This window comes from Tauraco erythrolophus, chromosome 2, assembly GCF_009769465.1.
Source record: "Tauraco erythrolophus isolate bTauEry1 chromosome 2, bTauEry1.pri, whole genome shotgun sequence".
In the NCBI taxonomy this organism is placed as follows: domain Eukaryota; kingdom Metazoa; phylum Chordata; class Aves; order Musophagiformes; family Musophagidae; genus Tauraco; species Tauraco erythrolophus.
This window is the reverse complement of record NC_141466.1, coordinates 100,217,633-100,289,721: the sequence shown is the minus strand read 5'-3', so window position 1 is coordinate 100,289,721 and position 72,089 is coordinate 100,217,633. Positions and strand designations below refer to the sequence as shown.

The 72,089-nt window shown below is 40.8% G+C and overlaps 1 protein-coding gene across 1 annotated transcript; it reads left to right on the top strand.

Annotated features, from left to right (window-relative positions):
* The first annotated feature begins 17,169 nt into the window (after positions 1-17,169).
* On the top strand, positions 17,170-55,907 carry LRFN2 (leucine rich repeat and fibronectin type III domain containing 2). Its single transcript, XM_009991051.2, has 2 exons — positions 17,170-18,542; positions 54,989-55,907. The coding sequence occupies exons 1-2, from the start codon at positions 17,170-17,172 to the stop codon at positions 55,905-55,907; spliced, it is 2,292 nt and encodes a 763-aa protein (XP_009989353.1).
* Positions 55,908-72,089: the final 16,182 nt, after the last annotated feature.

Below are 72,089 nucleotides of genomic sequence, written 5' to 3'. Positions count from 1 at the left end.
ATATTTCCATATATCTGGTTAGGTTCAGTCTGTTTTCTGAACACATTTGTGTCATCCCTGTATTATTTGGCTTTTTACATTTTGCCAGACATCCATCTGTATCTCTGGAGATGGAACTTTTCTTTAAATTTTGGAATTCCTTAGATTGTGTTCATAGACATTTTATATTCAGCACTTTTTATGGAAAGACATTAATTCCAGATGATCTTTACTTTTTGCCTTTCACCAGAGAAGATTTGCAGTTTCAGCAAGGGGCATTGCTGCAATGAACCACATACACTGAACCATCAGGCCCAGGAAGACAGGAAGTTGGGATAAGCCAGAGAGACTGAACTGCCTACCCTTTATTCACCTCCGTGCCACAACAAAGCCTATTTTATCACTGTTCTTGTATTCCCTCCTTAGTGATGAACACCAGTCTCCTTTCCTCCTCCTCCTCACCCATTGCACTCCCATTCCTACTACAGGCTTAAGGAAAAGTGAGATGAATTTTTCATTTCCTGCCATGATTTACTTAAACTGGAAAAAAAAAGAAAGAAAAAAAATTAAAAATTGTGCAATTTAAGTTGAATTCCAAAGCAGTCAATAATCTCGAAAGAGGGAGTCTAAGACCCTTGCCTCCCTGGCCATCATTTGGTTGCAATCATTCTCAGTCATTTTAACAAAAGATTGATTTCTAGCAATGGCTTCACCACAATTTATCAACCAGTGTAATCTGACCCCCCTTTGTGTCTGGAATATTGATCCATGAAAGTTGACTCTTCTCGGCTCTGCCTGGTACTTGATCCAGGACTACAAAGTATGATGGATGGGGGAAATTGTTAGCTTGCGTTCTGGAGAGAGGTATTTGCTATAATAAGAGCCAGTTTGACAAAATAATCTTCGCTAGAAATTAATTTCCTCATGAATAGAGTTCATTATTGTAGAATCCACTAGTCTAGTTACTCATCTCTATCATGTTCAAAGTTGTGTACGAGAGAGGTAATGTTGCAGACAGCGCAAGGGCAGAAGTTGTTCTGGCTCTGCACTGAGATCAGGAATACCTTTTAAATAAGTAGCATAAAAATATGCAATCAGTTTACACCGCAGAATCACAGAATAGTGGAATTTGGAAGGCACCCCTGGAGATCATTTAGTCCACTCACCTGCTCAAAGCAAAGTCAAGCAGGACAGGTTGGGCAGGACTATATCTAGTCAGGTTTTGAACATATCCTAGGATGGAGATTTCTTAACTTCTCTGGATAACTCATTCTGGTGTTCGACTGCCCTCATGGTAAAAAATTTTTTTCTTACATTTAAATTAAATTTCCTGTATTTCAATTTGTACTTATTTCGTTCTATCCTGTCACTGCACGCCACTGAGAAGACTCTGGCTTCATCTTCTTTATTCCCTACCCCCTATCAGGTATTTGCACACTTTGATAAGATCCTCCGAAGCCTTCTCTTCTCCAGGCTGAACAGACCCAGCTCTCTCACCCTTTCCTCATAGGAGACATACTCATGTCTCTTAATTATCTTCATCTCTTCATGGCCCTTCTCTGAACTCGCTCCAGTATGTCCATGTGTCTCTTGCCCTGGGAAGCTCAGTCTTGGACCCAGCGCTCCAGAAGTGTCTCATCAGTGCTGAATAGAGGGGAAGGAACACCCGCCTCGACCTGCTGGCAACACTCTGCCTACTGCAGCCCAGAAGGTTGTTGCTGTTCTTTGCCACAAAAGCATGTCTCAGACTCATTTTCAGCCTAATGTCCACCAAGACTTCCAGGTCCTTTTCTGCAAAGCTCCTCCCCAGATGATTGGCCCTCCATTGGCATAGCTTGGGGTTCAAGCTGATGCACCTGTAGAATCTTGGAGAATATCTAGTCAATTTCTTTCTCACGATTTCTGATGTGCAGTCTGGGGACCTCCCGCAGCTCCATTACTTGGTGAAGCAGACCCTTCATCAGCTTACACATTTGGGCAAAGTCCCCATCTCCCTCAGCTCTAGTCCCAGCATGAGGTCTCAGGCACCCCTACAGTCCCAAATGTTCAGAGCTGCATCCTCCCTTGGGAGCTCAGCCTGAGTTGAAGTCTGATGCATCGAGATAGTTGCTCCAATGTGTGATGGGGATTGTGCCCTCCCACGTGTCACCACCACCGCAGAGCCCTCAGTAGGCGTTCTGGTCTCGCTCTGTGCACAAACTGCTGTGTCCACTGCCTGCTTCTGTTCACTGTGCTTGTGGCACACACCAGCAAAAATGTGGCTTCCAGTTGAATTAACCATGTGAAGGCTGACATGTATTTAATGCTTCCTATTGTGCTGGTTTTGCTCTAGGTCTCACTGTGTCATCACCAAAGTGGTATTAATCCCTTACATAGAACATTGATTTTTAAGGCTCTGGGCTGTTTGCTGGGCAGCATAACTTGCCTCTTCAGTTGATGGGGAAAATAAAGCACAGAGGAGGATAGAGAGGGGGATAGCAGCCACATAAAAGTTATAGACTAAATTATCAGCAAAGGAGATCAAGCATCCTAACCTTTATCTCAGTGTCAGCATTTCCTTTCCTTTTTATTTGCTCCAGTTTAGTAGCTGTTTGCTGATACCAAGAAATTAAGAGACTCCTTAGCATCTAGCATGCCCGCAGTTCATCCTTACTATTGATGAATAGAAAAAGGAGCATGAGTATACCTCAGTGCATGTCAGAGATCCAAGAAAAAGCAAGTTATTGAAAAGAGAGAAAGTAAACAAGATTATCTGAATGAAACCTTCAGAAGATGTTTCACTGCTTTGACCATTCAGCGCTCTCCAGCCAGCTCAGAGATTTATAATGATTCTTTGGGCAAGTCAGTGTCAAATGTTGACAGATGTTCTGGCAATGACACCCTGCAGAGGGCCTGGCATGGATGTGATATTCACCAACTCTAATACTGTCAGCAGGAACCACCGAGTCCCTCTGTACTGGGAGAACTGAAATGTCCTTGTGACACAGCTGCCAGTTAACATGATGGTGTACACTGGACAGGTTTTTTTTTACCACTTTTTTGATGCCTTTTTCAAGGAGTTTGTGACTCAGAAGTCCACGTCTTGAAATCCTTACTCGTATTTTACTCGGACAAACCTTCCACAGGTTGTGAGAATGGAGATTTCAGAACTTAGAGCAGAAAAAAGGAGGGAAGAGATCAGTCTCCAAAATTCAGACAGAGAGAGCATACTCCATAAGCAGGAGTGGAAAAACATCAAGCAGGAACCGATCCCTGAAAGGTGGACTCTTCCCTCCTCCCCCCATTTCGAGTAGTCATTACAAGGATGTGCATGCGTTTGCAGACCTTTCTGTGAGTGAACTCAAAAGTGGAAGAATTAGTTAGGTTTGTGTTGGACAGATAAGTTTCATCAGGAATCTGTATTGGGCTGAATGTTATAAAATATTTCTGAGATTGAAAGAAGTTACACTATGGAGTTGCTTGCTTGAGGTAAGAGATGTGCTTCTTGGGTCATTTAAAGATATGTGGGAAAATCAGTGAGAACTGTAAAATAGGAGGACAGATAATCCAAGAATTATTTTGTATTTATTTCTGAATTATGATTGTCTGATTGTTTTGATCTCTTATAAGAACATCCAGCTCTTAGGAAGAGTTTCTTGTGATTTCTCACGCCATGTGGTAATAAATATACAGATAGCATAAGGGAGGTGAGACTACTTCTCTGCTGTATTTAAAGTGGAAAACTCAACCCAAGCAAAAAATCTTCCATCAACATGAAAGGCAACATCTTGCAATGGTCGTGGTGAGGAAGGAGGGACTGTCGAGATCTCTCTGGATTTCAGCACCTCTCTCATTAAAGTCCAGGAGACCAACACCTCTTCTCTCACGGTATATGATCATGATATGCCATCAAAGTTTTAGTCTTCTGCTTTGGGGAATAGATGCTGTGGTCTTGAAGCAGCTCTGGTTTTATCCAGAGACTCAGTTTCCTTGACGCTTTTCAGGCAGGGTCAAGTGTAGTTGTTGTGCTGATCTGATTCAGACTGTTAGCTTTTGGCAGAAGGCAAGGATAACATGTTTGTGCTGGTCTACTTAGATCTGACATCATCCTTTGGTAGAACTGGACAAAGTGGATTGAGACATCTGTAGATCCTGTCAAGCACAGAGCAGTATTTAATTAGCTCAATCTAATTCAGAGAGACCTTTGCCACACCTCGTGCTCACTGAACACGCGCAGCTCAGTGGCACAGTGCCGTTACCGTGCAGTTGTCACTGAGCTCTGCATCCTTCTGGATCTCCACTAACTGCAGACCTTATGGAAGCAATGAATAGCAGCAATCGTCACGGACATTTCTTCCCCTTTTCTTGGCTAGAGTATTGCAGTTTTCTCTCCCTGAGATAAAAAATTGTATTTCAATTTTCCATAACTATTCCTGCAGCAGACAGGAAGCTTGTACTGCTCTCCTGAAGAATGCAGCTGTTTGTTTGCTTACATAGGGAAGTTTTTAATGTGTATTAGACTGGTATTTTATAAACTTCTACCCAGTCTGGGTTTTATTAAAACAGTGTGTTTTACTTTGAATATGTTCTACAGGACTCTTATTCTTTCTTGAAACCACACATTTACCTTTCCACCTCAAAGCTTGAAACATCTTTCTGATAATTTCCTGAATGGTGGATGACAGAAAGAGAATTTAAGAAGGGATGTCTGCTAGTATTGGATGTTGTTTTTGTAATAGCCCAACAGAAATTAAATTATACAGAGTTTTGGAATGTGTTGCAATTTACTGAAAAATGCCATCTATTCTTTGAGGATGCTTATGAATAGTGAAGCAGCAAGTTTGTTGTAATATGAAAATACTTGTTTCCCTTTGATTTTGTATTAATGCATCTAGACCTAAGGGCAGGGAAGAGTGCATTGTATCCACTGCAAATAAATCAGTGCAATTAACTGCTGCTATATGCAAACTGACCTTGAGAGCTAATATATGGCTGCTTCTAATATCAGGTATCTAGTTTAGAACAGGCAGTACAGGGATCTGGCCCGGGATCAATGAAGGAAATGTCTTGAACAAATTGGGACCAAAGAGGTCAGTCTTCTGAAAAACATAATTAAATTGGGCCTGAACTGGAAGTCTTACACATCAAAGAACTACAGTGATCAAATGATTAGAGGATGAAGAAGGAGGGGGGACAGCAGAAAGGGAGAACATAACAACAAAGAGTGTATGAGACAGCAGCTTTAGAGATGATGTTTGAGAAACAGACAGTATTTAGAGGCATAGAAACAGAAATTTAGTCAAAAGCAGATTAAGTAAAAAAACTCCAAATGTTTGAAACAAATACCAGGATGTGTTGGCACACACTAGAAAGCAAAGAGTATGTAAGGAAATGGGGAACAATAAAGCATGCAGAAAGACAATATTAAGAATGCAACGAGAAAATCCTTGGATAATGGAGCCTGTTGTTTGCAATATAAATTTAAATGCAGCATATAGCATCTGGCCACTCTTATCTGATAAGAGTGTCATTCTGTGAGTAGTTGGTGAGCAGAAACTGCGAAGTGAAGCAGAATATATATTTGAAATATTTGTGGCTTATATGTTTTATTTTATCACGTTTTCCCTTCATTTTAATTTTAAGAGACTTACTCTTTTTTGCTGACTTAGTGCCAGTGACAGGTACTATACTATATGGAGAGCTCTGGGAACTGAAGGCTTTTATGTCCTCATCTGGCCTTCCACTCACCTTCCTCTAGCCTCACCTGGAACACTTCTCATCTTTCCTGGAACAAGGTCTCTGCAGACCAGTCAGTGTTTAACAGGAAAATAGCAGTAGCTTGTACTGTTTCGCATTCACAGCTTTCAGCCTCATCAGCATGACTGAAATGTCATGACACGCTTGTACTATTATTATTTATAAAGTAATATACTACGAGTGCTTTTTGTTTGCCTTCCATTTGCTGTCACGGTGATGTTTCCCTGTGTACGCATTTGCACTAGTCGAGTTTTCTTCACAGCCAGGAGAGTTAGAAACGTACTCCACTATATATGCACTTACTACTGGTGAAAGCTGACACTCTGAGCTATGGTTAAGTCCTTGAAGAGGAAGAATGTGAGATGCCAGGAAAGTGAGAAAACCTTCATTCAGGGGCTTCTATGCTGCAGGTACTTGAGGCAGCAGATGGGACACTGGAGACTGGAGTTAGTTCAGCAGTGCACAGACATCCTCTGCCTCTGACTTCAGTTGACTGCCAGCCTTGGGATGATACTGAATGAGTGACTGAGCTACAGAAAGGGCTGTAAAAGCTGTCTCTTATTTGCAATCTCCCTTTCTGTGCCATGACAACAGACTTCCCCATAAACTGTCTTCACACACAGGCGCAGTCTCCAGTTACCTTGCAAACAAGTGATAAGTAAAAGTCAGTAGGTATATTTATCTGTATCTTACAGGGGAGAAAAAAAAGTTAAGTGAAACTCATCCAAGGTGATTCATCAAGACACTGGTAAAGTAATCCAGGAGTTAGCATTAAGGCCAGGTTTCTTCCCCAGAGATGCATGCTCACAGTCTCTCCTTTCAGTGTAGTTACACAAACAATATCCATGACATTAGATTTGTATTAACAAATTGTACAGTGACGTGTCTTATGTGTGGAAACATTGCAGTGGAAAAAGAAGTTATGAGAGTGGAGAGAGGTGGGTTTTCCAGGAGGGACTTGGTGAGTAACCTCGGGCAAGATATTTGAGCCAGATGTGCTTCTTCTTACCTGTAAAAATGAGGTGGTAGTAGTAGTAGTCTCTCTGTAAAGTGCGTTAAGATCCTGATATGAAAGAACAGGTATTACTACCAAAAGTCCACACCTCCTTTCTCTTTTCTGTCCAGTGACATGGCAGATTGGAAATATATAACTATATAATCAGATGTGAAACGGTCTACAGCTTTAAAAACTCAATATTCATACACTAGAAATAATGGTAGTGTTAAGCCCTCCAGAGAAATAGTGAATTATCCTCCTGTATGGGAATCGAAAATTGAGAGTGACTAGAAAAAGATTTAACTGACAAATCTATTTCTGTCCAAACTAAGTGAAAAACAAGAAATTACAGTAAAAAGGCTGAAGAAAGAGCCCAGAAGCGTTGGAGACCATGTGTTCTGTCATGCAACGGCATAGCAAGGGTCACACATTTCCTTCTCAGACCTCTGCAGTTTCCTTCTCAGACCTCTGCAGATTTCTTATCAAGTCATAAGTAAACCAGTAAATACGACAAACCATTGGAGTCGTATCCCTGTAACAGAGGACCTCTGCTACCGAATATATAGGAGAGATATTGAGCTCCTGGAGCGAGTCCAAAGAAGGGCGACTAAACTGGTCAAGGGGCTGGAAAATAAAACTTATGAAGAGAGGCTGAGGGAGTTGGGGCTGTTTAGACTGGAGAAGAGGAGGCTGAGGGGAGACCTGATTACGGCCTATAAATACTTGAGAAAAGATGGTGGGGAGGTAGGGGAAGGACTCTTTACATTAGTGACGGGTGATAGAACAAGAGGAAATGGGCATAAGCTTAGTCAGGGGAGATTCAGGTTGGATGTTAGGAAGTATTTCTTCTCTGAAAGGGTTGTCAGCCACTGGAATAGGCTGCCCAGGGAGGTGGTTGAGTCCCCATCCCTGGATGTGTTTAAGAATAGGGTGGATGATCTACTTGAGGATATGGTTTAATGGGGATTAGGGATGGTTGGACTCGATGATCTCTAAGGTCTTTTCCAACCTAGAAATCTATGAATCTATGAATCTATGAATGCCCATGCTAATATGCTTAGGAATCCTGATCTGGGACATTCAGTAAAAGGTGGGGTTTTTTTATTGTGGACTTCAGTCTGCCTTGCTCATGTTTCATAGCATCTTCAAATCTTTGCATGTGACTTCTGTGCCCAATTAAATTTATGAGAAAAATCAGATCTTTTTGTATGTATGCCTTGATTTTCCTACCAGTGCCTCTTTGAGTGTAGGTTGTACATAAAAGCAAAACTATAGTCTGTGTTGCAAATAAAGAATACTTCCTAGCAGATACTGTAGTTTGTCTCTAGGCCTAAATGAAGATTCAATTAAAAAAAAAAAAGGTAGCAGGCCCAGATAAAGAAGAGAATCCCAATTTTAGTCATCCCCTTTTCCTTTGATGTGGAAGGAAATAAGAACGTACAAAGAATTTTATGAGAATTAAAGTAAGCTAGGGATAAAGAGCTACCTGAGGAGTTGCTGTTATGACTCAGAGCCTAGGGGAATCTGGATTCAGATGATGAGAACAGGCCTTCGATTGTATTTGCAGAAAGCAATAGGGTCTGTTGATGGACATTTATGTTTCACACCATAGGCAATATCTCTGAGAGCTGCTCCTTAGTATCTGTGCAGCTTCCCTATGTGTTCAAAATGAGTAAGAGACAGAATAACTGCTAACTTCTCTATTGTGCTGATAAAGCAAAATGCAGGACTGCTGTAAAGAACCAGATAAACAAATGAACTGGATGGCTAAAAATAGCAAAGGGGCTCAGCTTAGCTGACTCATGAGTTTGCAGATGAAATCTGATGGAGACTGACACACAGCATTAAAATAAGAGGCAAAGGTAAATGTTGGTGGGCATTAAATGAACAAACAAAAATGAATGGACCTACAAATGGTCTGGAGGCAAAAAGCTAAACAACCCAAACCATTTCTAACTAATGCTGTTGAAAACACTGTTCTGCATTTCCTGTGTTCCTCTCATTGGGAAATTACCATCTTCCTCAGATCTGGTTGCACTGGGAAGCTCTAGGAAAGAGGTCAAACAGACCTGTTGTTGATGCAACATACCCCCATACCTGGGGGAAAGGATTATTTCTTCCCCTGGGCAGAAGCCACCAGGTAACTGCTCAGCTGCTTCGGGGCTTCTCTTATCCCCCACCTGCAGCTTCTCATCAGTTGGCTCAGGCAATTCAAGGGCAGCGTCTTGCCCCTGGACAAAAATGACACTGCACGCAGCTGAAGTAAATGCAGTAAATACAGATACACATGCACAAATCAAGTGGTGTTACCAAAGTCTGCCTGTTTACCAAACATGTACACTTAGATTTTCTAAATGGACTCTTTCCCTTCAGTTTGTTTTTGTATGCTTACAAGTAACTATCTGCATGTTGACATTTTGTGCATATTCAAAAACCATCCGGGTAGCTAAGCAGTTTTTTGTCCCAACAAATCAGACAGTTAAAGTCTGTGCTTTCCAGTCAGTGAAGGTAGAATAATACAAATGCAGCTATTTTCACAAGGAAAATCACACTAGTCAACAAAATCTGGCTATGATTGTTAAGATTATAATGTGCCACTCAAGTTCTGTATGGAGCCAGATAATTTTTTCTGTTTGGCCAGAAGCTTTACCCACTGATATGTATCAATTCATGTTGACAAAACCTATTTGTGAGATTGTTCAGGTTTCATGAGACCACTTTAGGAAAGATATTCAATGAAGCATTCAAAATATTTATTTCTAGTGTTTCTGAGATGAAATATTTTCATTTTGAGATGATGTGTTCTGTGTAGGTATTTGCCTAAAGTAGCATGATTTTTAATGAATGAGTAAATCAAACATGTCTATTGGATTCAGGCTACAGGACTGAATTAATTTAGTTATTACAATCAGCATTCAGGAATTAAAAATTGAACCATAAGCTTCAGGACAGATATAAATGAAACTGACCTTGGCATCAAAGGTAAACATCATTCTAGAGTGAAAATTTCCATCTTCTGCAGCACAAGAAATTTAGGCTAATTGCTAAGTGGAATGTTAGGTCCGTATTTCTTTTGCTCTGTTCTCTGTGTGTGCATGAATCCTTTTTTACTGAAAAAAGGATTAGGATTAGGATAAGGATTAGGATCTAGCAGCCTAATGCGAGATCAGACAAGGTCTAGAGATTAGTTATAATAAAGTAGCGGCACCTGTACCCTTTGGGTAGAAACTCTCTTGTTTTGTTAACTAAAATACTAAATAATATGCAGACTTACACGATGTGTTTGCAGAAACAGCAGCCCCCACTGTAGCAGTGTAGCTATTTTCACAGAACAGTATTACTATCTAGTGCCAGTCCTTTAAAAAACATCTCAGGAATATGGACCTTCAAGGCCCATTGAAGAGAACAGGAATGGGACACACAGGTTCCCTGAAAAGTTTTCCAGGTCTGCATTCTCACCAACATTTAAATCACTGAGCTGTCTGGAGTGCACTTTCCCGTGGAAACTAGTAGAAAGTCTGGCTTTCAAAGGATGTGTATCCTTGACTGACCTACTCCTGAATTACATTCAGACTGCAGAGCGAGCTTACTGCTTATTAAACACCGGAGAACCTGTACAGCTCAGAGCACCTTAACAGCAGAGTAGACTGTGCCTCTTGTCTAAAAAGGCTGAACTCAAGTTACAGCCTTTCAGCAGCCAGGATATTAATAATGTCACTCTTCCATGTGGATTTTCTGATGCCAAACAAGAGATGGACTCACGATGTGTTGTTTCCTTTGCAGAAGTCTAATAAAGCTAATGACGTCTCTCCACTGCTTTTGTGAGACTTACTCTATATTCTTGAAATGTGTGAGTAGTAAATATTTCTGAGGCTTCTGCACTTCAGATTTTATCTGAAGTGATGAAAATGTCCCAAATGTATTGTGGGAAAGTGCCAGACAGGCAGACGCTCAGAAATACACAGAATGTGTTCACTAAGTTTTATTTTCTCACAAAACGAATCTTAAAAGCTTGACTAATTTTGCACATTTCTTAAAAATGAATGGCTTATAACAATGTCTTCATTTCAGCAAAGTGCTAGTAAAAGTGAGGTGATATCTAACAAACTTACACCTGGTTTCCTGTTGACTTAAGATCTCTTGCTACATTTCCTAGGATGAAAGTGCCTTAGGGTCACTAAGGCTATTAGACACACATACTGTCCAGCAGCCAGAGGTCCATATCTTTGGCAGACAAGATACAAATATATTTCTCTTGGAGAAAGGTGATGTTTCTCCAGGTGATGTCTGTATACTGCAAGAAAGAGACTCTGTGAAGGGAATTTGTACCATGTATTTCAAGGGCTCACCTAAGCAGCACTTGCTAATAGTTTAACTATGTCAAACAGAAACAAGGTGCTGATATTTTTGACTGACTCTGAAATTTGTCTGATAAGATTTGAGGTTACTATTGACTTTGAAGCATTACAGATGTCAAACCTTCATAGAAGTGTCTAAGGTTCTTTTCTTTTTTTTTGGCCTAAGAAACCTGAAATGTGAGGAGGTGACTAATTGCAGGGGTTAAATGTGCTGGAACATTACCATATGGATTTTTTCTTTTAAGGTGTATGGGAAGTACTGCTTTTAATGGAAGAAATTGGATGCCTTAGTAAACTAGGAGACGTGAAGGGATGAAAACATTTATCTGCATTAAAGCTATGGGGTTCCCATGCCAGACACCATCAGTGTTATAGCCCTGTACTTCAGCAGAAAAGCTGCTGTGAGGTCAGAGTTTCCCCTATGAAAATCCCACAGAGAATGGAGAAATGTACGTTCTACCACACTCATAGGCTGGTGATGTAAGGATGCTCAGGTTCTAAGTGAATTGCATCTGACCTAACTCTGCACCTGACTAGCTACATTGCTAATTTGGGCTTTTGATAAATGCATTGCTTCAGTCTTGGGAATGGTAAAGGAATTGAGTAAAGTTAGTAATTAGAAAAAGAAATAACATGACTAGTATCAGGGAAAGATCAGGAAAGCACTAGGAAAAGTAAAGAAACGCTTCCCAAAACCGCACACGAATAGACAGAAGTTTTGCCAATGAAAGACTGAAAGAGTCCAATACCTTCCTGTGTGAGACAGCCCTGCCTAAGAAAATATTGGGTTATTTCCTTGGGGATCTGTTGGATAGATTAAATCAGCCTCCACAGAGTGAGCCCTCTTGAAAATTGCTTTTTACGGATTATCCTTACTTCTGTTCTGGATCCAGTTACAACCTGTTCTTCAAAGACTGCAACCATAACAGAAACATTCTTACATTTAAGACCATTCTATGAGTCAATTTCATATGGAGCCATACACCTCTGTCACCTAGCTTTTCCTAAATGCTACCAATCTAGGACTGGTTCTAGGTCTGGGGTGCACAGACCAGGTATGATGGACCCCCAACTTCTTGGAAAGGTGAAAACAAGAGATCCACACTCAAATGAAGCAAACCACAGAAATGAACCTCATGATGGTAAAGGGGTAGTAAAATACTTTTTGTTACAACCTTGCTGTGGTTGCAGCATTCAAGAAAAAGTTGTACAAAGAGCAAAGAATTTGTTACACTTCACCCAGAGTTCTTTTTTTTCTATCACTATGGAAGCAATGGGTGAAGCTTAATAAAGACAACCTCAAATACCTGGAGAAATGTGTGCTTGTAAATGCTCCCCCTCTACAATTTATAAAATACGAGGTGGCTGGAGAAAGCAAGCACTTCACGTGTTAGAGCTATTAATTCTTTTCAATAAAGCTAGTTCCTAAAAAGACCTAGCCAAAATCTAAGTGGCACTGTCCATATGCACACCCAATGATGAGCATCTTTACCCCTAAGGAGTGCAGAAGCCTAGGCAAACGCAGAAGACAAAAGCTAAACAAAAGTAGTGTTAGTTATCCTGAGATTCAGCCTGTAAGCACATAGGTATGGAACTGACTTTAAAGACCTCAGCATTCTCACAGATGCTCACAAAGCTAGCAGTGTCTTAACACCCAACACATGTTTCAATCTATGTAGTATTGAGGACAGATTCAGATGTGGAGACGTTTACTTTCTTTACTGTAATTGTCATTGCTTGGCGAGTTGGGCGTAAACTACCTGCATGGATCAGGGAGAAGACGAGACCTACTTTTCCCAAGCAGTTTTTGGCAATGCAAGGGGTTAAGGAGTAACTTTTGTCCTGACAGGGTCCCATCCTGCTTTACATATTGTAAATTAAACTACTTCACAGAATATGCATGAAATTTCATCCACACTTTGCAGCTGGAGGAGAGATTTCCTGGTCACAGACGGTCACTGAAAACAGAGATGAGGGAGGTTTAAGAAAAAGGAAAACAGCAGCTCCTGGAAAAGAAAATCCAATTCCTCCACAGCACCTACAAAGCTGAAGAAAAGTATATTTACTCACCTATACAGTCCCTGGGAGTTGGTTCCCAGGGCACTTGGAGATAGTAGAATGAGAGCCACTATCCATCCACCTCTCATGTTTTTTTGTCTCTGTTTTATTTTCACAGCCTGTATGCTGCAGCTATAGCTTATTTGTCTGACAGTTACCTTGTACTTGGTGCTGTGGTATGCAAAGGTTATTGGAATTTATATGCAAAGCTCAATGAATATAGAATTAAAAAATGCCTTAGAGACATTCCTGAAATGAGATGCCAAATCTCAGAAGTTGTATCTTTATGAGGAAAATTTGAACACAAAACACCAAAGTTTATGACTCCTGCACATATTAATTCATACCAATCCATGTTATAAGAAAACTAAAAGGGCTATTTTTCATCTTGGGCTGAGACAGGAACCCTGCAACATTTACTGACTTGCTGTGAGAAATCTACTTTATCTGGCTGATAGATACCTTCAAAATGTAATTCAGAATGGTGAGCTTATCACAAGGCTACCATTAGTAGCCTATAAAATGTTTGGTGTTACAGGTCACAAGAGATTTTGGGAACAAGGTGTGCAAACTGAGCAGCAAAAACAGGCCCTAAACGTGACACTTTATTTTCTGCCTTATACGAAAGTTACCAGAACTGAAATCAAAACAATTTTTATTGTACATCCATCCCCTTGGCAACTAGCAATTACCATGACTTTGTGGGAGAGTTTAGATTTTAGAAGACACTATTATAATTGTGCAAACTCACGAATCCTTACCTCATCTGTGTCCCAGGTGCTTTGTTTGTCTGCAGAGGAAAAAGCAAACCAGCTGCCCTATGGAAACCTCAGCTGCTCTCCTTGAGGAGCCCTGCCCTCCTCTGTTCTCCCCAGTGTCCTATAGGCATCCCTTTGTGTGCGTATCCCAGTTGCCTATCACAAACTGGTCACTTAAGGACTATATTGCAGAGAAACCTAAGGCTTAGAAGCTTGAAATACTGATGCTAGCAACAGATCGCAAAGGCTAGAAATTTCCTCTGCAGACAAACAACGTTTACATTAGTACTTTCAAATGCATTCAGTAACTGAGGTGACAGCAGCCATGACGTTTCTCTCCTAGTACTGCTGCTACTGATTTGTCCTCCTACTGGTAAAAGCACATATTGCGCTCTCTGTGTCTTTTCCATGCACACATGCAAGCACACGCAGGCAGATGATGAGCTTTCAAGCCATCCACAGATGGTTTCCCCATCAGGGTTTACGTTGCCATTTAGATCTCCTGCTTCACAGCCTCCTCTCAGTGTCACAGTCCCTATTTTCTGTAATTAACTTCTGTTCCTCCCCCCATTTTATTTTTGCAAATGCTTTTCACTCTGATGCTTAGAGTCAACCGTCTCCCCAAAGCAGTGTGATATTTAACAGCATCCGGAAAAAATGTGGTTAGAGAATTGGGACACTTAAAGGAGACACTGCTCTCGTAAGTGTGCATTCACATTTTTGAATAGATATTCAGAGGGTGGGAATGTAGATGAGGGAGAAGCTATGAAAGGGCTTATTACTAATTAACTGTATCTATTTCTCCCCCTTTTAAACTGCTTTTTGTTTATCATTTCAGCTGGTAGAGTAATACACTAAATAAAAGCTGCAGAACACAATTATAATTAAGATTCAAAAAGCCAATTGCCTGTTAGTAAACTACCAATTGATAATAGCATAAAGGATATTTATAGCTCTTTGCTAAGTATGTCACAGATTTGCATCAATAACATACTTGCTAATCTCCAAAATTTTACGCAGTGGCCTTTTATTTACTATTGAAGGTAAGATTACTCTTCTCAAGCCACCCTTTCTAAAAGCATCTCGCTTTCATCTTGTTTGCAGAGTTCAGCAAACACAGATGCTTCAGTCATTTCCTCTCCTATGAAATAGTAATAGTGGTATATAATTACTAACATCACATCATGCAGAAAACCTTGCCATAAAGAACACACTATACGTAGTTCAGTGCTAATAACATCTTGCATTTCTATAGCTCCTTCTTTCTGACTCATCTCGCGTATTCTATAGAGGAGAAACCAAACCACCTTACACAGGAGAGGAATTGGTCACCTTTGGGCAGAGCCCCAAACATGGGGCCCTAGTTTTTGTTCCTTTCACAGGGAGGTATAGCAAGATCTATTTTAAAAGTTAAAAAAAAAAAAAAAAAAAAAAGATTACTGAAGTGATAGATTTTTTGTTGTGTGTTACTGGGGAATTAATAACTAACCTTTATGATTTCTTTTCATTATTATGAGACATCTGTGTAACTGTTATTTCAGCCGTGTGATGATGTGTAAATAATTGCAATGTGACTTTTTTGTGAAATGTGTTTCTTGCATTTATATGTTTGCTAAAGTTTGAGCAGCCTCGTAGTACTGACTACTGAAGTCATTATGAGACCCTACCCATTATTCCATCGTGCGTACAGCAGTAAGAGAACCAGCTGAGGCACAGGTGACAGTCTGCCATCCACTGCTTAGGCACTGGAGGGCCAACTGAAGCATGAGGGTGTCTCATCTCTTACTGTGCCATGACTGCTCTTGAAACACGAGTGCCAAAAACTGCTAAGCATATGAGCACCTGTGTGACTGAGAAGAGATACGGCTTATACCCAGTACCAAGGACAGTGATGTAAAGTTACATAGTGGGGTAATGTAGGTTAAATTGAGGCAAAATGGCCATGTTGGAAATTATATCCTGAATTGTGCCTGTAGCTACTGCCAGAAGAGAGGGGCTTGGAAACCGAGCACAGCATCTTTGCAAAAAAGCCTGGGAGATCCCTTACAAAAGCATAACTCTCTGTCAGTCTGCCCCCTTCCTCAGTGGGAGAATGGGGGTTAAAAACTAATGATCTGCTCATTCCACAGCCTTCCTTGATAGCAAGGTATGGACAAGGGAGAGACAGAAAAAACCCAAGTTTACCCATGTCTTGCATGTGTGAGAAGAAGGTCAGAGAACCTATGTAAGAAGATATTCCCAAACCTGAAGCAGGATTGTAACTTCTCCCAGTCACAACTAGCCTTCTACATCAGCCTGTAATTACATTTTGTTTGTTCTTGAAAGACATATACCTTACAGCTCAAGACGGAAAAGTACGTGAAAGCTGAAAAAAAAGGTGCAAAGGCAAACAGGCAGGATGCAAGAGAGGGCCGTGAACACAAGTGAGAATCCTGCTTTCACTCAACAGAAAGCATTGCAGCGTGAGAACATGAGGATGTCAGACAGAAAGCTTGCCAGAAGCCTAAGGTAGCTCAGGTTTCCCCTGCATCTCTTCTCTTTGGAGATAGACAATGTCATCCTTCCCATAGGTTGGCTGAGTGTGGGGTGAATCCAGGTGACGATTATGCAAGGGATTTCTGCTTCCTATACTGTCTATCATGAATTTTATTATGGGTGGGCAAGTGAACTGACTCGCCCCAGGACTGGCCAGATAATTACATGGTCATTACTAACCACATTACTGAAGGGTAAATATGCAGTTATTTTTATCCATAAAATCAGCTCTTTCAACCCTAAGACTAATTCCACATTATTATGCAGCAATATGTAATTATTATAAGACAGCTTCTATCCTCGAAGAAGCAGGCACTGTTCCAAATGAAATCTTTCAGGGTTTTAAGTAAGCCATGAAATCTGACGGCAGGATTTGTACTCTACCAGCTGCCCAACAAAAATTATAAAACTGTACCTAGAAAATAGGTAGTCACAAGACCCTATTACCAGGCATAAGCACTAACAATTCCTATCCCATTCAGATTTGGAATGAAAACCACTTGTTTTTTGTTGTTTGTTTGTTTGTTTGAAAAAAATGCATTATGTGGAAAACCATGTTGCTGTAACACTTAACCTTCCCTTCCCAGAGCACTGATCACTTTAGCTGTGGCTTCTGAGAGGAGGCACTGTGAAGTCGCTCTGGAGGTAGATATTAGGTAAAACATAAGGGGAAAGGTAGCTATACCATAACTGCTGATGTTCCTTGTAACTCTCTTAATTTCTTGCAGGTATTGTTGCGTGATTTACCATGGAAAAGTTGCTCTGCAGCATCCTGGTGTTTGGAATGGCTGTCATGGTCAACGCTTGTCCCAAATACTGTGTCTGTCAGAACCTGTCTGAGTCTCTGGGGACCTTGTGTCCCTCCAAGGGTCTCCTATTTGTACCGCTAGACATAGATCGAAGGACCGTTGAACTCCGACTTGGCGGCAACTTTATTATTAATATCAGCCGACAGGATTTTGCCAATATGTCTGGACTTGTTGACCTTACTTTGTCCAGAAACACCATCAGTTACATACAGCCCTACTCTTTCACTGACTTGGAGAGCCTTCGGTCTTTACATCTGGACAGCAACAGGCTGCCTGACATAGGAGAGGATATTTTGAGAGGCTTAATTAACCTTCAGCATTTGATTTTAAACAACAACCAGCTAAGCAGCATCTCTGATGAAGCCTTTGAGGATTTTTTACTGACATTGGAAGACTTAGACCTTTCCTACAATAACCTCCGAAGCATTCCCTGGGAATCTATAAGGAAGATGATAAACTTGCACCAGCTCAGTTTGGATCATAACCTGATAGATTATATTACAGAGGGGACGTTTGCAGATCTTCAGAAATTGGCCAGATTGGATTTAACATCTAACAGACTTCAGAAGCTCCCCCCTGACCCTATATTTGCCAGATCTCAAGTAATTCCATTAGCTGTTACCCCGTTTTCTCCACCTTTGTCTCTTAGCTTTGGGGGCAACCCACTGCATTGCAACTGTGAGCTACTGTGGTTAAGACGACTTGACAGAGATGACGATATGGAAACTTGTGCTTCTCCTCCAGGTCTAAAGGGAAGGTACTTTTGGTATGTACGGGAGGAAGAATTTGTTTGTGAGCCTCCTCTTATTACACAGCATACTCACAAGTTGCTGGTTTTAGAAGGGCAGACTGCCACGCTGAAATGCAAAGCCATTGGAGATCCCACCCCCATCATTCATTGGGTGGCCCCTGATGATCGTCTCATTGGGAACTCTTCAAGGACAGCTGTCTATGACAATGGAACATTAGATATCCTCATCACCACCTCCAAGGATTACGGGACTTTCACATGCATAGCAGCCAACGCTGCTGGAGAGTCCACTGCAACGATTGAGCTCTCAATTGTTCAGCTCCCCCATCTCAGCAACGGCACTGGCCGAGCAGCCCCACCGAAATCCAGACTCTCGGACATCACCAGCTCCAGCAAGTCTAATCGCGGGGAAACAAAAGGCCCACCAGAAAGGGCTGTCCTGGTGTCAGAAGTGACCACTACCTCAGCTTTGGTCAAGTGGACGGTGAGCAAGTCGGCCCCTCGGGTAAAAATGTATCAGCTGCAGTATAATTGCTCAGACGATGAAGTCCTGATCTACAGGTAAAATGCAACTGCTGTTTTGTCCTCTGATGATGGCAGGGGGAGGAAAGCAGGATATGAGGTCTGTTACTCTTAGGTTGCTGATTTGAATCGGAAATGAGGTACCACTGCCACTGAAACCAGTAGCATTAGTGGTGTCTGATAAATTTGCATTGTGTCTGTCAGTTTATCTGTTGGTCTGTTCATCAGTTGTCTAAGTCATACATTACAAATCTATACAGTATTCATTCTCTAACAACAGCTGTTTACAGTAAAATTTCCAATTTAGGAAAAAAGAGTACTGCAGTTGGTAGCCTCCTTACTAGGCTTAACAAAGAAAGAAAAGCTTGACAGTATAGAAGTCAGAATTTTCCCTTTCCACCTCCTGTAGGTGGGACTGAAACATACTACTGAGAGAGGAAGCAACGTGGGAGGAAGTTTGTGCTGTCTACCCGTAACACAGGCTCTAATTATTCTGTGATTCAAGATTCGGGGTTGTTAGCAAGAGATTTTTCACCTATATGAAAAAGCTTGTTTCTTACTTCACTAACATCTGTTTTACACAACTGTAATGGCTGACAACTTTGGAGTATTTAATGTTTTATACCATATTAAATGCAATAAGAGAACGAGATAATTTCAAAAGCAAGCCCTGAATGTTCATTATGCTCCTCCAGTTCTACAACTCCTCTAACTTTTCATGATGTAAAGCAAGAGTCGTTCTTTCAGTGAACCTAACTGCGAAAAAGAAAGAAGCAATAAATGTTAGAGATTAAAAATGGGTAGGAAATTGTTTAACAGTACAGGAAAACTGTGTTACTGCTTTTTGCTTCTGTCTTGGAAGAATGATTGATGTAGTATGTTCATGCTAATGATGAGTCCCTAGCAAGCACCCTTTCCTGCCTTTTCGTTTCAGAGGCAGCAGCATCAAATGCATTGAGCTGAAGTTTATGTTTGGATATATGTGAGCTACCAGCAGAAGTTAGAATCTCAGGGAAAAGTAGAACCAAACACATAAACTCCTATAGCTTTACAAGAATCTTGAAGCCAGTGGAGTAAAACTGGATTTGGTACAGGAATAATGGGATTTGAGTTTTGACTCTCATTTGAGAACAAACTCTGGCCAAAACACAGTCAAAGCTATTGAATTCCTCAGTAAGCTTGGGATTGTTATCTGCTGGCCTGCAGACTACCCTGTCCTGCAGTGAGAGCTAAGGCACCAGTCAAGTCACAGTACTCAACCTCCAAATCCTGGAACAGACCTTGTTATTTTCTTCTTTAACATAGCACATTTTTTTTCTAACCTGAGAAAGTCAAACCAAGAAGTAGTAAATGCTCATGTGACGTTTTTCACTCACCTTTCTCCTACAATAAAATATAATATTAAAGTTTTCTTCAGAACTGAATGTTTAGTTGTCATGGACAAAATTTTGTGTCAGAAATAATATATCTATCTGATTGTTGTAGAACAAAAATAATAGTATGATTTATTTAGCTACTCCAAACTTAGTCACTCTTTGCCAAAAGTAGGAATATTAACCAGCCAGTAAAAAGAACATTTTTTTTTAAGAGGATATTTATTCAAATACTGAGAAAATCTGAGAAAATTCAGTTCTATTCACTTCCATTCCTCAATTAAAAAAAATATGTTGAAATAATCAAATCAATTACCAGTTGCAAATTATCTGCCTTGCTCTGTCTAACGTACTGTGGAACTGGTGTCTTAGCTTTGGGACACGTGACTGTGTGGAGTTAAGTAAAATGAAAGGATAAGATAAAACTAAGTAATGATAGAGTAGTAGGAATAGAATGAAAAAAAATATGACAGTGTCAGTTTTTCCTGAGGCAAAGCTTTTGGCAAAAACTCAACAGTATTTAAGATCTTGAGCCCAATGGATGTCTGAAAAAATACTCTAAAGGATGCATATAGTCGTATGACACCATATAGCAAATTTGGCCCAGTGAACAGGAATATCCCTGCAACCAGACAGAGAGCTTAGCAGAGGTTGTAAGATGTTGGAAATGATTTGATGTGTTGATTTGCTGAGGAAGAGCATGGCCAGGGTAAATAAAATAAACAATACAGAAGTGAAGACATGCAATCTAGTAGCTGGAGGAGTGAAAATCAGGTGCCATAGGCAGAAATGAGGCAAAGATGTCATCTTCCCAGCCTGGTCTGGAGGAACAAGTGGCTGTCAAGGTGCCAGTCAACTCTAAATTCTTATCTTGTCTCCACTGCTACCTCTCAGCAAGGTTTTGGCCCGTTGTTGCTTTACTTGACTGTGGCTCGATTTTCCAGAAGCACAGTGAACACAGTGCTATTTCTGTAAATCTCCCATCAGGCCTTTTTAAGTAGTCATTGATGATGTATAGCTCTTTTCATTCACAGCTCTCAAAAGCACTTCACCAAAGAAAACAAATTTCATTTCTCTACATTTTGCACCGGGGAAAAATGAAGCATAGAAAGATGAAATGAATTGTCCAGTATCTGAGAGTTAATCAGCGGCACTCATAATATCAAAACCAGCTCTTACGACTTTCAGCCAGGGAACCACTCAGTCCCTTACAGTTAATTAACTAAAGCTGTTTTGCTTTAATTGGTCAGATGCATGTCACTGCAATGAGCATGTAGAAAAACCTAAGGGAAAAGGGTTTCTACAGCGCTCTGCTCTATAAAATGCTGTGTATGTGCTAAATGGGATGTGATACTGCTTAACTGCTAAAATGATGGGCACTTACTACACGTTAAGATACGTCAGTATGCCAGGACTGAGGGATGCTGGCTGTGCTCAACTTGAAGGAATCCTGCCTCAATAGGAAGAAGTGTATGCCCAAAGACAAAAGTTTGCTGCATTCTTTACTAAGAATTTTTCATAAACGTTGTACTTACAGTGAAAGAGTGAAAGCAGAAGTTCTTCCCTCCCCATTGATACTAATATCCCTCCTGGTCATTACCCAGGATATCAGTCCCGTTCTCGCTTCCATCCCAGATGTGGCCTTCCACTTGCAGGAGCTGCAGACAATGCAAAGGGGACCACAATGATGTGCAATGGCCTCAAGGAAATTCAAAGGTGTGAGAGATAGTGACAAGGCCCCAACAGGGCCTCCTGATTTCACTGAGCTGAAATAGTATCAGAATCTGAAGTTTGGCTCTGGGTACACCAGAGCCAGCATAATGAGGATTAGCAGGAGGAGTATTGTTTGTCTGCTTTCTTCATCTGACCTTCCTTTGTATTTGCTGTCTCACGGCCATTGCTGAAGCTAGCAGCAGGTTTTTATTTCTTTCAGTGGATTCAGGATGCATGTTTTTGATACTGATCTAGTTAGTATGGTCTTGGATCAGCACTGTCTTCCACATGGCTTCCCAGAGTGAGAAGGAGAAGCTGGAGGGAAGGGAGTGATAGCTTGTGCAAATGTCTCAAAGAGGCAGCTTGGTCAATGTCAACTTGCAAATACAATGGCTGCCCCTAACATTGGCATCAAATCAATAACCCGAGGGTGCTCAAAGGTGGCATGATATATTCTGTTTTCCACATCATTGGCAGAAGTGAACGTTCTGTCTTTAATGAAGTATGCACTTAACTCTTAGTGGTATCTCAGAGCTTCCTTTTTGTGCCTTGACCCGTGCTCGTATTGAAAAAGATGCTACAACAGAGGCCTGAGCTGGAGTTGTGTGTCACACACGGGAGAGCACCATCACTTTACTGATCTATGTGTCCTCCCAATGAGCTCTCTCTGACTTGTCCTTGCAATGTTTTCAGTAATCTTGCTGTCTATATGAAGATATTGTTTCGCCTGGAACAGAACCGGGATTCTTCTCTTTCTAGGCAAAGTGAGGAAAGCTTATTTTGCATTTTGGTTTGGTGAGGTTTTTTTACTTACTTTTCTTGGATTTTTTTCTTGTTTGGCATTTTTTCCTTTCTCTGGTTTACGTTGTTTATTCATTCTAACTTTTCTTTCCTCTTCACTTTCCTTAACTTTTCATCTTTGTGCCGTTCAAACCCATGTTACCCTGGATGGAGAAAATGGAAATTGTCGGTGACATTACGAATCTGCATGATGGCCAGCAGGTGACACAGAGAGAAGATAATAGATTGCTATCTGTGTCTTCTGTTCATATACACAGGCTATAAGAGCAAGCCCTTTTAAAGTGGAAATTCAAATTTCTCTGAGAACTGCAAGTCATTTTTTTAAACTGCTGTCGCATAAGCTCCCTTGGCTGGCACATGCAGTCATGGTTCATGTTGCTCTGATCCAGCCAACTGAATATACATCGGCACTGATGGGATGCACCCATGAGTGCTGAGGGATCTGGCTTGATGTCAGTGCAAGGCCGTTAACTTTGAAAAACCGTGGTACTTGGGAGAGATGCCTGAAGATTGGAGGAAACCAAATATCGCTCCTGTCTTTAAAACAGGCAAGACGGAGGACCCAGGGAACTGCAGGCCAGTCAGCCTCACCTCACTGCCCGGGAAGGTGATGGGAAAAAACTAATCCTGGGAACCATTTCCAGGAACATGATGGTCAAGAAGGTGATTGGGAGTCATCAGCATGGATTCACAAGGTCATACTTGACAAACCTGATGATAACCTTTCACAATGAAATAACTAGGTTAGTAGACAAGGCAAGAGCAGTAGATATCTACTGTGACTTCACTAAAGCTTTTGACGCTGTCTCATAAGATCCTTGTAGAGAAGCTGATGAAGTATGGACTTGATGAGCAGTAAGGTGGATTTAAAACTAGCCAAACAGCTGAGCCAGAAGGGTTTTGATCAGTGGCATGAAGTTTAGTTAGAGACCAGTAACTAGCAGTATACCCCAAGAGTCAATACTAGTCCACAACCTATTTAACATCTGATCCTATTTAATATCTTCATTAATGACCTGTATGAGGGTGGCACAGAGTGTACCCTCAACAGTTTTGCTGATGACAAAACTGTAAGGAGTGGCTGATAAACTACTGTCATGCTGTCATTCAGAGGGACCTCGAGAGTCTGGAGAAGTGAGCTGACAGGAACCTCATGATATTCAACAAAAATAAATTCCAAGTCCTGCCCCTGAGGAGGAATCACCCCATGCACCAGATATGCTGGGGCCACCTGGCTAGAAGGCAGCTTTACAGAAAAGAACATGGGGGTCCTGGTGGACACAAGGTTGAACATGAGCCAGCAATGTGCTCTTGCCATAGAGAAGGCTAATGAATAGTATCCTGGGCTGCATTAAGAGGAGTGTTGCCAGAACGTCAAGGAAGGTGATCCTTCCCCTCTACTCAGCACTAGTGAAGCCACATCTGAGGTACTGTGTCCAGTTCTGGCTCCTCAGTACAAGAGACACATGGACATACTGAGTCCAGCAAAGAGCCACTAAGATGATTAAGGAACTGGAGTACCTCACATAAAAGGAAAGGCTAAGAGATCTGTGACTGTTCAGCCTGGAGAAGAGAAAACTCGGGGACAAACTCATCAGTGTGTACAGATATCTGTAGAGAGGACGTAAGAAGACAGTCAGGCTTTTTTCAGTGATGCTCAGTGCCAGGAAAAGAGGCACCATCTGAAGATACACAAAAGGTTCCACCTGAAAATCAGAAAATACTTTTTTACTCTGATGGTGACCAAGCCCTGTCACAGGTGGCCCAGAGAGGTGGTAGAGTCTCCATTCTAGGAGATATCCAAAATATGTCTGGACATGGTCCTGGGCAACTAGGTCCAGGTGGCCCTGCTTGAGCAGGAGGGTTGGACAAGATGACCTCCAGAGGTTCCTTACAACCTCAACCATTTTGTGACTTTGTAATCTTGAGTGCCACTCAGGTGGGTGCTTCCTTTGACACTGTGAGCTAATCACTGAAGAAAAGATGTTTGTAACTGTCCCTCTAGAAAAGTACAAGACAATTTGCAAAGGCCAGAGCCCAGTGAATTTGGGTATGCTTAGACAGTTATGTGGGTTTTAATGCATCAGCTTTTCCAGTCTTTCATCCTTTTCTGTAGTATAAATCACCCTTAAGCACACAGCAATGACAATAAATGCGTATTGTACCCATCACTTTTATCCAACACCAGAAGTTTGTTACAAAATGAACAACTGAAAATCATTTCTTATTTGAAGGAAAAACATGCAGGAAGAGTAACCGGTGTCCAACAGCCAAAAGGGATGGAAGAAGACCAGAGGTCTGCAAAGCTTCATCTGTCCTTAGACTCAGGGTTAAAGTAGTAAACACTAGAAGACCTGTTCTATCACAGAAATCCTACCTGCTCCTGGAAAAGTTAAGAGCATGTTTTTCTCCGTCCAGACTCTCCCTTCAAAACTGTTTTAGATGTTTCAGACGTATGATCAGAGCAACTTAGGCACTGGTATAGTTAATTAATTTTGAATAAGGGTTTGAACTAAAATTTAAAGACCTGGAGAATAGTATCTTTGGGCTTCGGTTTCCCACCTGTAACCTGGAGTGACAGCACTGACTTGCCTCGTAGGGATAAACTCAGAAAATGTTGTGGAACCAGGAGCCCACATAAACGAATAGGGAGACCGTTGTTTTGAAGTCATTGTGCAGTCTGCAGCAATGAAGTATTAAGATGGAGCGTGACGTAACCGTAACACTTGAGCTCAAGTAAGGCACCTGGGGGCAGAGATCGTGTCTTTTCCATGTGTAGAGCACCCTACATGATGTGGGACCAAACCTCAGTTTTAGCTATTGGACATTGGTGTACTATATAAATTCACCACTATTTCAGAAGATGTGGTGTTTTGCAAGTGTTTTGTAGAACTTCTGAGGTTATACTGAGCCTGCTGGCTGTGTTTTGAACTAAAGCAATGATGCAGCCACTTAAAAATGTGCATCTGAAGTGCGACACTGCCATTAGATTTATGAGAAATTTACGTCTGTTTTATTTTGTGGTAATTCACACTAAGAGTGATAAAAACAACTGTACAAATCAAGAATTACTGTAGCATTATAGTCTCCTTAGCTTATAAATTCAGCACCGGAAAAAAGAAGTATTTTATATATCTCTGAAAGCTTATTTTTTCCATATATATGTTATGTAGCAGGCAGTCTAAGCATTAAAATATGAATAAATGGCTCCACATCTTCAGTCTATTTAAACAATGGTGCCATGGATGTGATTACTTAAACAATATAATAGTGATTTACATTTACACAGCTCCTTTTACTGCAAGTGCTTATGGACTGACTGAACAGAGATCGTTCCACCAACCACTGCTGCCCTGTCACCTCTCAGTTAAATATTAGCTGCAGTTTGGCAGCCAGGCGATAGTGCAACTCCATCTTATGAGCAAAAAATAACTTCAGCATTTGCACTTATGGATACTTTAACCTAGGTAAGAAGTAATTAACTGAGTTTGAATTTCCCACTGTATAGTTCAATAAATATAGTTATGCACTCTTCTAGTCATCTGCATGTCAATAAGAAAATACTTTATGACTAAGGTGCTGCAAACTTCAGAAATATGTAAGTTGTGTGAGGATATGCTCTGAAACAACAGTGCCACACTGAATACCAGGTCATGCATCAGAAGGGATGCTGCTGTCTAGATTGCTAATGCTTCTTGCAACAAAAGCCTATTGTGTAGAGGTCTGCCAATTAAAGACTGAAAACAGAGGAAGCCCTACCCTGTTGTTGTTAGGGCAAATAATCTCAACAGTTTGATGCTGTAGTAAAGCATGATTACATTATTTTATCTCTAGGGAAAGTCAGAAATACTTAATTCTGGTAATTTTAGAAAAAGCAGAGGACTGGTTTATTCTGAAAGGCCCCAACATCTATCCTTACTCGTGATTTGAAGAGTGGGTTCATACAGATGAAGACATACGGGTAAATGCCTGCCACTTTTCTGCCCCTTTTTCAGTTCCACCGTTGTCTCCAACCTGTCTAGGAGCTAGCTTTCCTCCATGGATCACAGCTGGTGCAAAAACCCATCCTCACCCTCAACACGTGAGCTAAGCTATTCCTGTTGCATTGTATCCAGGATACAAACCTTGATTTGGTCAAAGCATTTATATATTTAAATGCTGAATAAAACAACTATTGGGAGGAAGGACATCACATGAAGACATTAATCATCATATATTAATCATTTGTATTTGACAGGTTGAGACAGCAACTGTATAAAAATAAAAACGTGAAGTCACAGTCCCAAAAGGAGACAAAATTTATATAAGCAGAGCAGGTGTAAGTCTGACATGAACATTTGGTACTTCAGGTCATTTGAGAGTGGTTTGCAGCAGCAGTGTGCACTGACTTCTAGAGGACTCTCAGCAAGTGCAGGTTTGCTGAAAGGCATCAGACATAATGAAGAAGATGCTTCACAGAAGCATGTATTCTGGAAACTTGGGGGTTTATTTGCTTCTGCTAAAAAGATTTTCATCTAGCCTTTTCTTTATATTTTGTCTCTCTTAATGGGAGAAATACAGGGACAAAGGGTATTTTAGGGTTGCTTGTTATTTGTTTGTTTGCTATTGTTTGTATGTTGTTTTTTTTTTTCCCGTTGCAATATGAGAAATCTCTGAAAAATAAGAAAGAAAATGTGGTGAAAATGAAAAAAATTACATGTCTTGCCAGAGAATGAAGTGGAAAATAGAAATATAAGTTATCAAGTAAAAATAAATATTATAATAATATAAAGATAAGCAAGAATTAAAGAAAAGTAGATGCACATCTTGATATTGTCACTAAAGTCATCCTAGATCGTTGTGACAAACCGTCATCCACCTGATGCCCAGCTCAGCTTGAGCAGAGGCAGACCATGCAAATGCTACCCAGACCAATATTTTCTTGCTTGATAACCGTCACGGAAAGGCAAAATACTAAATGGCCACTTATCCCTACAGGAGATACGTCCCTCTACGTGAGTACGTGAGAGGTATGTGAGGGCATGTGAGAGGGCGCTTGTGTTACTGCTGCCCACGCCGCAGTGGCCCAGCAAAGCAGAGAAGGGCAAGCAGAGCAGGGCAGGATTGCACCTTTCACTGGCTTGGAGGCATTCCCATTTCCTTCAAAGCTTAACAACTGTCAAATAACATTTAGTGAAATATGTGGAGAATCTGTGCGCTAAAGCTCTACCCCTGAGCTCTGCCTCAGGAGCTGAATACAAAGGCAAAGAGCCTGATTCTCATCTCAGCCTCAGTTGTGCTGCTGAGAAGTAACCCCACCACAGACAGGAGTGTTGCACAGGGTGGAAAGGAAATCAGAATCGGTTTTCAGCATAAGATGGCAGTACTCCCATGTTATCTCTGCTGCTAATTATTTATTTAGCTCATCAAAGGCTCAGCATTTTCACTTGAGGGGAATTTGGGAAGAGCTAATGCTTGCCCATAACATCTGCCACATCTCCTCTCTTAGCTGCTCTGAACCCCAATGCCAGGAGCTGTCCCCACCAGTCATTGCAATAACCAGCTACACATCTGATGCCAAAATGAAATAGTGAAATAAGATTTTGATTAAGCTTCAGGTGAGTCAACAATTTGATGTCTAAATTAAAAGTTTTAACATATTCAGATTCATACTCCTCCTGAATATTAAGAAGCCAGTACACAGTTACATAGTTACCACTGTCTTTCTTATTTAAAATCTAGGGCAGACTTAGAGCAGTTCGTGTGCTGCTCGGTGGAATAAAACCGTTGCCACTTGCTGGCTGCTTAACAGTAACAACTTCCCATGACATTTGTAGTCATGCGAAGTAATAACAGTTAGCACTGATAGTTACCAATGTTAATTGATCAAATGCTTGACTGAACGTTTGGCTTAAAGCCCTCAGAAATGGGTAGCCACCATTGACTCTGGCAGGCGCTGGTTCAGCCTGAAAATCTTGCATTTTGGAGATTACTGCTATTTTCTAGGGAGGTAGATGAAGGAAGAAGGAGGTTAAATATTTTGCTCAAGGTGATTCAGTAAGCCAGTGGAGGAAAAAACATGCCTACAGAATCACAGCTAGGAGCAGTCCTGATTTAGCTTTCACTGTGTTCCTAATAAAGTCCTTCCTCACATTTCAAATTTGATAATTTTGGATGTCATGATTTGGGGAGAAAATGTAGCATTCTTGGTGTTGTTACTGTTGTTAAATATAGGTTATAAATCTTTTTGACTTGGGAAAGGCATCTTCAATAGTATCAAAATTGGATCAGGGCTTCACTCCAAGCAGGTACCTATACAACAGAGATGTGTTGCCTCCTTAAAGGAATAGTGAAAACAATGAGGTTTAGTTTCCTCCATAGTTTGCATATGTAATGCACATTTAAGCACCCAAGATGCTCCACTTGATGTCTGAGTTTTCACTTCAGGTAGTACCTGCAGCAGGATCCCAATACTCCTTGTCTCTCCAGTACTGATCTGTTGAGTTTCAGATGTTGTCAGAGATCCACTCTAATCCCTTCCTCATTTTGGGTCACAGCTGCAGACAATTGGGTCCTTTTAGGACACATGGGAAAAATATTAGTGACCGCAGAGCGAGGCAACTGCTCCTAGTATTTCTAAATCTGTATCTGAGAACTTCCTGCCTCCCCTTGCTTCACCCTTCATTTTAACTGGGACAACAGCAATCCAGGTAATCTCCAAACTACTAAGAAATCTCCTTCAAGAGTGGTGACTCTGTAGTAAAAGCAGTGGCTGAAAACTACCCACCTGAAGGAGAGGATGATCTATTTTTATACACAGGTGTTTTGCAAGATCCAAAAGAAAAGCTTAAAAGCATATTGTATTCCTAAAGCTTACTGAGTTCCTAAAATTTACTGTTCCCGTTTGAGATCATTCGGCTTAATTTAGCTCCCACCTGCTCACGCGCAGGCTCCAGGCGGTAGGTAGGTGAGACAGGGTGTGTTGACAGCTCCTGCATCCCCAGCCTTCTGACACCCTACCCCATACAGCTCTCCTCTGAAGTCACAGGAAGCCTTTTTACCCATTTCAAAGCTGTCTTTGTCTTAGATTTTTGGGAGGAGGGCATTTGCTCCTCCTGCAGCAGGTTCCTGATACTCCTTGCCTCTCCAGTGCAGAGCATTTGAGTTCTGACTGCAGGCACTGTTTTGGGGTTCATGCAAGAAATTATGTTTAATTTTTTAATGCAGGACTATTTTATCTATCAAATGCATGAGACAGGACAAAGAGGATGGCAGCAGGAGAATAACTCAAAATTACAGAAACAGTCAAAATCTAGTGCCTTATTTCACCATCATAGCTGCAGACTCGTGTATCTAATTGCTTGATCTGAATTTCCTGTTATACTCTCTCTCTTTCATATGAGGCTTTCTGGTTGTATGCTCAGGTTGTTTTCAGAAGAACTGTACTTTTTTGTACAATGATTGCACCAGTTAACCTTAATATACGAGAGCAATGATACAGCTTGTTTCCTTAGAGAAATGTCTTAAGACTCACCATTTGAAAAATATAGAACTGAAAAAGACACAGCACTGGAAAAGTAAAAAAGAACACACAAGACTAAATAAATTATATAGCAAGTCTTCTCTAGTTTTAGCTCTTACAAACCTGGTTAATTTTGGATTTGCCTACAATAGACAGATTTTCTAAGCAAAATATATGCAGTCAGAGTGAGGAAAAATCACTCTTTTCAGGTGATCCAGATCAAGGTGAATGCAACATTTGTTTCTCATTTAAATTTATTTTGAGGCTTTAACTGAGATGTCGATGGTGAGTGGTCTTTGCGTTAAAGCTCTGCTCAGGGAAGGGTGAAAAAGAAGGAGTTTAGATAGGCTGAGGAACTTAAAACTTGAGGCAGAAATCAGATTCATAATAGGCATAATTTTTGGAGTGTTGTAGGTTTTCAATGAAGAGAGTACTACAAGAGAGTAATTTATCTTTTTTGTTGTTGTTTTTCTTAAAAGGACGCAGGAGAAATGTAGCTCAAATTTTCAATGGTAAAGAAAGAAAATCTGAGATAATGGATGTATTTGAAAACATGATATGGGTTATTTTATTGTCATATTACCCTTTTCCCCCACATGCGTCTTGTTTTACAGTCTAATATGAGGATGCAGTACAGATGTGTACCCTGTAGTCCATAATAATCTGTAATAGAGTCAAGCACAAAGGTAATCCAGTCCTAGCTAAGGAAAACAGGCTGGTACTGCAAACTAAAGAAACCTTGAAAATATAATGCAATTGAAAAATGTCCATGCTTAAAACGAAATGTTCTGATTTTCATAGCAGAGAAAAAGTAGTCCAGCCAGCAGGTCGATCTGCCCTATCGCCACAGCCCTCCTGGTGTCTCAGAGTCACAGCGTGATCGTATTAGGTCCCAGAGCATTTGACAAGAATCCCACTAAGCGACGCTGCCTAGAAGGGAAATGGGAATTGGCTTCAGCCTTCGGCAGAGGGCACTGTAGAGGGGAATCAAAATCACCTGTGGGCCACAGCAACGGAGAGGGCTGCACCGGTGCTGGGCAAGGGAGAGAGACATCAAGCCTGGAATCCTCGGATGGGAAAGGGCTCGTTCACTAGAGGCTACAGCTAGGGTGGCTGAGAAATCCCTGTAGACAGCAAGGTAAAGCTATACCGTAACGCCCTTCTGTTCAGCTGCTCCTGGTTTACAGATTAGTTTATTTGAAGAGATGAACAGTTTGAGACAGCCAGCACTAGCTGTGAATTTGTGCTGAATTTGCCCATCTGTCCTCCCTCCCCTTCCCCTTGCATTACTTTGGATTTGCCTAGGTTTAAATTTTGTAATATATTCATTATCTCATAATTTACTTCACTTTGACAAGGAAAAAGAGTAGTTTGTTCAACACAAAACTTTTTTCTTTTTTTTTTTTTTAAATTATCTATTTGTCTATTTAATCGGCTTGGATTGCGGAATTGGTTCTTATGTAGATATCCCAAACAGTGCTCTGAATTTTTCTCAGAACGGGGATTGCACAGGCAGCAGCTGCCTGATAGACATATGGGCAGCTGACAGCATCATGGCACCCCACCAGCAGCTCTGTTGTCTGGCAGATTGCCTCAGCAAGTTAGGCTTGATGAATCAGTCCTTCTGCCAGCGCTGGGAGGATGGGGGACGTCTGCGCCTCTTCTCCAGAAGACTACTGCAGAATGGGAAAGGTACACACCAGTGATCACTGAGCCTCCATACACGTTGTACTGCAGAGTTGGGATGGCAACGTCCAGGTGAACTTGAATCTTGCAAATTTGAGTATGTAGAGGCAGAATTTCAGCTTGGTTAATCTGGGGCAAGGATGGGTAGCTAGCCTGGTGCCTGCTCTTCTCTCTGCTGCATGCAGGAGTTCACAGCCTGGGATTGTCATGGGGAGGAATTCGGCAGCTCTGCCAAGGTTTGGCAATTGGAGAGGGGAAGAGGAATGAAGGTAACTGGCTTGAAACTGGCCCATCTCTCTGTGCCTCTTTCCTTTCATCCCTCAAAAAGGAGTCAGATGTTCATGTAAGCTGAGCAGGGAAAGGAGCCAAGGGGACCCCTGCTTCTCTCCTCCACCCCTTGATCCTTGCAGCCTCTTCTGGTTGCTGTTTCAGTCAATGACATGACAATGCCTTGTTCTATGAGAAGGTAGAAGGAGGAATAGCCACCATGGAAGGAGTCACATTCAGATTCTGGCTTCTCCTGTCCAGGGCCTCATAGTACCTGGGGTGGATGCTGTCACAGGCTGCTGGCTGAGCAGAGCGCAGTGAAGGTCCCATCTTCTCTCTGTAGTGTCAAACAAACCTCCTGCACCCTCAGTGGCACTAGCAAAGCTGCGATCTCTCTGCTGAAAAACAGTGCAGAAGTCCTTCTAATGGATGCTTGGCACTTGTGTGATTTGCTTAGGGAGATGAGCCATGTTGAGGACACAAGGCTATATGTATGGCTAATAGTTTAAATTCTGTTTTCTTTCTCTGGGGACACTAACACCTTTCACGAGGTGAAGGACTGTTTGCAAGGAGAAGAATTAAATAAACACTGGGAGTGCGATTCATGCCTGTGAAGAGTGTTAATAAAAGCCTGAGTAAAGCAACAGTCCCACTTCAGGGCTCTGTACTGCACGTTTGGACAACACCAGGTTGGAGTAGGATGAAGAGGTGGTGAGACCTTGTGCTGTACAGACTGCTTAATGGAAGCATATGAGGTTTTAGCTGTTTGGGTTTTTTTTCCCCACTAAAACATAATATTGTTGTTTGTTTCACCTTTTCTCTTTGTTTTCCCCATCCAGGCTCTCTCACGGTAGATAATTATGTTGGCTGTGGTTTAATTAGTTAATTATGCCAGAGCTGGAGTATTTTTCAGAGTAAATCCTTTTATTTAGTTGTTCTTAAGCAGCTTACATTTGAATTTTCTGCTAGAATTTTCTTTGTATTTCATTATGTGGTAGCACAGGTGTTTATAACTGGTTTCATTGGGGTTTATGAATATGCTGTTTATCCAAGTAGAGTGAAAGGAGAAGCACTATGGAGGGCAGAGGTGGCATACTCCTGAGAGCAGCACACTGACATAAAACTTCCCACAAAATTTAGTTGATATTTTGGATTTAGAGTAGAAAATAATAGTAACGATATAGCTTTACTCCAGAAAAAATGATTTTAACCTTCATATTAAAACCTTTAAAGGACACGTTTTACCCAGCAAGTATAAGGCTTTTTGAATTTGGCCTTTGCATCTCCAAACAAACAACAAAAAATTCCCTTTTCCTTAAGCAGGATTAGTTTGTCAGTATATAAATCTTACTCCTGCTGCTAGCCGTACTGTAGACAAAGATTTAGGTGTTCACTGAGGTGTCAAACTAGAGGTTACAGGTGAATAGAATCATAACTGTCTGGTCTTTCTTGAAACACAAAAAGACAAGGAGTAGCACAGAGAAGCAGGCAAAGAGAGCTGCTCCTTGGCCTGATTAGAACACATAGTGGTAAGGTTTATGCTGCTGTGACATGGAATTGTAACGTGATTTTTCCAGTGCTGCCTAACTCTGGTGAAGTCCTACAACTTCCTGTCCATATACCCTCATAGTGATGACGGCCGATCAGACTTCTTCATCCCTTGCTCTTTCATAGCTGTCCATTTAGAGTCACTAGATGTTGTTCAACTATCACAGGCAATATTGAGCAAAGTCTTTGTAAGACTTTTTCGTGTCTCTCTGTTTTCACTGTGTGTATGTGGGATTGTGCTGCAGGCAATTTTCTTCTTTCTTGGCACCCCCTGGCTGTGGGTAGTCACAGTAACAATGCTGGGGCTTTGACAAAAGATTTGGGAACCTGCTTTTACTATGAACTTAGTCAGGATTGCACTCTAGCTCAAGGTGGTGAAGCTATGACCTTACAGCTGTGTGGTGCTGAGAAGTTTCCAGTTTTGGGTAGTCATCAGGGGACCCACCTCCTGACAGTTTGCTAGTCTGCATACCTCTCCAGTTAAGGCTGGATTAACATGCTTGCTGAGGTTCATATCCATCAGTTAGTGAAACTGCTGCACTAGGCTAAAACCTGTTTTCTGCTCCTTTTTGTGTGATTTCAGTCCAGAATCTTTCCATGTTTTCAGGGAAGCAAAAGGAGCCCAGAAAAAGCAATAGAAGCAGAGTCCTTCTTCCAGCTTAGAGAAAGTCTCTGAGGACATGATCTGTGACAGTCTTCAAATCAGAGTGTATTCCTGGCTTTTGCCATTTTCCTCTCTTCTGCTTAACCCTAAGTAAGCTTGTTGATGACAGGTAGTCATATACTCAAAAGATAAAAGATCCACACTAGTTGGTCTCACAGTCATTGCAGCAGCATGCAACATCTGTCTAGCACACCTTCCAACCACCTGCCTCCATAATGGCTATGAAGAAGAAAATCATATATCAACTCAGTTTTATTTTCTAGCCCTGTTTAAAATGGAACAAACCCTGGAATATCTGTCCCATGGGAAATTCCAATATTGCGACATCTGTTTCTGTCAAGAATCAGACTGAAAATTCTCCGTAACGGTTGTTTTGTTTGCTTATGGAAAGAAAACTTTAAAAGTATTTCATTTGGAAATGTGGAAATGTTGCTATCAATCTCTTTGTGGATGTTACAACTCTGGGAGTGATAGCCCCATCCCCACCATACATCATGCCCCTTGGGGAGTTATTCTCCTCCTGGAAGCAAAGCTCACTAAATTCATCACATTCACTTTGCTCTCTCTCCCCTCACTGCAGAGATCTTCCTTCCCGCATATTGTGCCTGCTTTCAGACCCTGCAGGGGTGAAGGGATGGTTGGAGTGTACAAGGAGAAGGGGTGGCTGTCTGTGAGAAAGGAGTGGAAGACACGGTGGGGGAGCATAGCAAGGGCTGGATGCAGAGCATCCCTCCCAGGTGCGAGGAAGAGCATTGTGGCTCCCCACAGCTTTAGCTTTCATTTAAATTTTCCTGACAAGAGACAAGAAAAAAACAGACTTAGCAGAAACTCCCATTTTAACACTACAAATGTGTTTTGTTTGAGGTATTCGACCGGCTTTGCTGTCAGAATATCAAGGTTTTGCTAGATGCATCTAGCCATAGTGTCTCTAAGAGGTTTGAAAGCATGGTTCGAAAGACACCCAACTAAAGCAAAACACTTTGTGCATGTTACACAAGCTCACTCAGGGAGGGGATGATTTGGTCTGAGTAATGAATGAATCCGTCCGCTGGACAGGAACCGAATGGCTCTGCCTTACTCAGCTGCAGCTGCAGGAGCTGAAAACCTCCGGCTGCAGTTCATGTCCTGGGAGCCATCAGTTTTTTCAGTCGTTCTCCGACATTAGCAATAGATACCGCACTTGTCCCATCCCAGCTGCACCCTCCCCACTAAGGTTTGCACTTCAGTGAAACAATAAACCCCTCTTTCAGATATTTTGCTCAATTTTGAGCTCATAATGGTTTGTCTTTTTCCTTGCAGTGACAGCACAACTTACCAGGTGACACACATTGCTGTTTATCTGCAGTGCTGTCTCTTACATGTTGTTTTAATGACAGTTCAAAAAGCAGAGCTGCACAACATTTAGCTAAAGGCAGAGGAATGAAGATGGAAAATACAATATGAAAAGAGTGACATGTGAACACATAAAAAGGTACAGGAAGGCAAAGGAAATCATTTAGGTGAAAAAATTCTTTATTTTTTCTCCCCCTTTCCATTCCCAAATATTAATTACATGTAACTTTGCTTAATGTGATCCTCATTTCTTTTCATTTTGTTCTCATATGGATTTTTCTAGAAAAATCCAGTTGTGATTTAACCCATAACCAAACTGAGATTTCTTCAGCTTTATTTTCTATTCAGAATTATCAAGCTGGAGCTTTTGTGAGACATTTTGCTAACTAGTATAGTTATGCAAGCTATGATTTTTTAACTTTTCTATGCAGAGATTTTTGTTTAAATGTTTCTTCTGGATAAATCATTTGGGTTTGTGTTTTACTATTTGACTGGCTGTTTATTCTTCCGCTTCTCATCCTACTATTTTGAGATACCTTTTATGCTAGCCATTATTTTATTGAGCATAGGTAGATTAATATACACTTAGGACACAGTTTCATCAGTCTACATAGGATGTTCCTGATACATGTATCTATCATATACACAATGGCAATTACAGTTGAGATAATCACAGGTGGAAGTAACTTGCCATGAGGACTCAGAGACAAGAAATGTGAAATTGCTTTCAAGGATGGGTTAATACACAGTTTTCTAAAAATTCAGTATTTTCTCAACTCCAGAACCGGGGTAACATGAGGTGCTTTCTTTTGCTGTAGAGCAGGCCAGGAATGGAAGAAGAACAGCCTTTTCTGTGGGTTCCAGTCCTGTTTTGTATCCTCAGAAACGATGGAAATTTCACTGCTGTTCGATCAGATTTGGATAAGCACCAAAACTTTGCAGAGACTGACTATTCAAAGAAATATTCAAGCTTTTCTTAATTAGGCCATTGCTAATTCTGAATATCTATAGGTAGAACAACTCAGAAAATTGTAGATCTTTTTCCCCAAAAATGAAAAGTGAAATTATACAACAGGTAAGAAAAATATGTAGGAAATAATATTCCGTTCCATTAAAATTTTAAAGGTTTTAACTGAAAAACAAGCAGTAAAAAAGAGCTTCCTAAGTTCTGCTTTTGAATATGGATAGCTGAAAAGGCTAAATTTTTTTTCTTGAACTTGTGAACACTCTTATTAAAAATAAAAGATTCAAATAAAACTACTTCATTTAAATATTTTTTTTAAATAAACCACAGCTTCTGAGAACTACAGGAGACTTTTTTGTTATGAGTCCAGAAAAGCTCTGTAAAACTTCAAAGCAGAGCTTTATGATGTGTAGCTGAGCGTTCCCGCAGTCAGCATTTGGCAATGTCACATGCCTTCTGTTTTGTTTACAAAAAAGTTGAGTGTAGCTGACAACCTACACAGACTGCCTGGTTCCCTGGGAGAGGTTTCCATACCACCTAATTCCAGTATCTAGTTTAGACAGTGATTGCAAAGGCCGCTCAAGGAGGGTTGCCCTTCCTCCTCTCACCAGCTCCAGCACACAGTCAGAACCGAGTGACAGTTCCCTTTCCCTGAGGCTCACGTCTCAGATGGACCCATGAGCTGGACTCACCGCAGCCTCAGGCAGCAGGGCTGGCCCCCCTTGTTGCCAGGATGGGGCAAGAGTCTGTCTCTCTGTAGTGACAGGTTTTGAGCTCTGGCCAGCCAGAAAGGTGGAGCTTTTAGTGGCTGAGCCATCTGTAGATGATGCACTAGCCTAAACATAGTCCAGCTCTCTCTGATACATGAATTTGTTCTACAGAGTATCAGAAATAAAAACTTCTCGTGGCTAAAATCAGCAGATACGTCTCCAAATGACGTGACTGATACACTACTCCCACAGGCAGTCCTTTTGAAAGCTGGTTCGTGATGTTATTATACAGCTGCTTTTGGGATAAGTCGTGTGCTTCAGAGTGTGCTTCCGAGCACAACAGCAAATGACATGACTACCGCAGATGCAGGTACTGTGGACAACAAATGATGTCTGCCTGTCTGATATTTTCTTGCTGTAAAGTGAACAGAGTATAGAAAGTGGCAATAACCAGACTTAAATTACTTCTCTGTTTTCTCCTATTGGTGATCTGTTTTCCCCCTTCTTGTGTTACATGTACATATTAATCTGAAAACTATAGCCTGACTTGCAAAGGAACTCCCAGAGAGCTGGCAATTTTATTTTTTTTAGCTTGGGAGGATTTATGGATTTATCTGTTCCAGGGATGTTCCATCATTCTCAAATGCTGAAGCTTTGAGTGAGTTATGGCCCTGAGGATAGTGAAATGCAACTGTTAATCATCGACTGCAATAGGATATCCTCCATGGATATTATGTGCCATTGTCAGTAGATGACAGAACTACTGTTGACCTTGAATGGAGAAAAGTAAAGGATAAAGGTCATCTTTATTTCATCTACACAACAAAAGTTTTGAAAATAGCTTGTCATGAAATCATTAAGGATCTGCTGCACAAAACCCTTGGGCTGCATGATACTGGCTTCCCTCACAGACTTCCTGATGATCAAAGTGATAGTAGAGGAACCCTAGAAATGAGTAGCACAGCAGAAACTGTAACTAACATGCTAAGATGAAAAGACACTGGGTTTATGTTTTTCTATCTTCGTGTGGTCCTGTGACCTTCAGAAAAAGCTTCTAAAAGTTTGGAGTAATTTTTTACGTCTCTTAATATTGAAAATAACATGGAGAAGTACCTCACAGTCACTGGCATGTTTAAAGTGGAAGTGGCTGGATGCAAAACAAATGACCTATCTCTGGACACTCCAGAGCTTGCTTTAAATACCTGGGACTACCTTCTTTTTCCTTATACATGTGAAATCTCATAGTCTTCCTTTTTCCATGATGTCTTTGCATCTCCTTCTATTTCAACCAGTTATCCTGTCTTTTCCTATAAATAAACTCTGGATACTTGTCTTTATGTTTATCGTGGTCTTGGGCAGATTGCCTGTGGCCACCTGGGCTTTCTCAAGCTTATCCCTCGAATATTTTATGATCCATTGGCTATTTAGCCAGTCATCTTGGCTAATAACAGACCATCCATCACCCTTGACGTTATTCTTTATATTCCAAATCTCTGCAACTCCCACACTCCTCCCCAAGAATATAAGTTTGTACCATCCTCTGACTCTTCCAAAAGAAAAATTCACAACTTCAGTAATTCACAACAGCTTTAAACAGGCTGGCTTTGTCTCCATCCTGCCTCAAAGTCTGTTGTTATCTTATTGGTTTGGCTTTATACTCAGATGTGTAAACCATTCTTTATATTTCTCAGGATGAAGTGAAGACCTATACACTCAAATGTATGGGAATGAGTTGTGACCTTTTAACCTTGCAGTATGAACCAGTAGGAAGAGGTGGAGCCACCAACTCCTTATCCCCTGAGAAGGCCATAAGACCATATGTCCAGTAAACCGCTATGCTGGGGCTCAGTGGAAGAATCTCTGGATAAACTCCTCAGCCTATGCTAGACTCTACTGTCCAGAAGGTCAGACTGGTTGATCATGACTACCTGTGCCGCTCTTAACATTTGGGAACCAGCCACCTACAAAGGCAAAAGTGTAAAAGCAATCAAACTGTCTATTAGAGTCTTCTGGTAAAGTCGGCAGGTGCAATAAAACAGAACATCCATGTGTACAGTAATGCTACAAATGTATGCATTATGATTTCAATTGTTTTGATTTTTGTGAGTGTGAATACTCATTACTTTAACTGTCACAGAAGTCGTATGCTGAATGGATCTTCTTAGGCTCTATCAATAATAGTTATTGCATGGCCTCATCTTCCTTGAGAACTGAGAGGTGCCTTTCTAACTGACATGGTAGAAGGCTATCAAGCTTTGAGTCAGTGCTTGTCTGAGGGCTACGAAGATGATCTGAGGGCTGGAACACCTCTGCTATGAAGACAAGCTGAGAGAGTTGGGGCTGTTCAGCCTGGAGAAGAGAAGGCTCTGGGGTGATCTTATCGCAGCCTTCCAGTACTTAAAGGGTGCCTACAGGAAAGATGGAGAGGGACTTTTTACAAGAGCGTGTAGTGATAGGACAAGGGGAAATGGCTTTAAACTGAAAGAGGGTAGATTTAGATTAGATATAAGGAAGAAATTTTTCACTCAGAGGGTGGTGAGGTAGTGGAACAGGTTGCCCAGAGAAGTTGTAGATGCCCCATCCCTCAAGTGTTCAAGGCCAGGTTGGATGAGGCTTTGGGCAACCTAGTGTAGTGGAGGGTTTCCCTGCCCATGGCAGGGAGGTCGGAACTAGATGATTTTTGAGGTTCCTTCCAACCCTAACCATTCTATGATTCTATGATTCCATGAAGTACCAATCCTCTGCTTACAGTCTGAAAGTAGCGCTGATGGAAACAACAGGTGCTGATCGTTTCAGAGACTCTTGCTCTAGAACTCTGGTAGGAAAGACACTACCAAACTTTAAGCAATGTCCACAGGTGCAGAAAGCACATGGCATGATCAAAGTCTCTCTCTTGTTATTTACTCCCTGGATAAGCTATTTAGCTGTGATTCATTAAGTCTATCTTACCCTGTTCCTCTGGAATCTTTTCAGTGGATTTTATCTCTGTAAGATTCAACTTGCAAAAAACATTTGTACTTGCAAGTAATCTGAGAAGAAGATATTATAATACTTTGCACTGGGTTGCAAATGAGAGGGAAAAATATGAAAATGTGTACTTCTTTCCTGCTTGACTGCAGAGATGCTTTTTGCTAGCCAGTCTCTTGGACAGGTGTGTCCAAGGATCTTTTGAGCACTGCAAACACATCTCTCGGTCTTTCATCCTGCCTTCTGTGCTATTAGTCATTGTGGAGGAGGTTTGGTCTAGACCTGTCTTTTTGGGTGTATTGTTGTCTGAGATGGTTAGTGGTCACTGGAGTCATTCATCAGTGTCTTCCTCTTTGCTGCTTCTGCTGGTGTTATTGGTATGCCTGTGTAAAGGTCTCAAGTACCAAAATGCCGTCAGGGCTGCAGATGAGAGATTGCAGTATGAAGTTTCTCCTAAGAAATAATCACAGGCTTAGTCTGGTGGTGCAGGTTTGGCCAGGTTTAGTAAGCACAAGCAAAGTCTTAAAACACTTCTGTTGTTACTCACTGAAGGAAGAGTTAAGGCATAGTATGCTAGTGGCTGGGTGAACAGTCTAAGTACTAAAAGGCTCCCTGGGACCACTGTGCTCATCCTCATGACTCTACTATGATTTAAATTAAGACGTAACCAGCCGATGAGTTTGCGTTTTTGTTCTATCATCTTTTATGGCCATACTGGCCTATACACTTTCAATTCACCTTTTTCTGAGTCATCCTGCGTCCATAGTAAACTTTTCTTTCTCCCATCCTTAAAAGTGTGCACTTCTGAGACCAGCCATCATCAAACTTGCCATTTCTTCTTAGGTACAGTGTTTTTGTTTCAGTCAGGTTTCCTAGCTAGGTCTGCCATTGTCAGGCCTTAGTAAAGTCTTGTGGGGGCAATTGCAGTTGCCACTGCTCTACCAAGACTTAAATCTGTTTTAGCCAATGCACAGAAACATTAGAGGAGCCAACTCCACCTGTATAGTATTGTCTTATAGCCAAGAATAGAGCCAGGTGTTCCTTCAACTTAGAGTAGCTATCTCTTGAATTTTATAAAGATTTTCCTTTAGACGCTATTCTAGTTAGATACTTTTGGATTCATGTTAAAGCATTCTGAAGACCTCAAAGTATTGCCTAAAACTGAAGTGAATTTCTGTGAAATAACGGCCCTTTGCTTTCATCACTTGGATCTCTCTGAAGATGTTTATAGATTCTTGAGGGAGACAAACCTTGTAATCTGAGAAGATCGCTTTGGGATAAAACACCATGCTAACATCTCCTCTTTCAAACTCAGAGCAGCATAGAAATTTGTAACTTTGAAAATCTATCTTTTCACGTGATTACAGGTTACTCTCTTCAGAGACAAAATATTGTGGCATAATGTCACCAACTACTCCAGAATGTGATTTCCATTCTTACAGGGAATTAATCTAGATAGAGCTAGGATGACGAACACAGAAAGGAGGATAACTTTTGTATGTTTGGTTTTGCATCTTATGCAATTAATCTCTGGCAGTGGAGCGGATCCAAGTTTGTTGAGCAATATGTAAAAGGCCAGCTGCAATGGGAGTGGGCTTTTCTCTCTCAAGGAATCATGAGCATGTTGGAGAGCCATAGACAGAAAAATGCTGAACATGAGCAGTTTAAGCAGTTCGAGAAAGAAAAAGAGACACTATCTCCTAAAGCCTCCATTGGGGAATGTGTGATAAGTGATCCATACAGATACACTCCTACAAGATAACCCTTTTTTTAGGCTGTACCATATGTTCAGGAGGAGCAATCGCATTTGTCTTCGTGCTGGAGGGAGGATGGAGTGACTCATTCCAGAGCAAGGTAAAAGAAAATAAAAAATCCACAGAGCGGATTCAGAAATATATCTATGAATGTTCTGGGACACTTCAGAGAATAAAGAGGCCAGTATCTGCAGACAAACCCAGAGTGCACATGAGAAAACAAGACCTAGGTGAAACCTGTGGCAGGCCACCGTGTTTTTACACTAGAGAGTGAGAAATTTCACTAATGACTAAAAAAACTTTTCCGTCTATTCATCTTTTCTATGGCCCTGCAAAAAGTTGTCAGCCTGGTCATTAAAAAGCAACAAATTTTCTGAAACATAGTTATAAAGTTTAATCATGACAGAATAAATTCTTTTCTACTGCTGAGGTGTTAAAGCAATTAAGCATTCTTCAATATTTCATTGAAATTTAATCACCGTGAGTCAGAGTTATACCTTCATTAGGTGCATAACCACATGAATTTAGGACAAGACTATCTTTGACTTGTGGCTTATAGTCAGGCTAATGTGGAAGAGAGAAACACATGTATTGTGGGGAATCATTTGGCTCTGTCTGTAGTTTCTGTTGGCTGAGAGAAGTTAATTTTAATCTGCCCACGCGGCACATTAGATAGTAACTTCTCCAAGTTATGTAAAAGACAGCAGCTCATAGAAGTTTTCTGCAGTGCCACAGCTATCTCCACTTCATCCTTGAATGTAGCACTTTTCAATCAGCAAATATTTGTGGCATGATCACAGTAGGGCAAATATTTTCCAAGTCAGATCTAGGAAAAAGATTCACACTGAATGTCAGGGGATAGTACAAATACACACCTCCAAAGACAGTGTGCACATCACCATGAAAGGTCTACACCCTAAGTATTTCTCCTGGAAGCAAGCCTGAATCTTAAAGTGGATAAAAAGCCCTTGAGGTGCTTGGACACAGGATTTTTCTTACCTTCACAATCTGCTGGGAAAGGCATAAGGAACGAAACAGGTGTGCGTTCTGCTTGAGATTTCTCCAGGGACTGTGGAAACAAAGGCAGCTCCAAAGCAGGCTTTAAGGACAAAAGACGGCTCTTGTTAGGCCATTCCCATTTTGATTCTTTTGCTACATCTTTTGGGGGAAATGTGGGCATTCCTCTTACAGACACATGAATACAGATCACATTCTCCCCTCTTGTTTAATCAGAGCTGCTGTTCAGCAAGTTTGCAGCTTCTTTTCTTCTGCTGGCGACTCTCACACCTGTCATTTTGGTGAGGCAGAGAAATAAGGAAAGAAATTAAACTTTTAAAATAAAACGTAAATCCCTTCTCTCCAAAGCGATTCAAATCCAAAGCTTCTCTCCAAAGCTGACTGACTTCCCCAGAAAGAAAGTAAGAAAGGTCATCTCATCAGTCAAGATGCCCAATTCTAGCTCTTACTCTCTCCTCAAGCAAAAAGACAGACACTGTACCTTGTTGAAGTCTTGTCACAGACTGACAGTAGTGCCTACCCAAATTCCACACATCAGGGGACTCAATCACCATTTAAAGAAGCAAACTCGAAGACCAACAGCTGTGTATCAAGTGGTGCAGAGGCAAGTTTAGGACTCCTCCCATCGCAGCCCACTGCAGGGAAGCCAAAACCAGCAGTTCTGCTAGTGGAGCACAACTTTGCAGGACCTCACAAGGGAGTAAAATTCTTGTCTACTTTATTCCCTTGCTCGTGCACTCTGAGCTGTACTCCAACACTTCTGGATGATCATTTATTGAGAAAATACGGCAAAATTCTTTACTGAGGGCAACGAGTTTTGTTTTTTCTTGACTGCAGATGTAAGAAACCCTCCCAGCCCATATAGTGGTTAAGGACGGACATGCTTAAGTTTCTTCTGAAGGTTTACATTGGCTATTAGAAATAACGAGTCCAATTCCCCTATAGATAATACTCATGATAAATATATGTATGGGAAAAACACAATCATAGAACTTACATACCTTAGAATGCAGTGCTGACTGTGCTCTCAAAGAAGCCTGGAATCTTCTGTTTCTATGTAACTATTTTTTTACAAAATTTATTTTACCTTTATTGCGAGAAATGATAGAGTCTGTTTTTTCACTCAGTCTTTTTGGACAGGTCGCACTGAGGTTTTGATACTGCTTGATGTTATGAATCAATGTTCAGCTGATCTTTTTTGCTCCTAAATATCAATGAATATTTGGCAAATTTCTACTACCGCTCATTTTGACAGGATGAGGACAGCATTCCCTTGTCTGATAGTAGAGGTGACAAATGATTCTGTGTTCTCCAATAGGGCAAAAATTGTGGGTTTAGTATCATTGTGTATTTGATGTACATTTTATTCCATGCCGTCCTTTTTTAGCTATCAGGGTCATTTTTGCATGTCCTACTTACTTAAGCTATCTGGAGTTATAGGAGGAAAGCTCAGAGGAGATTGTACAGAGTGAAGAAGAGACAGTTTTGCAGGCTTCGCACTTTAAACTCTGTAGAACAGAGCAAACTGCCAGTAAAAATGTCAAACGTCTGCTTTAGGAAATGCCTTTATTATGTATCTATGCTGCTTTCCCCATCCCCCCGCCCCCCCCGTAAGAGACAGTGCTTTTGACTATTAGTGATTTTTGCACCCTGTGCTCTCCTCTTGCAATTGAAAAACCCTTTTTTTTCCTCCAATGTTATTGCAAAAGTCAGCCTAAATCATCCTGGTTCTCTTTACCTTGTGAATTGCTGTGCATGTTTCACAGATTTTTGTTGCAAAAGATTTTCTCCCTCTTCTCACTCAGAAACTAAAAGGTTGATGGTTGATACTAAAAGTTTGCTATTCAAACTTTTCTTTATTGTTTTTTCAATAAGTTTTCCGAATTTACAAGAAACAAGCAACAGCATCCATTTTAGATAGTAAAGGTATTTCCAGTGTTTGCTGAGACTAGAGGGTTGGATCCTCAATCTTACAGTTTTCCTGCTTGCTTTTCAACCTGTCTGTGATGGTAAAAATCTCTCCAAATAAACACCTTTTCATATTTCTAAATTGTGGCTATGTTCTTCTCTGAATATAGGTATACTTCAGCTGTATCTTTGATGAATTGATACTTTTTTAGCTTATTAGAATCATAGAATCATAGAATGGTTAGGGCTGGAAGGGACCCTCAAAGGTCATCTAGTCCAACCCCCTTGCAAGGAACAGGGACATCTCCAACTAGATCAGGTTGCTCAGGGCCTCATCCAACCTGGCCTTGAACGTCTCCAGGGATGGAGCATCCACCACCTCTCTGGGCAACCTGTTCCAGTGTTCTACAACTCTCATGGTAAAAAATTTTTTCCTCATATCCAACCTGAATCTACCTCCCTCTATTTTAAAACCATTACCCCTTGTCCTATCACAACAGGCCCTCCTGAACAGCCTCTCCCCATCTTTCCTGTAGGCCCCCTTGAGGTACTGGAAGACCGCTATAAGGTCACCCCGGAGCCTCCTCTTCTCCAGGCTGAACAGCCCCAACTCTTTCAGCCTGTCCTCATAGGAAAGGTGCTCCAGCCCTCTTATCATCTTCGTGGCCCTCCTCTGGACCCTCTCCAACTGGTCCATGTCCTTCTTATGCTGGGGGCTCCAGAACTGTACGCAGTACTCCAGGTGAGGTCTCACAAGGGCAGAGTAGAGGGGAAGAATCACCTCTCTCAACCTGCTGGCCACGCTCCTCTTGATGCAGCCCAGGATGCAGTTGGCCTTCTGGGCCACAAGAGCACATTGCCGGCTCATATTGAGCTTCTCGTCCACCAGTACTCCCAAGTCCTTCTCCTCAGGGCTGCTTTCGATCCATTCACCACCCAGTCTGTATTTGTGCCTGGGATTGCCACGACCCAGATGTAGGACCTTGCATTTGGCCTGGTTGAACTTCATGAGGTTGACACGGGCCCACCTCTCCAGCCTGTCGAGGTCCCTCTGGATGGCATCCCTCCCTTCCAGCGTGTCGACAGCACCACACAGCTTGGTGTCATCAGCGAACTTGCTGAGGGTGCAAGCGAACTTGCTGAGGGTGCAAGCGAACTTGCTGAGGGTGCAACTTATTTTTGGAGAACTGGCAAATGCAGTTCTCTCTTCCTCTCACCTGGGAATTAAATTAATTTTTTCAACTTGATAATGAGAGAGATGCTTGAGATTCTGGTAGATAACCATTCCTGGTCCCTTGAGACTATCCACAACAAGTTCAATCACTGAGATGGGAGAACATTTACATGATATGTGATTAAACTTTTTAATAACACATAAATTGTGTCTTAAACTGATGGTGAATCACTTGTATATACAAACTGATATATCAGTGTATACACAGTTTCTATGGGTAATGAGACCTTTGATTCACTCGATAAGACTCTATTGGTTGGAACAGTTAGAATAGCCCTGTCAACTGTAAGCTAACACCACAGTTCTCCCACAAGTGCACAAAGATTTTGTGACAGAAGAGCCTGAAACAGCATGCTGGAGTTTGCTTTGACCAGTCAATTGCTAAACACAGGCAAACATAACTTCAAGCAATGCCTGGAGTTTTTGTCATTTCAGCACAACTTTCTGGAGATAAAATTAGCCTGTGTGATATACCACAGAGTTTCTGCAGGACATGAGAGTTGCAACCTCGCATAAGTGCTCTGTATGGTAAGCATGAGCGAAGTTGCTAGTAAGCCACTGAAGATCTTCCTTTTCACTTCAGCTCACATGAGCTCTTGCAGAAAAAAGAGGATGGGCAACTCAACCAGTACAGGATCCCAGTCAGGTCTCTTGGTCCTATCATTATAATTTGCACAGATTTCACTGCCTGGAAATAAGTGGACTTGTAACTCTCAAGAAAGGACAGCTTATAGCTGAATCTCACAGTTGTGTTCTGACAGGAAAATAGAAGAATCTCTTCTGCAAATTAATTATCTTTGAGCTTCTAAATGTGTTCATTGCTTCTAATATTGCTTCTCTTCTGGCAACCTCTGTTGGTATGGTAGGATGACCTTTTCTGGTGCAACTGTCCAACTCCACAAAAAAGAGGTCTAAATTACTAGAGTCAGAGAGAATAAGCATGATGCTTCAGTCAAGTGGATCAACCATTTGTCTATAAACACCTGGGAAAACAATGTCCCAGGACCCACGCTCTGCTTGATGACTTGAACATACCTTTCATGAATAACTTTTATCTCTTCCCATCTTTAGAAATGGAGTAGTAGTAATGTGTTGTTGAGACTATCAGTAGAATAACTTACTGACTTTAGATATTTTCTGATTAATTTCAAATTTACTGTTTGGCTTTTTGAAACATTACCATGAATTATGATAGCTTTCTAATGTTACATTAACATGATACGGAGTGAATTTATTAGTGTGGCTATGCATTGTTTCCATAAATGCTTTAGCTTCACATTCACTAACAGCAATAGTGTGGGATTTCAATTACTCTACTAATGAGCTTAAATATGTTTTAGTTGGATTTGAATTAGCGTGAGGACATTTTTTCTGAGACAGTTAATATCTCAGATATGTTGAAGTGAGAAGTGTTCTGTATGTAGCCGAATAGCTCAGGTGTGACTGGATTTATCTTTTGTGCTGTCAAATGTTCCTAGGGTATGTCTACCTTCCCTTTAAAGATAAAATTTAATGATCAGGACGCTAAATTCCTGCTGCTGTCATGTCCATGTGAAAGAAATGATGGCATAGACCAGGGAGCTTGAAAGTCTAATTTTGTATTGTCATACCAACATTAACCAAAATAAGGCTGTCCCAGTGCAATAGCTTGCACCTGGGCAGCTGAACTGAGCGCCTTCATGGATTCAAGACATTGCCAAATAGTTCTGGTGTTCTTCATTAATCCTTAAGTGCCCCATGAGTTCTGCCTGCCTGCAGCTCCCTATTGTTTGCAAGAATCTGATTTAGAATAATAGACAGAGTAGTGTTTCCTCTTAGAACAGTGGTTAATGGAGGGGAGCAGAATGCTTTGTACCATGATTCCCCTTCCTCAGCCTCATGCAGTAACGTCTGCTGTAGGGCTATGCTTTGTTTTGTCACCTGTTGAATGACTTCAGTGCATCCTCAGGGGACACCATTCAGCAGCCTATCAGATATCACCAGAAATTTATGTTCTCTGAGCTGGTAGTTTAATGTTTGTGTTTGGTTTTTTTTTTCCCTTTCCCCTGTAGCACTGGGGCTATAGTCATTATCAGTATCTCCCTGGCTCACCATCTTGTGATAGACATATCAATTGCTTTTGGCTCTGTGTTCTCTTCCCCACCTCCCTCCTCACTTTTCCAAATGAGCAGAAAACAGCATAAGCAAATTAGGAAATAATAATGAATATATATGTACTATGCATTTCATTTGACAAGACAGATTCTCTGAAGGGCAGCTGGATGCATGAGTGATGAGGAGACAAGATTCAGAAAAGCAGGAAGGGATTTGTGTTTAATAATAAATGTTCCATCTGAAGGCAAAATTATGATTGTATGTCATAAAACCCCAAAAAACTAATAAAATAAAAAATGCAGGAAATTATTCATGCTGGGTTGAGTTAGTGTTTACTGAGCAAGTCTGGCTACCTCCTGGTATTATCTTACATTTCCTTATGTTGACAGGACTGACAGAGGAATTATACCTGTTGCTAATACTAACAACTATCTTTTTTCCCAGGACTCTAGAAATACAACTGTCATTTTTTCAAGATGTAGGTCACTGTAGGCCTCTGTCTTTCTCAGATCATTAGATTAAAAAGTCTTGAATCAGATGCCAAAAGAGTGTGAGATTTCACCCAGTAATATATTTGGTACTTTGTATTTAGGTTTTGATTCCTGAGGTTTTAGGATGATCTGAAGATATATATTCGAGGAGGTTTTTTGGCAATTTTTAAGGGTCAAAAATTAATCTTCATTGTTAGCTTACTTAATTTTTAATAGCATTTTTGATTCTTCTTTCGTTCTGTTACTCCATAAACTGGGCTTTCTGGGATAAAAACACAGTAAAAATAACAACAGTGTACACCATAAAACTTTCAAGGAAATTACAAAAGTTGGCAGCAGAGAAGAATGCCAACTGTGCAGTCCAAATTTGTCAATTACTTGCTCTTGCTCCTGGGCAATACATTACATGTGACATTTTCACTGCAATTTAGATTCTTCTAGTCTTCCTCTGATCTTTTTTTGCCCTTTTATCCAATCTTCTTAATATCTGTCCACCATTTGAACTCTTTCCACTGCCCTGATTCACTTCACTATCTTTCTAATTGTCTTGCCTTTGCTGAAAGATCTTCACCTACGTTTGATTGCACTCAAGATTGAGAGTGCAAAAATCTCAAAAATATCATTGAGATTGATATTTTCAAGCTAGGGCATTAGTATACAAGGAAGTTAGCGTGCTAACTAATTGGAATACGATTTTACAGAACCCTAGCTATTTCACCCTGGCACCTCTCTTCCTCTTCCTTTTCTTCTCTTCTCTTCATTACAAACTTAGAGTGCATAGTGACAATATTTAACACTACTGTTTAGCAGTTGCTTCATAATCAGTGCTTACAGCTGTACTGATAAATTGATAAGGGCCCAGAAACATTCTCATGCACCAGAACACCATCATCTATACAGCTAATGTCTTGTTATAGTTCCTTGCATGATTTTTCCAGCATGGGTCAGGAGTTAATATTCCAAGACCTATTTGTGATATACAGCTTTCTGAAGCCATTCTAGAGGAAAAGAGAATTTACCATCAGGGACATGGACCATTTCTTGTGAGGTGTCTGTCCTGGGCCATGACATGTAGACACAGAATCCTACAGGAAGATTTTGAGTTGAGCAGCTCAGATGCAGAAAATACACACCCAAGCAATTTTTTCTTTTTTTTCTTTTTTTCTTTTCTGAGATACAAGCATTTAATAAACCTGGACAATTTTCCATTTCAAAATCCTAGCATTTACTTCAAAAGGAGAAATTGTATTGCAATACAGATAGTATATAGCCTTGGATAATACAAAAAAAAAGACCATAAAAAAAGCAATATAACGTAGCAGGTCAGTATAAAACTGAGTCTTGGAAGTTGCATGTGCCTTCCCAAAGGAATTGCCTTGACAGTTGCCTGCAAATTCTGTGATTAAAGTAGTTTCAGGCTAAAACTAGATGGTATCGTACTCCTCTTGCGATGGAGAAAAGAACAGAATTGCCTAGCCAATTAGCCTAATCTGTCTTTTCTCTAATTTGTCTGTTTTGCATAACCACATTATTAACCAGCAGTGCACTCCTGCTAATCCCCAGTGCTACAAAGAAGAAAAGAACCCATTTGTATATTACAGTATAATCATAATATCTACTAATTTCTTTCCATACACTACAGGCCTCTTCTGAAAGGAGATTGCTGGCATGATCGTCATTTTATAAATGAGAAGACTTACAGTACAGCAAAATGATTTCTCAGGAACTGAAAGTTACTAATAAAGTACAGCCTGATATCAGTGTAACTGATAAAGTAGAGAATAAAACTCAGGTCTCCTAAATTCTCATCACAGTTCACTTCCTGCAAGCTTCAGTGCTCGCTTGCGTCTGGGATTAAGCGTGGAGTCTGCAGCAAACCTTTTTCTCCTGAATTTCTAAGTAATTTATTTTCCAATTTTCTTAATATCATCACACACTGAAGTGAGTAATTACAAAATTACTTGCTTTCCGTACGCTGTATCTACAAGGACATAATGAGGACTTTTTAGCAGCCATGGTAGAAAATAAGGTTGACTTCAATGAAGGGTGCTACCACTATGCAGCCTTTTTTTGAAAAGGGTCTCATGATCTCATTTTGGTGCTTTCACAAAACGAGGCATAAATCTCCATGGATTGAAGGGAACATCTTGTTTACAAAAGCCCTGCAAACTTTCCTCTCAGCTTCAGAGCTCTTCATCATGCATAAACTCTCTTAGGAGCATATGTTTATTACTGTTCTATTTCAGGCGCTTATGTTGTGCCCCAATCCTGGCCATAGGTCTCCTCCTATTCCAATAAGTGATGTTATTGTGCCAAAGGGTGAGAGAAGATGGCTTTTTTGTAAATTAAGGTCAATTGTAAGACCTCTATGCTCATTTCATTCCTTAGAGGCAAGATTTTCAGAGGTCAGAACCATGTTCTAATATGAATAGTTTTTCCTCAGGTATTTTATCTTCAGATAGCATTCAGAAACTACCTCGAGAATCAAGTAACAAAATCCTGGAGCCAATGTGGAGGAGAGCTGCCTGCTTAATGGAAAATAAACCAGAGGAGAAAGACAGGAATTACTGTGTCTTTGTGTCTGAACAGTGAAATTTCCAAAAAGAGATTTTCAAATTTCTTGTTGTCCCAACTAGGACTGCATTTACACTTACACTGTTAACACATTTGAGCATTTCTTTGCTTTCCCAGTCCTCACTGTTCCTGGACTTCTTAAACTGTACACATTAAAGCCTATCATAACCTCTCATTAGTTTAAAAACAAGCGTTTTGCTAGTTGATCTCCTCCTGCAGTTAGTCAACTGTTACTCCTTTTTTCCTAAGGAAAGGTTAGTATCAAATTTATATCTCTGTTCCTGTTTTGTGATAGGAAGCATCTCTGCAAGATCACACTGCCCTGAAGAGCAGGTGGACAATATCAGGCTCCTTGTCTCAAGACACTGCTGCCATTTAGTATGTTTGCTATCTGAGGGCTGACAAGTGAGCACTAGGATCTTAGGAGTTTTGAAAGCTAACAACTTTTGAATGCTCTTTTTGATCTCCAGTGAACCAAGCTATAGACTTTTGTTAACTGAAACCAACTTTCTGTGTTTAACTGATGAGTTGACTGAACAAAGCCTTGCAGGAGCTCTGCCAAGACACAGTTTTAAATACTTCTTTTAGTTTTGTGGCAGCTCCTAACTATTGAGTCCCAATGGCAGGGCACGGTGGTCTGTGATTAATGGTACTGGACATACAGAGCAGCCATGAAGAGACTCCCCCTGTTAGGCAGCAAAGCAAAGATTGAAGTGACATCTTGCAGCTACCCGTGTTGGGGACAATCAAAGAGTCATCAATATCCCAGAGTGAAAATGTGTCTCCATCGATTTTAGGTGTGGGGAACATTAAGAGATGTCATCCATCGTAGCTGACTGGCAGTATATTTGGGGAGGGTGGGCTAAAGCATGGAGAGAGTGCCAAAATACAATTTAGCAACTTCATGAAAACAAGATCGTCTTGCCTGCAAGCTAGAAAACTGAGTCTGAGATTAATTACTAAACTACTAGTATGCTTGAACTCGGTGCTTACTCTTATGCTCAGCTGTTCTCTTACAATAACATTAATTTGAATATTTTATGAGAACATTTTAAGCTTATTTACGGAAACATCCAAAATTCTTCATTTTAGATGTATATGGAGAGTTGATTGCTTTGCCATAATTGGGATTGCAACTGTGATCTTTTATAAAGCTATTATTAGTCCAGATATTATCACAGCTGTAGCTTCCAGGACTGATTGAGTTTAGAAATGACTCAGTTTCTTTTAAAGGTTAAGATGAGTTTTAATGGCGAGTTTCAATACAGTTAACCTGGCCAAGGTTTAGGACTGGTTGTGGCCTCACTGCTGTACATTTAAAAATGGGCTGACTTTACATTTCTTGCCATTATCACTAAAAGCCAGTCCTTGAAATATTCCAGGCAGTTACATTTCCTTGGAAGCTTGTGTGTAATCATATCTGAAGAAAAAGCTGTCAATGACAAAAGTTATCATTGTTTACTCTATATAAATTGACATAGTGTATTAGGCTGAAAGACTCTATTTCTATACGTGTCAGATATGTGCAAAGCTATGTACCATGTAAACCCAGTTGTTTGCTGTTTGCTTGAAGACAATATAGAGGTCTCTCTGTGTTTCATCAGTGCAAAGCAAAAGGAACCACTCTAGCACATGGTGCTATAGCTTTGCTTTTTCGAAAATTATGACCCAAGTCCAAGACCCAGTTTATAGGGCTGACTATTGTTTCTGCTAACAGTGCTACTTGTTTGTAATGAGGTTTCACAGTGAAATAATTTCTGAAGGACTTATGCATTGCAGAATTTTTTAAGCGTGTCACTGGGAGTGATGATGGAAAGCGGAATATAGCACTAGGTGATACAGAAGGAGGTAGAAGCAATTGGTGAAACTGTTCAAGAGTCTGAAGATCAATAGTATCCTGTTGTTCCATAAATCATCCTTGGTGTGTGTATACGAAATTCCTTGAACAATCCAACAGAGTGCAGGCATTGTCCCAGGTGCTATGGCCAGTGTTGTGTTGTTCTAAGAGCCATAGGGAGAGAAGAACAATTAGAAATAACTTGAGACCAACCATTTTAACTATTAAAAAACATTTTAGCTATTGTATCTGGAGTTTTCCAGGAGGGCTGCTTTATGACCTCTCGATTCATTCTGAATAGCTCATCTCTGTCTATGCAGAACATCTCCATTAGGATGATAAGTGTGCCAAGAATCTCAAATGTAACATTGAGTAAACCTACCAGGTAATGTTTATATTCCAGGTGTCTCTCACCGATATTTCTTTTCCTTATAGAATTTTTTTGTGTGTTTGTTTGCTTTTTAAAAAGGAGCCACATCCTCGCCTGTGGCCAGGCTGAAGGGTTGTGTAAGTGGCGTGAATGCATAAATGCGAAGATCATTGCAAGCTCATCTTCGCAGCCCATTGACGCTGGTGCTTCTGTGTGCAGACCTGTTCCCTCCCACTACGCAGAAGGGCCTCCGCAGAGCTGCAGTTTATGCTTGCTCTGATGACAACCTGAGGCTAAGGAAGCCTGGCACTCCCACAAGGAGTATGCCTTTTTCCTCTTCCAAGTACAGTCATACCAGCTTACTGTGTGGTGCAAGTGCCAGTAGGGCTCCCTTGTTGCTGGTGCTAAACATCTGCAGCTCTGTATTAGAACGGGCTGGTTTTAATTGCAGCTTTTTCCTCTCACTCAAGCTTGTAATGTGGAAGTAAGGAGAAACATGCATGGGATGTCTCTTTGGTTTTATTCTTGGCTGCCCACCAGGCACCAAATCTGGGATTCTCTACTGTATTCCACTAATGTGCTGCAATTTTCACCAGTTTAAAATGGAGGTAGACTGTATGCATTCTCATCTGTTAATTTTGAATGGTAGTGATGTTCTAATGTTCCAGGCTCTGAGCAGCCTGGTGTAGAGGAAAGTGTCCCTGCCCATGGCAGGGGGGTTGGAACTAGATGATCTTTAAGGTCCCTTCCAACATAAACCATTCTATGATAACACTGCATGAGTTCAAACGACTGCTAAAGTTTTGTGGCAACAAAGAATAATATCCATAAATGACCAAACTTGACTCACAGCTTGGGCCTAGCTATTTGATTTTTGAAAATGGATTTGTGTTTGAGTAGATTTTTTTTTTTTTAATGAAAATTCTTGTTTCTATCCCTGTGTCTTCCTACCTCTCCTCACACTTCCACAGCCCATAGTGCCAATGTCAGTTTTTCTTTCACTCGCACAGAGCAAAGAGATTGCAGGGAAAAATTTCTGGCAAAGAAGATGATAGCTGCATTTCTAAGAGATATTTTCCACAGTGGGGAGTAGGAGGATGGGGAAAGTAGGTGAGGGAGTGAAGAGAGAGAAGTGGCTGCATGCCTTGCATTCTCAGGAAATGAGAAAACTAAATGTAGTCCATTGTCTTCACAAGGTAAGCAACCTGCTGATGTTACACAGTAAATGTTCAGGCACCCGTGAAGCCATGTGACAACTGCCACGTTCAGACTCAGCAAGTGCAAGGGTCTTTTGCACGCTCAGAAAGAGCTGCTCTTTGTAGGCACATATTTTTATTCTGAGTTACTTGTTCACGTTTGAATACACTTAAGATTAGGACAGGCACAAATAAGATGGAAAAAAAGCCCAGACTAGTTTGGTCTGCTGAAAAGCCTTATTCTCTTTGTTGTACATTGGAGAGATGGCCCTCAAAACTTGTGCATTACTGAACGCTGGGTTGTTGGACCCACAGGAGCTGAGAAGCTTGAATGCTTGTTTAAACTTTATGGCTTTGACTCCTCTCTGCTAGTACCCAGCACAGTAAACACCACACTGTTCTTACGTCTGTTCTCCTCTCTTTTCCCTAAGTGTCAACAGTAACCAATTTTTTTTCTTTTTTTTTTTCTTTTTTTTTTTTTAAGGATGATTCCAGCTACAAACAAAGCCTTTGTTGTAAACAACCTTGTTTCTGGAACAGGCTATGACCTCTGTGTCCTGGCAATGTGGGATGACACGGCCACAACCCTTACTGCCACCAACATTGTGGGATGCGCCCAATTCTTCACCAAAGAAGACTACCCTCAGTGCCAGTCCATGCACAGCCAGTTCCTGGGTGGGACCATGATTCTGATCATTGGAGGCATCATTGTGGCAACTCTGTTGGTATTCATTGTAATACTCATGGTCCGCTATAAGGTCTGCAACAATTCCCAGGGGAAGATGTCTAACGTCAGCAATGTCTACTCACAGACAAATGGAGCACAGCCAGTTCAGAATGGAGTCTTGCCGCAAGTCAACCCCAAAGTGGTGGTAAGAAACGAACTCATGGAATTTAACTGTCAGTCTGCGCGGAGCAGCATCTCCTCTTCTTCCAGCTCTGCAAATAGTCGTGACTGTGATGACTATAGCCTCCAAAGTGAACAGGGCACATTGTCCAGTAAGTGGAGGCCTCCTTCCAGGTCAAAACACAATATTGACAGGCTAATGGGAGCTTTTGCCTCCCTGGAACTGAAATGTCAGAAAAAGGAGGAGATGACAGACTCCAGAACTTCCACGGTGGCCCGTCATTCAGACAAAGAGCCACTGCTGGGCCAGCCAGAGTCCAAATTTCGCAGCCTCCTCATGTTGCCTCTGGAGGGCAAAACTAAACGTAGCCATTCTTTTGACATGGGGGACTTCGCCACATCTCAGTGTTGCACCTACCCAAAAAAGATAACAAACATTTGGACAAAGAGGAGCCTCTCGGTGAACGGCATGCTTTTGCAGTACGATGACAATGACCTAACAGGGGCAAAAGGGACTTTCGGGAGCTCAGAATGGGTAATGGAAAGCACAGTGTAAATATCACCGTCTCCCTCCTTCCTCTTCTCCCCTCGTGTTATAAAGCGTGGTTTGCTGCAGGGCCATGATTTGGAAAGAGAGGGGAGGAAACGTTTTCAGTTGTACTGGCCAAAAAGATAGGTAAACAAAGAAGTAACAGGGATACTAAAAGAGAAAGAAGGTCATGAAATGGGAATAGGCACGTATGGCACCATTCTTGTCTGGCCCCAACTAAACCATGCGTGAATGTTTCAAGGAATTTGCTAATTGTATTTAGCATTGCTTTCCAAAAGTTGCTCAGACTCTTGGTGAACCATCACACAAGGTTAAGAAGAATGAAACGGGGTTTAACAGCGCAAATTTAATTTTACAGGCGTTTTATTTTTTACTTTTTTTTTTTTTTTAAAGAGCATCTCTTTCTTTTCTTTTAACCACGGAAATACACTTCTGTGGATGTAAGACTTGTGCTAGGATATATCTAGTTGTCATTGCAAGTGACTTTCTCAAAAGTGCAGACAGGGCATCCAGAGGGACAGAGTGGAGCAAATAGTTCAGCATAATCTCACAGTGTTAACTGTGACATCTGGGAAAACATAGCTTGTTGTTGAATGGGCTTTTGATTGGGATTTAATGACTTCTGTTCTGTTTTGCCTTGTTATTGCTTTTGAGTTGTTTTTTCTCCACAGCAGAAAGTATGTTTCCATGCATTTTTTGGTTTTGTTATCGGTCTCATCAAATCCCCCAGATGAGAAGGAGAATATGTACAAAGGTCAACTTTCTGATGTACTGTATAACCCCCCTCAAATACCACCCCTTGATGTCCTAGGAAAATTTAAATCTAGGGGCTAATAAATTTTAAAAGAATCATCCTCTTTCTTCCATCTTCTTCATAGTCTCTGCTTGTCAATGCTCTAGGAAGACTGCAGCACCTATTGATATCTGTAGGGGTGTTGCTATCAAAGACGGGAAAAATAGTAATGAAGATTTCCTACTAATAGGTAAAGAAAGGGAAAACAAAAGTCACTCCCATGAACTCTCCACATGAGGAGTACCAATGGCTTCTGGCAAAGGTCACACTGTCACTCCATCCATCTAACAAAGAAAGCACAGGCTTTCACCTTATTGTGACAAAAGTTCTTTGTGTGTACAGTCGCCATGACAGGGCTTGACTGTATCTGTAGCATCACAGGAAATGTAAGTTTTTGTGTATTTCAGGGGGCTGCTTATGTTCCCAATTAACCATGGAAACTGAGTTAAACGTGTCTCAGAGCACGAGGTCTCCCATGTGTCCCCTGCATTACAGATAGCCCTTCCCCAGTCCCCGGTGTGTTGCTGCCCTCCTGTCTCTCACCCTCACCAAGGTACTTGCTAACTAAGGACCAGAGCTCTTTAGGGATTGTAAACCGATGCTCAGATTCGTTTTTGGGAAGCATTGCTATGGTTGTGGAAATGCACATGGCCCACTCAGCTGACTTCATTGTCCTTGACAATTTTACTGTGATTTCCAGCATTTTGGTGGTAACCGCAACTGTCTTCTTATTGTTTATTTGTTTGTTGGCTCCCAATGATCAGCTGCTGGGAACTATTCTGAAATTGCACATTGTTACTATGATTTTATAAAAGACATGGAGAAAGGGTGCAAGGCACAGAGAAAATCACACGTGAAAAAACTCTATGTATATTTTTTTTAAAGGTGAAGAGATATATTGTGACATGGCTGTGTACTTGATCTTGTATTTGTCACGTTTCCTATTGGAGTTTTAGAAAATAACATCCCTGTGATCAGAATATTTTTCCCTTATTTTCTTTTTTTCTTTTTGCTACCAAATGTACAGTAAAAAACATTCTTGGGGAAAAGTACATGCTTTTCATTTATTTACTGGTCTGTGGTCTGTTTTGAAACTTAACTAAGGAGCCGTAATTATTTTTTAAATTATCTTGAAAATTTAGATGTTTGCTTTCTCTTACCCTCAAACAATCTTTGACTTCAAGATTTTAAGTACAAAGTAGACATCAAGAAATACAGGCCTTTTTGGAATGCATGAGAAAAGATCTTGTAAGAAGGTGTTCCACCTCTTTTTCAGGGGTTACTTTTATACAGATCCATACCACTAATGTATTTTAAACCCTGATCGAAAATCTACAGAAGTAAGAGGAAGCCTTTTTAGGCTTAGGACCTGACTTTGTAGATTTTTGCTCAGATTGTTGCTCACAGCCAACATTAATATATTCAAAAGAAATCTAGTCGAACTTAATTTGCAATGTCTTTCAAAGTCTCCAGTTTTCTCATGTTTTCCAAGAGGAATGACACCTCTAGTGCCAGAATCTACATTATCCAACTGTCCAGATGGCACCTTCTTATTAACCATTAATGACATTTACATTTATGTTGTACTGAAGACTCTTAAAGACGTTCATGTAGTTATTTTCCTTTTCCTGTTACACTGTGCTGTGGCTGGACTTTTTTATTCTGTTGCTGCTTCACTTCGAACATGGTATCTGGGTTGTTTTTAGTTTAGCCGTTGAGTTCATCGTCAATATTAGTAGCATATGCAGCTGTGAATTTTCAAAAGCAATATCCTATACTATTTTCTTTATTAAAAAGAAAAACATTTCTCTCACTTTTTCATACAAAATTAGAGGAAGTAAGCCGACAGACACTGTTTTAACATAATGGATAGTTGCCAAAGAACCCAGGTAATAATGTCCACAATCTAACGTCTGAATTTATTACTGTTAATCATGATTTTAATTCAATTAGCTTTAATGAATGAGGCTCAATCAACATCAGCATATTTGTAAATACTGAGCAAAATTAAATGAGCGCCCAACAATCACCATTGGTGCTCACACCATTTGGGAGGAAGAGGACTCAGGGACTGATAGGTGAGGCAGACAGCCCCACGGTGAGTGCCAGTGCCTGGGCACCTGCTGGGTTGGGGGCATCCTTCAGGTGCCACCAGCCACTGCCCTGCTTACACAGTCAGCCAAGCAGATCTCTGAAATTATCCTGTGGCTTCCCCTTTACCACTTTGAGACCTACTGAAGACAACTCTTGTCTTTTGGGTTACATCCTGAACCCATGGCCTAATTGCTAATGTACAAGTGTGACCTCAGAGTCCTCCACACACAGTCTGACCAATCTCTACCTTGCTTTTGTTTTACCTCCCTTTTCAGTTGTGTACCTCACTCAGCATCTCTGGATTTGATTATTTCCCTGTAGTGTTGCTGTGTGGTAGGGATTCTTCCTTGCCCCACTTCTGAGAGCAATTGCACGTCAGTGGCTGGTGAAATGATATATAGATATCCACATAGCTGGGTGTAATAAATATTTTCACACATCATTGAGGAGCTGAGCTTGCTTCAATGGCTTAGTCCCCTGGTCTCACAACCCTACACTGAGAAATTTATACAGGTCTCAAGTAACAGTGTCATCTCACAAATTAGTGTGTGGTAGCATGACGTGCAGCTGCACCAACTGTGCTTTAGATGAACGTGCCAGGTACAGCAAATAGTAAGGAGGACAACAGAGATCAACAAGAGCCCTCTGAAAGAAAAGCCCAGGACATTTAAAGTGCTACAGAATTTAAAGTGAAGCCTGTGGGAATAATTAAAGGCAACTGCATATGAGTGTGTAATCCCTGTAAGTTAATTTTTTGACATGTTTTATAATAGTGGAATAAGGTTTTTTTTCTAAAAATATTTGCCATTTATTTGAAAGAACAGGATATGATTCCACTGTGAAATTTTGCACATAGTTAGTCCTGCTAAAAAAAACAACTCAAATCCCCAAAACAGCATCCTGGAGACTATTAAACAAGATGACGAAATGGAAATTTCTAAAATTAGTGAATTTGTGGATTTCATTTGATGTCTGCTGGGAACCAAATGGTTGTATGAAATGAAAATAAAAGCGTGCGTGCATGTGTATTTCTGTGAATGTACATATGCAAAGCAAGGCAGATCGTACTATTTGCTTAGAATTTATATCTTCCTTACAGATTTCATGAATTGGAATCTATTTCTAGCTTCAAATGTCTTTTCTGGGTTTGCCAGCTCTAGATAACAGCAACCGATTTACTTTCCCCTTGTCCTTAGAGGAAGATAACTTTTTATATGTCTCCAAACTACATCCAGCACTTGGTTACAATTTGGATTAATTCACTCATAAAGAAATGCATAACAACAAAGCAATGAAAAGTACCTCTGCCCTGCATGATGCAAGACTGAAAATATGGTAGCTTTTCCTCTGCTAAACCTGTTTATATCCCACACCATGGGATTGATCCACTCTGGAAACAGAATAATTTTCCAAAAGACTCTACTTGTTTCATTCTCACTCTTTACCCAGCAAAAGGTAGCAAAGACAGATCACAGTATCATAGAATGGCATAGGCTGGAAGGTACCTTAGAGATCATCTAATCCAACCTCCCTGTCATGGGCAGGGACACCTCTCAACTAGATCAGGCTACTCAAGGCTCTGTCCAGCTTGGCCTTGAACACCTCCAGGGAGGGGGCATCCACAACTTCTCTGGGCAGATGACCACAAAGAACCCTTGGAGGTCTCTGAAGGAGTGCAATAAATGCAGCAATGATTTAAGCACTTTCTAACCTGGAGGCCAATGAATAATTCCATCTGATAACCAAGAAAACATTTTAGTCTTTGGATAGCTTGAATGTCATATCTGTTTGCAATGCTTTGTACCCATTAACCTGTGGGTAACCCACAGCACACCATACCTCTTGCAGCTTGTTTCTCTGGAACCTTTTCTCAGTGACCCTCTCCCCTCTGTGTTGAGTGTTCGTAATTCAATACTTGGGCAATTCTGGATGTGTAATAATATTCTAGATGTGGAATTAACAAGTGACATTATTGACATCTTAACATGTTTCACCTTTAAATTCCCCTAAACATGACGAGGGGATCCCTCTCAAAACACGAAATTAGGTTTGGTTTTAGGCTGTGGGCCAGATGAAAACTAAATCCAAGAGAACCTTGAAACTCTTGCTTTCAACATAGGAATTTAATGTTCTGCAGTATGTTTTCCTTGTCCTAATTAATTACTCCTTAATCCCCAAAGGTGCAACATTCCCTAGCATCAGCTGTCAAAAGGCCTTACTATATGAAACAGTGCCAGATGCTCATTCCCGGTATTACACTCCCAACAGATGGCAAACGCCAAAGATATAAATATATATACAGATACAGATATATCAGTACATGTGTGCATTTGTATTCATGCATACATGTTCATGTGAACACATGCACACATGTACATGCTGTGCTCTTTAAGTCTATGGCTTGTGATGTACAGATTTCATAGTTTGGTAATAAAAGACCATTTACATTTTTTATGAAATACTAACTGAAGAAAGAAAGAGAGAACAGAAACCTCCTCTTTCAAGGAAGCAGATTAGTTGATAATTTGCATCTCAACCCAACTGGGAGAGTTCAGTGCTTCAAATGAATTTAACTGGAGGTGAAAGGATTCATTTGTTTCATATGACCACAGAAAATGCTCAACTCCTACATTAGGGCATTTATTCACCTGATTCTCCCATCACATGTTGCAGATAATTCTCCTGCCAGTGAGGAGGCAAGCAGCTGTAGGGAGCTACTGTTCTGCATTCACTACCCCTGTTTGTTCTGTTAAATGTGCTGACAATGTTGTGCTTTAGTTTGTTAGTTGGTTTATTTGGAGAGGGTGGCATCACATGTTACACTCAGTCATATGAGAAGCCTGGACACAAGGCTAGAGAAACTGTTGGGAAACAGAAACATTGAAAATCAGTAGCCTGTGCTAGGAGAAAGCAAATCCTGACTTTAAAATCTATAAATCTTAGTTTGGAAATAGGAGAGGAGAATGCTCCATTAAGTTACCTGTATAGTTACAGAGATGGGCATCAACTTAGAGTTAAAGGTCCTCATCCATGTTCGTCTATAATACATTTTCATGTAAATAGAAATTGCATGGATGTCTTTTGTGACACTTTTCAAGTTCCTTCTGTGGAACTAGTTCATTTTAAATTCCTTAACACTCCTATCCTCTTCCTTGCAATGAACAATGCAGGAATATTTTAATACTGAGCAGTTAATTACCACCTGTACCATTTATGAATCAAATCACAAGACGGGTGTCTGCACAGGAAAAAAAGAGACTCTGTTGTTTCAGTGAAGTTGGTCCTCTTTGCCAATGTTATTGGTACACCGGTATGAAATTTAAGTTCAGAGAAGGCATAGTCAGGGCTACATGCGGTGAAATGTCTCTTTTTTACCCTGTGGTAATGAGGCTTAAACAGAAATCCAAAGAGAGAATGTGTGTTCCTTCCTTTGAACATGACTCAGAGATGTGAAACTTCGAATAATTAGGGTTAGAAATCTGACGTACCGTACTCAGAAAAATGGTACTCGTTGGACCGATGTGATCCAAGTCGTGTTGCAACAGAGAGTTGCGCACTGGTCACTGGCAGAACTGGTGTCACGCACAAAGGCTGGGCCTGGTGAAGCGGGATGCCCAGGAGGGGATTGATGCAAAAGTCACAGCACGGACAGGAGGCATGGTGATGTGGGAATGTGTTAGACCTGGCTAGTCCAATAAATTGTTCTTATCCTAGTATCCTGTGATCATGTTCAACACTAGTTACTTCAAAGAAGGTACCTTCAAGAAAACTTCAGAGAGCTCTGTCACAAAGCCTGGTGAGCTGGGAGTCCTTATCCTATTTTCCATAAGGAAGCAAAGAATTTCTTCCAAAATTCACACCCTGACAATTAAAGAACAACTTAGAACTAAAACTGGGACAAGAATGAGCTCTGAGTGACTTCTCCTCACTGTTTTGGAGTTTTGGAGTTTCTGCCTCTGAGCCTGTCAAGCACAACTTAAAATAAAAGACGGTCCTTGTCACACGAGACTGGATTGCCCAAGGAGTTTGGAAACGGGCAGGTGAGTATTTACAGAGATCATGAGAGCATTCTTCATTTGCAAGAAGGCTGGAGTGCATCTCCTGTATGTTTCACTGTCACTATGCATCTCCTGTATGTCTCACTGTCACTAAACACAGACCAATGTTTGCAGCAACAACACTAAAACCAGTAGCAACTTTATCAAATGTGAAACTCTGTGTCATAATGCAAAAAAAACCTCCCCCTATCACCTCAAAAAGAGCCTTTCTCACACAGTTTTGAGAAACAAAAGACCAGATGGTTTCTCTTCCATTCAAATGTCCTTCTGGATAGGCATATAATGCAAAGTTTGTATAGAAAAAAAGATCCCATCCTCCAAGAGATCGTTGCACAGTAGCAGGTTGTGTAGTAATGTTTGGAGATGAGACAGGAAACACTCAGTACAGAACCAATTTGATTCTAAGAAAATGATGTCTAGATTTAAGGTCAGTAGAAGATGTTATCTTATCTGTCTTCCTCTTTAATATAAGCCATGAGATGATGGCTTTCTATGAAGAAACCTGAGTGGGATTCTGGACCTTTAAAGTCAGGTTGTGAGGCCAGTGTGAAGCTCAGTAGGTGCATGAAAATGCAAACAGTCCTGAGGCCATTAGTACAAATGCTTTTAACAGCTGCCAGAGAGCCTCAGCTTACTGTACGGTTGGGCTGCTACACAAACACATCCAAAATGATTACACAGACTCAAATGATTGAAATGCAACTGCCCATAATACTCTGAGTGTTGGCTAATGGTTGACATCAGTTAGAAGTCATGAATACAGATGAGAGCAATACAGTTTTGGCTGCAACTTCTGGGCTACAGTTATTTGCATGCTGCTGGGTGCCCAAATCACTGTGCTGCTGCCGACCTTGGCCATCCAGAGTCTGAGGGTCAGAGCCAGCTGGGTTGAACTTCTTCCACTGAGATCACCAAACATGATCTTGAATGAGGTTGAGGAACTTGTTCCTCCTTGGGGAGCGTAGGTTACAGATCCCTTCAGAACCTCAGTGCAGAAGGAAGCCCCCTGCTTCTGCCATCTAGATCAGCCTGTGACAGCTTGAGTTTATCTGAGAGGGAAAGACTGCACATCTCTAGCCTGGCTTTCCCATCACCTTCCCCCCCCGCCTCAAGTTTCACACCTCTTCATTTCCTTTCTTCACTGATTTAGCATTTTATTTCCGGCAAAAAGCTTTTTTTTCTTGTTTACCATACATCTCAGCACAGCTGGTGCTATGAAATAACTGCACACCACAGGAGAACGGGCAGACTGAATATGGCTGATGGGCTTTCTGGCCATGCACCTTTCTCAGTTACTCTGCTGCAACTTTGCTGTTTACTACAGTGACTGACGATTACAACTACAGTTGTTTGAATTATTCAGCAAAACAAGACAATCAGATGAACTGAGCTCCTTCATCACTCACAAACTGAGGACCCGAATTTCCCAAGAGGTGTATCTGTCATCCTTCAGTATTCTCCCAGTAGGTGGCATGAACACAGTTCAATATTGGGGACCTTGCTACCTTTTCACTCCTGATTAGTAGTTTGGAGATGGCCGTTTCAGCATGATTTCTTCAGAACAACAACAAGACAAACAAATTGACCATAAATACATTCACTAAACAGACCTATTGGTTTGTCATTTTGCCAGCAGAACACCAAGTATAGACTTTAGGAATATCAAACCGTTGACCCAGTTTTCAAACAGCTAAAAGGTATTACTATGTCAGGTATTTTAGATTTACTGTTAATGCCACTATGTTTAAATTGTATCTGGCATTAATATGGATTACACCTGTTGAAGAGCTTCAGAATTAATCTCCAGGACAGGTGGCCTGGATCTCATTTTAGTGAGAGGATTTCATACCCTTCTGGGACCTCATCCTCTGTTGGATATTTTTGAGAATCTACTCTATCTGTTTAATGAGTTAATTACTGTATATATTTATTTTATATATCTGTTTAACTTCATCCTATAAATATAAAGAGTGCAGTGTAGTGTGTTCCCAATACCCGTGCTACTTGTGGTGGGTATAGATGGACCATACTGCTGTTCAGAATGAAATCCTGTACATTAGACCAGATATTCTGCAAAATCCACCAGGGTAAATATCCAGTCTTTCAAGAATGGATTTATTTTAGATTTATACCTCAAGAACAAACTGGAGTGGTACAATTAGAATTAAATATGAAATAACTTCTGACAGAAATATTCACATATACTTTCTGCACAAAACTTCAACCCCAAATGTGCTGAACATAGGTGGATCTGTATTCTTCTGGTCTTAACCTGCCTCATAACCCCCAGTATAACCTAGCCAGTGCTAGACACCTTTATAAATTATAGCAGTTCTACAGGTCTAAATTTTTGTCTCCTTTTCTGTCATCGTCAGACCACGCAGCTGGATTTGTTCTTCCCAAAAGAAACTGGGGGATAGTCTTTTCCTGCAATGTTAAGAGTCTCCCTTGGCTATTTTATTCCCTGTTATTTTTTACCTGGTACAAAGCAGCTGATGAGGGAATTAGACTCTTTATCACCTCTGTTGGTGAAAACCCAGACTGACTCTACATGTGTTAGGTTCCATTGTGGCTTTTCTATCCCATGTTATTTTCAACTCATAAATATTTATGTCAGCTATTTTTCATTCATATGATTGCATGGGGAATGGTCCTTCTACCACTCCACATATTAGAATACAGTACTCCCGCATGAGTACAAGTATTCTCCATTCACTATTTGCTGTTCATCATGTCTTCTTCATTACTTGACCACAGAAAAAGTTATTCTAGTCCAGCAAGGGACTAGACATAATTACATTTGATCTACCACAAATAGCTAGATAGGGAATGTAACAGCTAAAATTAGCAACATAATCACAAATCCGAGAATAAAATGTCTTTTTCCAAAATTATGTGCAAATGAGACTAAGATTTGCTAACATTAGGGTAGGTCAGAACCAATTCATGAATGAAAACACAACAAGAATAAAACAAATCAAATTCATTAGATGATTTATTTGGAAAACGTAAATCTAAGAGCTTTAATGGAGAGTTAAAATGGAAATGATGATGTTTCCTGAACTGCACAGCATCTGCTCCATATGCAGTCAGAGCAAGAAAATCAGCTGTCAGGCTACCATGGAGTTATAGCATGCAGTTTGCAACCCAACACTGTATAATTTCTAAAACAGATATGAAATTCTTGAAGCAGGAATGCAATTATCGAAAATGGGATTACTTAATAATAATTAATCAAATCTGAATCTTATCTGGAAAGTTATTTCTCTAGTGTCCCTTATGAAAGTGAAAAGGAAGGTACTGTATTTAAATGAGTTTTGAAATAAATAAATTAAAAAAAAAAAAAAAAGAAGAAAAGGCTGACAGTGGATTTGCAATCCAGGTCTAATGCTCAGTTTGCTCCTAGTCTCCAGATTATAGGAGATTATCACAGATCAAACCCCTTTAACAGAAAAGAACCTTTTAAATCCACCTCAGCATTGCCCTTATTAGAAACGAAGGAGAGAGGCTCCTTCCACAGGGAGGAAAGAAGCCCTTAATTCATGGCTTGTCAGAAGAAAGGCGCTTGCTTCAGCACCGAACCAGGTTAGTTATGGCCCTAATTTACACAGCAGCATGTCGTCCTGGTGGAAGGGACGACACCTTTAAGTAATAATGAACAAGTGTGCGTTGACGGAATAATAATCACGGATTGAAAAGGTTACAGCAGAAAAGGTGGTAAAACTAAGTGCCTGCTTTAATCCCGCTGGGTGCCATAATATCAGGAGTCGGGAGCCTCACTTACAGTGTAAAATAACATTAGTGTGACAATTAGGACTTAATGGTTTGTGGAGAGAAGTCTGCGAGACTTTATAAAAACAGCCAAATTAGTCTGTATTCAAGTTTTACTTCACTCTCACTTTTTTTTTCTGGCTGTATTGTCACCTTCCTCAAAGGCAGAGTTCTGTTAAAACATAGTGAAGAAATGCTAGCAGCATTAGGGTCACTTCTTAGTTTGTATATACGGGTATAATCTCAAGGACATTTCTATCAATTTACCCCAACTGAAGAATCTGGCCTAGGGTGCCTGTGAATAAAATTGCTGACCTACAAAAACTCATTTGCTCCAGTGAGCAGACAAAACCGAATCACTATATGTAGACTTGCTCTCCTTTTCACAAGATTTTGAGCTCTCTTAAGCTGCATCAGACGTCTAGCGATAGTGTTTAAAAGTCACTACAGACAGCCTACAACACTTAAGAAAATATGACTCAAATGGGAGTCTTTTCAGTGAATTCCAGCCCCACAAATTTTGTTAGGACCTTCTCCCATTCTCAGAAGGAGTAGATCACCCAGGTTTCTGGGAGATAATTTTCATTTTTTACAATTCTCCTGGATTCTTGGAGGTCCCTGCCAACACGATAGCAGGGTCCCAACACCTGGCAGCACAGCACTTGGCAGAAAACCCTGGAGGGAGGGCACATGAAAAGTTCTCCATGTCTGGGGGATAAGAGGCAGGCAAAAAGGTGGCTTGGCTTTTTACAGTCCACTGCATGGCACGAGATTTTTAACCTCCATGAAAGTATGTTTCTTCAATAGTCTTCATATACAATACATGTCCAGCACATCAAACAAACAGTGGCCTACAGAGTGTACAAATCTCAGGCACCAAAGCGAAAGTAAAACGGTACTGTCTCCATTCCTGTCCGACCATTGCATAGTTCTGATGTTGTCTGAAGACTGGATTTACACATAGTCCTCACATCACTCGTAGCAACAGAAAGACTCCAGACAATTTGCTTGGGCATTTCCTTAAACTTACAGTAAGAATCGACAAACATGAAGCATGGCACCGCCTCTTCATTGATGTCTTTTCCTTTTTCTTTCACACACATGCATACTTTCTGTTTCAATTTATTATGCTTCTTGCCTCTAGTAGATGTATTTATAAGACTTTATAGTCTCTATCTGAGACGGAAAGCTCAGAGATCAGACAGGTCTGTATTGATCCACGTACTGACAGTGCAACTGTACTATTATTTCCAAGGGAGATTTCAAACCACTCCTTTCCTTTAAGGAAACCCTTTACATGAGTTTGGTGCAAAACAAAAAATGATGCACACATGCAGGTTTTTGTTTGCTTTCTTTCACTATGCCTATGAAAATATATAGGCAATTTGTAAATGTCTGGAGTAAAATCAACCTCAATAAATGTAACTGTGTGTGCATTCATATGTATGTATATACAAACATACACACACATATATAAAAATTCTGTCAGTCTCCACTGCCAGTCTGGTAAAGTACTCTCATGGCAGTTTCATTTTGCTGCACCAAAGAAGAGTAAAATGGCCAAGGTCACAGAAGGGAACAGTGTCAGAGGCGAGAGATCGAACGCAGAGACACTGCACTAACAAGCTGTCTCCCTCCAGTGCTGATTGTGCTGTTCCTTCCTTACTAAATACCAGGGATTTTATTCACCAATATCAGGGACTGTATTCATCACTACTTTGTTCCAACCATATGTGTTGGTTAGAACACTCTTCTTTTTAGAAGAGACAAGAACTTCAGACACTGCCCCTAACGGCACTTTAGGTCTCTTTTACTTCTTCATTTCAGCAGTGACTGGGTATCTAAAAAGCTTCAGGGATGAGGATCCTAGTTATGGTGCAAGACCAGCTGAGTCAGGTCAGTATGAGACAGGAAAACAAGAATACAGCAAGGCTGGGTAGGAGAGACAAGCTTAACTTGTGGGTGTCACGGTGACACTTTGCATAGGTCTCTTCACATCTCGTACATCCCTGTTACCAGATGTCATTACACACCTGCAGTCAGCAGCACTTCTCACAGGCTCCTCACTGATCTCCCTCCACTGAATATCCAAGATACTGAAGGGAAGGAATGGGGAATTCTGCTACATTGAACTAAAATGGAGTGACTTGGGAATGAGGGATGCCTTCTAGGACAGCTGCTCCCTAATAGCTCTCCTGCTATGCAGCCATGAAGCACCTATCCAGGTTACATTCTTTTCAGCTTTAGAGAGTGGTTTACACAGGTAGGAGTAAGGGTCTTCTTGTGTGCCAGGCTTGGTTCACACAAATTTCCCATGACTTTCTTCCCTTCCACACTGTGGGGTAGAAAAGTGAAATGAAACTCAATAGCAATAAACACATTGTATCAGTGTTGAGTCTCTAAGTTCATCCCCACCTGGTGCATTGGAATTTGAATATTTAATTACTGAGTTTATCCTTTCTCAGATATCCCTTTTAACATGATATTCTGCTCTTCTTTCCAACTGCTGTGTGGGAAATGTAATCTCTTAAATTGATATATATACTTATGCATATATATGGCCAATGTATTCTTCTAAGTAGATGCCTCTGAAGCGAGAGGGATTTATGTATTAAATCGCAAAGAATTGTACTCCTGACTTTGATCTCTGAATCAAGGGAAACAAAGTAGGTTTGTCCAACAAAATCACTTGCAAATTACCTCACAGGGGAGCTGTGGGGGTTGACTCCTAGAGTAGAGCAAGGTGGATTTGCTGAGTCTCTGGGAATTTGAATGTATTTTCTTGTTAACCCCTTAGGCACAAAGTCCTTTTGCCGTTGCTGGGATAACAGTTGAACACGGTGACCCATAGGGAGGGTCACCTGGTAGAGGGGACAGAAGATGTAGTTAGTTTCCCTGCTTCCGTCCATAACATCATGAGAGTGCTTAGCAGAAGAAAGACAATAAACAGTCTGACAGCCCATCCTCAGCCCTGCAGCATGCTAGTGACACAGGATATACATTTACAGCTTGTATTTAACACAGCAGTAGCCATTCATGCAGAAATATCAAGGTTTCTTTGTCCAGAGTATCACAAAACATTGATTACCTGGAGAACTGTCTCCTGTCCTGTGGGTTAATGACAATGTCATCATGTCATATTTGTGGTCCTGTAGTATTGAACTTAGTATATTTAGTCCTATCTGAAAAGCTAGACCTGGTGCATGAACCAAGTCCACTGTCCTAACAGTAGGGACTTTCTAATCAAACCTTATTCATGTTTTTTCAACTTTGCATTATGATCACATGCTTGTTTGGACAGAGAGGGCCTTCGCAAAGGTGTCTAGATGACCTAAATGTGAAGACAAATACAGAATAAGATTTACAAAAGCATCTAGATCATTGAGACTGATTGCTTCTCAAATCTCTAAATCTAGGAGGTGATCCACAAAGTATTCGTTTAACGCTTTAGACATCTCATTGTTGATGTGTGTTTGCCTCCTGGTCTCATTTTTCATGTCCTTAATGCTGTAGGAATAGAAGACTTAAAAAACCTATCTTGCTCACCTAGTCTTTGGCCACAGTTAGCATTCCCGTTCTGTTGGAGTAAGGGATTTTTCTCCTTCCAAGACAGATCATATATACACTTAAATTTTGTAGGATAGCTGACCTTAATCTGAACAATTAGTGACCAAAACCACAAACTAGCTTGATTTCAGGTTCAAATCTGATCTCTTTGAACATAATCATCCCATAGTCTTCTAGCATTAACAGACCACATGCAAACCCAAGTGTAGAATCATATGCAAAAAAAAAAAAGAGCAATCAATTCTTCATGGAAAAGAGAGACTACTTTAATTACTGCCAACAGACAGTGACCTTGAAATTCTTAGTAAATTTTACCACCTGTTCAAATATCGAATTGATGGGGACAGAATAAGTACCTGGGATGAATCCACTAAATTGCTAGGGCTGATATCTAGCTGAAAATGTTTTGGTAAAAGGATTATACATTTCATTTAGGTAAATAATGATAGGATCTGCAGCTACTATTGCTGGCATAAAAATTCTAAGGACTATCACACTGCACTCTTCAGGGCAAAAAATGGAGCCAGTGTCAGTGATTTTTATCATGATGCTGCTATATTTGGTGTCTTTCATAAAGGTCCTATACTTACATTATTCTGACAGATTGTCAGCTTCCATTAAAAAAAAAAGTTTTACCCCTCCTGACTGAGGCAAAAAACTCTTGACTAAGTTTGAAAACCAGAAGGTAATTCAAATGTCAAAGTTATCATTTTAGCACTATAATATCTTGTGATTGGGTTGAAGTCTTGTTTATAATTTTTGAAAACTTGAGGCTACCCATCGAAACTGAGTCAGACAGAAACCACATCCTTTCTCCCTTTAAAATAAAGCCCAGCTTAGGTGCAGGCTGTTGACTTTGTCTTTTACAGCATCTAGCACTGCTGACAGACAGCTATAGGACACTTAAACTAGACCTTTCAAAAGACCCACTGTGGCAGTCAGTCCATCTCAGGGCCTGCTAGGGAAATCCGTCACTGGGTATTTTCCAAGGGTGCATTTAATCCAATTCTGAAAGGGAAAACAGTGAGCTAACCCCTTACTTCTCACTGTCGATTTGACATCACCTCAGCCAGTGTCACAAGATGTCCAGCATCCATGCACCCTAAGCCACTAACCAGAGAGTATCCCTGCTCTACGATGAGGTCACAGGATTTTAAGGGACAGAAGAAGGTTTAAGGTTAACTAACCTCTTCCAAAAGATTACAAATAATAAGATGAGGTAGGCATGTGAAAAGATGCTCTGAATTCCTGCACGGGTGGGACAGAGCAGGGGAGCCTCCTGCCCCTTGGGTTCCATGGGTGGCTGGGGACCACCCTGCTAATGGTGGGCAGTTGCTGGCATGGGGAGGGGTGAGATGGTACTGCAAGTGCCCCCACGCACAGCTCTCAGAGCCATCTGCTCCGATTAGACTGGATTAAAGACACAGCATAGGTAAATCCCTTCTTGCTGTTTGTGTGATATAGATTTATCCCATGTGAAATATGGCTTAGAGGCAAGGGCTGACTTTCTCACATGCAAAGGAAAAGCAGGTAACAAGAAGAGCAACAATTAAGCAGGAGGTCTTTGTTTTGAAAGCTCCAGCACAAAGGAAAAAATCAGGACAAGTACCAAAAGCTCCACGCAGGCAGGCAAAGCAAATAGTATGAATAGCACTGGATTTATAATCACTTTACGGAGAGAAAGGGTACATAAGGGGAAAGGGCAAATCTGAGGCAATATGTCCTCAAGCACTATTCTGATCACATCTCTAAAGAAGACATATGTTTCCTTCTTGACTTTCCTAGGTAGTTGCCTTGGCATGGGAGCAACAGAAAAAAAAAAAAAAAAAGCTGTAGAGCAAACCTATTCTTAAGAAGATTTCAGGATCCTGTACTTTTTGCCCGGTTTATCATTATTTCAATTTA

Bases quoted from the DNA above. Each gene is read 5' to 3' on its own strand.
- LRFN2 (XM_009991051.2), top strand. From the start codon at position 17,170: ATGGAAAAGTTGCTCTGCAGCATCCTGGTGTTTGGAATGGCTGTCATG. The intron at 18,543-54,988 runs GTAAAATGCAAC...TTTTTTTTTAAG, and splicing joins GATGAAGTCCTGATCTACAG to GATGATTCCAGCTACAAACA.